This window comes from Oryza sativa, chromosome 8 (assembly GCF_034140825.1).
Source record: "Oryza sativa Japonica Group chromosome 8, ASM3414082v1".
Lineage (NCBI taxonomy): Eukaryota > Viridiplantae > Streptophyta > Magnoliopsida > Poales > Poaceae > Oryza > Oryza sativa.
Window position 1 is genome coordinate 16960620 of NC_089042.1, and position 59290 is coordinate 17019909.

The following is a 59290-nucleotide window of genomic DNA, read 5'->3' on the forward strand; positions in this document are numbered from 1 at the left end:
AAAACTTTTCGGACAAGTCCGGAAATTTCCAGACCCAAAAACACCCTTCTAGACATTTTCGGAAAGTCCGAAAATTCCTTTCGGAAAACTCCGAAAATTTACAAAAGCGAGAAAGACTCTACTGATGATCAGTTTCGGAAGAGTCCGAAAATATACAGAACCATTTTTACCTTTTCAGTCATTTTCAGAAAGTCCGAAAATGCCTTTTGGATATATCCGAAAAATTCCAGAAGCGAAAACTGGTTCTGTGTATTTTCGGAAAGTCCGAAAATGCCTTTCGGATATATCCGAAAATTTCTAGAACACATCAAACTGAGGAGAAACACTTTTAAAAATTGATTTTGAGCACTTTGATCACTCCTCATATGTCAATGCATCATCTCTCTTAATAGTGTGGCTTTCCTATTGACTCTAAGAAAAGAAAAGGTACAATATACCAATTGCTCATTTGTCGCATCTCATCATGTCAACGCATTTGGCGGGATATGCATTACTTTAACTCATTGAGGACATAACAACCATCACACTTGCTTAAATAAAAATGGTAGTCCTCTCTAATCGCATTGTAATTAATCACCAAAATCATTAGGGGCCTAGATGCACTTTCAGAAGGGTTTGCCGAAGGTCCGGTGTCTGTTTCCGCCTATTTACCGCGAGATGCTAATAAACGGCAACAGTTACAAGGTTATAAAGGTAGCAGGATGGATGCGTGCACATCCAGGTCGAACCCTAGAGGACTATGACCGCTACCATGTCGCGCGTCACGAGGATAGCACCAACTTTTGGCCAAACTTTCAGAGTTCGAGTCGCCAAGAGGAGATCGCCCGTCGCCGTTATAGTTTGGTTTGTGTTTGGCCTCCATCCCCTTTAAGGGTTGTATACAACATTAGTAGTGACGACGAACCCTGTTCGCCGGTTTGTAGTGTAGACGAGGACGAATGTACGAATGATGATGTAATTTTCTTGTAAGGTTCGCTTACGTGAATACAACAGCTTTGTATTTTTCGCTTATTTGAAACTTTGTGGATTTATGAACATATCTTCATGCTATCGTTCGCATAGTCACTATCATGCTTTCATTAGGTCGAAACGTGTCGACCCCTTTTTGTACTATAGTGAAAAGATATGTTTATTTTCAGCTCTCTTCTTTCGTTTTCGGCTCGTGGCAAGCGTGCTACGAAGCATCGTGGCCTGTGCGTAAGCCGAGTGCAACGGAGTTTTGGTTGTATTTTCAAAATTGAGCTGTCGCGATTTCGACGTTCGGTGAGCTATGCTTCGACCGATTCGTCCCCCCCCCCCGGTGTGTTCACTGATCAGACGTTTGCCTTGGGGTTTTTCCACGAAGACATCATTCACACAAAAAGGCGAAAAGACACAAAGATTTTTATACTGGTTCGGGCCTCTAAGGTGGATAATAACCTTACGTCCAGTTTTTTTTCTTTTCCATTTTCCTCTTCTTTTTTTTTTTTGCTTTTTGTGCCGAACGGCTTACATAATATGTACATTTTTACAATTGGCGAATCGGGTGCCACCCATTTTACACATAAAAGTGCCTAAGGGAGGCGGCGTTCCAGGAGTGGTCAAATTCTTCGCCCTCCAAAGTCGCCAGCAGAAATGAGCCTGTTCGAGATCTATGCTTAATCAGGTGTGGCCCCTCCCACTTGGACTCCAGCTTCCCGATTGCCATGGGTTTCGCCTTTTTCCTCAGTACGACTTGGCCAGGCAGAAGTTCTGTCGGTCGAACTTTCTTGTTGTAGGTCGCCGAAGTACCTGTTGCGTACTTGCGCACGTGTTCTAATGCTTTGACTCTCACCCCTTCTAGGAGTTCGAGTGACACTTCACGCCCATCTTCGCCTCCGAAGAACATCACCCTTGGCGAGTTAGCCCCTAGTTCGGCCGGCGTCATTGCCTCATCTCCATAGAGAAGAATAAAAGGGCTGAACTTTATTGGCCTTGTGGGGGTCGTCCGAAGGGCCCGCTGAACTTTATTGGCCTTGTGGGGGTCGTCCGAAGGGCCCAGAGAACGGACAACATCTCGTCCGGCCATTTTCCCTTTGCTACCCCCTCAAGTCTCTTTTTGAGGGCCTCGAGGATTTTTCCGTTCGCCCGTTCGACTGCGGGTGTGTGACCGAAACGAATCTGATTTGTAGGTTTAGCCCCCTCGCACATCTCTTTAAACTTTTCAGAATCGAACTGCTTGCCATTGTCAGTGATTAACTCCTTCGGCACCCCAAATCGGCAAATGATGTTCTTCCAGACGAACTTCTGAACCGCGGCTGCAGTTGTTGTGCCGAGGGTTCGGCTTTGATCTAGCGAGAGTACTCAATGGCTACAATGGCGAACTTTTAGCCATTTCGCACCACCGGGAATGGTCCGATGATGTCTAGACCCCATCTTGCGAACGGCCAGATTGGTGCGATTGGCTGTAGCTCGTACTGTGGTACTTGTTGGTTTCGGCCATGCCGTTGGCAACTTTCGCACTTTTTTGTCTGCTCAACACACACTTTGAGTACGGTCGGCCAGTATATGCCTTAGCGAAATACTTTCGATGCGACGGTTCTTGCCGCCTGGTGTGCGCCACACATTCCCTGGTGTATTTCCTTTACCATTTCCTCTCCTTCGGAGAAAGAGACACATCGAAGCATGGGCTGTAGTATCCCAACTCGGTACAACTGCCCGGAGATCAACTTATACTTCGCAGCTCTGAGCTGCAGCTGTTTCGCCATGGCTTCATCGTCTGGCAGCCATCCCTCTTTAAGATGCTTGACAAAGGGCGTTCGCCAGTCGTCTGGGTCCTCGCCCAATTCGACTTGGTCAATGGCCATGATGTCTTGACTGTCTTCTGGCACACTTGGTGTATACAGGACTTTGAAAAAGACACCTGGCCAATGCGGCCCCCCATACGCAGCTGATTTTGCTAATGCATCAGCTTCCTCATTCTGTCCTCGGGGCAAGTGTTCGACCGTTATGCCGGCGAAACTTTTCTCCATAGACCGAATGGCTTCTAGATATTTTCTCATTCCCTCTTCTTTCGCTTCGAAGGATTTGTCAACTTGGCTAGCGACGAGCTTTGAGTCCGTTCGGATTAGGAGTCGCCGAACGCCCAATGCTTTCGCCTTTCTCAGCCCCATAAACACTGCTTCGTACTCGGCCGTGTTGTTGGTTGTATCGAACTGCAATCTTGCGGCGTAGCGTATTGGCATTCCTCCTGGCAAAGTTAGGATCGCAGCGATGCCCGCCCCCTTGTGAGACCACGAGCCGTCGGAGTACATGACCCATAGTTGTTCGGCTGGTTCGGGTTCTGGAGTGGTTGCTGGCGTCCATTCGGCCACAAAGTCAGCGAGGACTCGAGACTTGATCGCTGTGCGAGCGACAAAGTGTAGGTCGAAAGGTGATAGCTCGGCGGACCATTTGCTTAGTCGCCCTGTGATTTCTTTTCCCCGAAGTACTTCGCCCAAAGGGTATTGCGAAGATACTATAATTTTGTGAGCTTGGAAGTATATACTTGAGCTTTCTTGAAGCCATCACCAGGGCATAAGCAAGTTTTTCCATTTTGATTTCTAGCCTGTTTCGGTTTCTTGCACCAAAGCTGCACTGACTGCGACAGGCGAAGCTGCCAGATAAAGCCATAGTTCGCTTCCTGCCGTTGGGCTGACCAGAGTTGGTGGGCTTTGCAGATACTGCTTTAGCTCATCGAAGGCTGCTTAGCACTCGGGCGTCCATTTGAATTTTACTCCCCCCCCCCCCGAAGGGTCTTGAAGAATGGTAGTCCTCTTTCAGCTGCTTTTGATAGGAATCGACTAAGTGCCGCAAGTCGCCCCGTGAGCTTTTGTACTTGTTGTACGCTCGATGGTGGCTTCATTTGCTGAATGGCATCGATTTTTTCGGGGTTAGCTTCAATTCCCCTTTCGGACACAAGGAAGCCCAATAACTTACCCACGCGAATGCCCCACACACACTTCTCCGGGTCAAAACTGCTAAAATGTTATTGTCAGCAGTTGACAAAACTGCTAAAATAGGTGTAATAATGCAAAAGGAAAAGATAATTGTTAGAGGTGTTTGGTATGATATCTTCCTTTCCCAGGACCTTGATAATGAGGTTGAAACTTGAAAGTTTTGGAAATAGCTCCATCCAGTTCAGAATCCAGGAGAATGATTAGGAATCACAATATGTTCCAAGTTAGATAAAGCACTAGATTTGAAGATTTGCCTTCGTAGTTGCATTCTGCTCTTAGATCTGCAATGCTGTAGAACAAAACATTGTGGTTTTGAGGATTAACCAAGAGATTAATATGAGGAGTTTATCAAGTTGTTGGCTCTATATGCCTATGAAAATCCAGAGAATATATCACTCTAACGGGCAGTAAGCTTTTAAATATCCACCATAAGATCTCTTCTCAACTTCTTGCCATGTAAAACAACTAGTTCAGATCGATCTTCAGTGAACAGAGTAGTACATTTACCTTTTGGAACTGTCTGCTACTCAGAAAGTGATATCTCACAAACACCATACCTGGTGATCACCAAAGATATCAAGCAACTGCCTGGGAATCACTGAGTTTGAAGTAAAGCATGGTGCTAGATCGTGTACTCAGGACTCAGGACGAAAAAAAACATATCAGCAAAAAGATCATACCCAAAGGGACTTAGTTCATTGAGATAAACTTGTCGCACAGAAATCATATGCGATCAATCTTTTAAGTACAAGGAACTCTTGATACTTTACCAATGCACCACAGACAAAATAGAAAAACGACCACACCCTATATTATATATACTAGCACTAGGATCAACCTCAAGATAGTAAGAAAATTCTGACATATATACACTCATATCACTGTTACAAAAGATTGCATCTTATTTAGCACTTTGAAAGAAGCAACAAACAAATAAATACTGAAGGCCAAATGATTCAGTATACATAACTTGTAATCACAAGAATCACAAGGTAGAAGCAGTAGAAATAATATCTTTGGAACCACCAAATATACCAAATTGTACACATGTATCAATGAAGTATATTTCAATACAGAATGCTATCACATATTACCTATCTCATCAAGCTACTAAAGCTGAAACTAATTGACCATAAAAGAACTCTTGCAACTGCAGCCCCCAACTGCACTTGGATTGGTTGACACCTGCAGATTACAAGTAATATAAGCTGTAACCAATATAAATACAATACATTCTGAATCCAAACTTTAGAACAATATCATGTTGAATGTATGCTGATTGCTGTAGAGCACAAAATTCATGGAAGTGGCAAGGTTGACAAGTATTTGTAAAGTAACCTCTCCCTAACACCCAAAGGGCAAGGAGGACAACTAATTCTAAAATAATGTATCCCTAACACCTAAATGTCCCCAGTCCACCAATAACCCCTTCAGACCAGAGAAACCATGTGTGCACTTGTCATGATGAAGAAGAGCCAGAGAAACATATATGGTGGAAGAGGAAAAAGATTTAAATATCCAGACCAAATAATGGAAAAGATTATTCATTTAATAATTCATCTTTGTTACACCACTAACAGATCAGCAAGCTTGCAGCACCAGCATGTGACTTGTGAAAATCTACGAGAAGGAACTTTTGTTTTTAGTGCATTGTATCTTGATATTAAAAAGAAATAAACATGCAGTTGTCTAGTGGTTTGAAATTGCTCTTTTTACCCAAAATGATCAAACCAATATCATTTCTTTAATTCGTCTTACAATGATAGGGTGGTAGCTACTAGCTAACTCAGTAGAAAAGTATTTCTGCCTTTTAATTTTATGCATATGCCTACTGAGCTGAGAAGTCGTAGTAAAAATACAATTCACAACATAAAATTGGCACTAGGAGAAGTTCTGACATCTTTCTCAACTTTAGTATCCAGCGGAAGATTTGACCAAACATGTTTCCATGGTGAGAGTATTCAAATCGAGAATCAAACAGGTCAAATTTAAACTAACCACGAACGTGGAGTGTATAAGTTCTTCCTCATAATCCACAGTGGCACCTTTCACAAAGTCATATGAGACATCGTCCACAACCAATTTAACACCATCTTTCTCAAAGATCCTACATGTGTAACAACAATTGTTGAGATAAGTAAAACTATTGATGAAGTATGTGCAACACTCACTGCATAAATCACCTATAAGGTATACACTCTGTTCATAAGTTTCCACAAAAATGCTTAGAAGAAATACAGAATTTAAACTTGTCTAAAATGGACAAACCAGTCAGGAAAATTGGCATACCGATCATCTGAGTTTTTCTTGACGTCAAGAGAGAAAGAATATTGCAATCCAGAACATCCACCAGCTTCAACACTTAATCGCAGCATCTTACCTTCAGAAGGTGGTTCTTTAGCATGTAATTCTTTTAATCTCTGTGAAGCATTAAGTTTCCAAAGAACACAAAAATGCGGAACTGTTAGGAAAACTAAAATTATAAGAAAGTATGTAAAACGAGGGGGATACATCCTGAACACCAAAAGCATATTTGAAGTCAACTTGGCACAAATTAAATTCTCAAATGTTCCTACTGCGTTGAACAAAATGTGATAGAAGTAGCATATTCAAATGTAACAGTTGAAAATAAATCAAGACAAAAAAAGAGCAGGAAATATTTGTTGTTTCCAAAAAAAGAATATCACCTCTCTGATGAAATTTCAGGAAATCCCTTTAGCAATGTCCATATTTCAAAATTTTCATAATATTTTAAAGGTTTTGCAAACATATGGGATATAAGTGTAAGCATATGAAACCACTTCTACTGTATAGTATTAACAACAGAAAATGCATTCATCTAGAGACCCTGAATACATGTAACAAGAATTGAAATCCTGTCACAGAAACCCTGGTATAGCCCAAAAAGAATACTCCATTTCAACAGTGAGAAATATAGGCAAGGGTAGGTGACCAAACAAACTTGTATAATCAACACAGCATTTAGCTCTGGCGCAATGGAATGAAGGGCGTCAAAGCCTTCTATTGCCCCTCTATTATTTCCGGGAACGCGAAATGAAGGTGTGAGCAATAACTTAAATATCAAAGTGCTGACAACATTATGTTTCGGCTGTCTAATACTATTGTTTATAGTTTTTCACTCTGAGCATCGGAACAACTTATTTATGATTCATTGCTTGTAGTTATCCTACACTTCACAGATTCCAACATAATCTTCCATTTAGAAGGAAAAAAAAAAGCAATCCAACACCCAATTTTTGTGGCTGTCATACCCAAACATATAGAATTCTGTGATATCATACAACTCATGCAGGCCTTTGCATTTTCCCCCCTTACTGAACTAGTGAAAATGTTCAGAAAATGTGCTTCCAGTTGTAGCATTTCCAAAGCAGATTAACATAGCACACGGTGACTAGCTGACTCCAAATTCAATTCGCTATGTCGGTATTTTGTCAGTGCAAAGCCCCAAAAAAACCTCAAAAGGGAGGCCGCATAATTTCCCAGAACATCACGACAGATTACCTAAATCAAATCTTACCAAATCAAAACAGAAAACATCAGGTTACCAAAAGTTTTCAGCAGAAACCTCCTATTAGGCCTATATTCCACACAGAATACGGGAGACACGATCTTGAGGGAATGAACGAAGGGGAGGAAGGTAAGGGGACATACTCGGATGCAGCCATCGTCATGTGCACGGTATCCGGGTCTGCGGGCGACGGCGGCGACGCCCTCTCGGCTGCGGCGGCGGCGGCGGAGGACGGCGAGGAGGAGAGGAGGCGGTGGCTGGCGCGCACGCGGCCGCCGAGGAGGGCGGCGACGCGGCGGAGCAGGGGACGGGACGACGACGACGGAGAAGGTCGTGGCCGGGGCGGCGCGATGCGGAAGCGGAGGCGGCGGAACTGGGGATGTGGTGGGAGGGAGGTCGGTTTGGGTCCCTGGGTTGGACACGGTCGTGAGGATGAAACGTGGGGCCAACTCGCGAGTTTCTTTACGTTTCGGTGGGAGAGAGACCGTGTCTATATGGACACAAATTTGATATTTGAAGAGTATTAAACTTAGCCTAATAATAAAACAAATTATATTTTCTCATGTAAATTGTGAGATGAATTTATTAAGTATAATTAATCCGTCATTAGTAAATGTTTACTGTATCACCATATTGTCAAATCATGACGCAATTAGGCTTAAAAGATTCGTCTTATAATTTACACGCAATCTGTGTAATTAGTTTTTTTTATATTTAATACTCCATGCATGTGTCCAAACATTCGATTTGACAGGGTGAAAAGTTTTCTGAAAGGCTTTAGGTGCAGTGAATGACAAGTTGTGGCAAGAAAAATGTACTAATCATGAATGGTCTTGATTTCTTAAAAGTGGTGTTATACCATAGCTACACCTATCCCTGTGCTTAAGATGATCGACCGCTCATGGCCATAAAATTTAGGCCCTAAAATCGTATATTTTCAATCTACACCAATGCATTTCAATATGCTTGGTATCTCTTTATTTTACCTTTTTTTTTCAAAGTCATTTCTTCTAATCCATTAGATTTGGGTGGAACGAGATTTTTTTTCTTGGCTCTGGTAAGTGTTCGATGACAACCATAGCTACCTCGAATAGTTGTATCTTGTGATAACAATATAAGTGTGTGTTCCAAACAATAAGGATTCCATTGTTTAACTTAGTAACAAAAATTAAGGGCCTCTTCAGAAAAACTAAATTGGTAATATTATCAAATTTTGGTAGGATAAACTAAATATGTTGTAACCAAAATTATTTATACATTATCAATGTTTGGTAACAAACTAAACACATCCACATGTTTATCGACTTAAGAAAAAGATATAGTTTAAAATGGCACCAATCTAAATGGGCTCTAAATTGGTGTAACCATTCTTCTTAGTTAGATCACCCCTATTTTAATAGGTGGATATGCTTATTTAGTATAGCTCTTTGTTGTTAGCGTTAAATATAAGGCATAGGTCCCAAATTTCTATGGATAGCCTGATCATAGTTGTGGCACGAACCAAAAGCTAGGCTTATCCTATATTATACATATATTTCATCGATCCCCACTAAGTGTAGTTAATATTATTTATGTTTTTTCTCAATTATTTCTAGCCTTTAAATAATAAATCTATGGTTTAAATTGTTTCTTCTTTCATATCTCGTAATACCATGCGATCTCAATTATTTTTAGGCTTAAAATTCATAAGTATCAATTTGTTTTAGTTTTAATAATCATATTGCATCTGATTTGTGCATATTATACAACTTAATTTCCTGCAGCAACGAGGCGGGTATTCATCTAGTTAGGTTAAAGGTAGATGACACACCTTCACGCCTGGTACAAGATCAAACGTGATGAGTGCGACAATGCTTATATAAGGGGATGTAGATCCTTGCATTAGCCTAAATCGCCCAAGCTGCGTTTGAGAAGAAGAAAGGATCGCGAGCGATTGGCATTGGAACTGCATGCGACCTCGTGGGGGGCACATGACATGATTTGCGGAGGTGCGTGCGTTTGTTGGGGGAGGGGCGTAGGAGATTATGTGCCCGCCGACCGCAGTGCATCCGAGCACGATTAAGAGTCAGAGAAGTGTTTGGACGACGATTAGTGTTACGCAATCGATAAGAATTTTTGGGAGTCTAATGTGGGTGCGATTAGGCCTCATTTGGGCGAAGAATCATGCATCGTGGCCTTGAGCACAGATTGCAATGTGCCGTAGGTAAAAGAAAACGATCCACGCAGAGGAAAGAGATCAATTGAACTTTCTAGAGGATACTGTGATCGATGATGCAAGCGGTAGATAGAGATAGTGTTGTTTCGATGTTGGTCATCCACGTGTCCACATGTGACATGAATTGTCTGGTTTGGATCTAAAAATCTTTAAAGAGTCATTATCTTTTCTTTGTTTTATTTCCGTTATCTGAGAATTAAATCCTCTCAAAGAAAAGAAAAAGTAAATTTTACTTTGGACCACCTTTTTATTATGGATGTTCTGTTTTAGATTACCATTTAACCAATATTTTTAATTGAACCGGGTATCTTACCTTTGCACTACTTTAGACCATTCTCAACCTTTTTTTATTCATTTACATACAACTTGTTGTATGAAAAAAAAATGGTTTGTGAGATTTCATTGATAAGTAAGAGCCGACGTACTGGGTCTGTTTGGCACAGCTCCAGCTTTCAGCCAAACTGTTTCAGCTCCACCTAAAATGGGAGCGGAGTTGGGTGGAGCTCTCTCACAAAATGAACTAGATAGGTAGAGCTGAGTTTAGGCAGCTCCACAACTCTCCTCAGACCCAACTCTGAAGCTAAAATTAGAAGTTGGAACTTTATCAAACATATTCTTAACATCTATTCTATTATATACTAAAAGTCCATTAAACTTTCTACAAACACTCCTAAGCCGCCATGTAGCGTTCCTATAAACGCTCCCAATTCGCCACATGGCACTATCTAATCTCACCGTCGATTTTCACTTAAATTGGTGGACCCGTTATTTTAAATCATTAGATCATTAGATTAGATATATACATAATATCTTTCTCGTATATACAGAAGAAAATGCGTACGTGTGATTAATTCGGAAGAAACGATAAAGCTTAGGAACGATAAACACCTGAATGTTCCATCACAGCAAGCAGACCATCTTTATTGAGTACATCATGCTTGATGGAGTTAATTAAGGATCAGGAGCAGCATGCCCACCAGCTTGGTAAATTACTTGAAACGTTTAAATTAAGCGGCATGAGAAACTTTCTGTTCTTTCTGCTTCATTTCATCCTGATTATCTTATTAATGATTCTTTTAGATGGTTGGAAAACCTTCATGATCATCTTTGCGGTTTACTTAACCTGGATGTTCAATCGTTTGATATTCTAATTTCTGCCCACTTGTATTATGATTTAGGACCCATGGTCTTTCTGTTGCGTCACGGAGTATTTGTTTGGAGAATTTTGTATTATATACTAAAATTCTATTAAACTTGCTACAAACGCTTCTAAGCCGTCACATGACGCTTCTACAAACGCTCTCAAATCGTCACCTGACACTGTCTAATCTCACCATCCATTTTCACTTAAATCAGTGAACCCGTTAGATCATTAGATTAGATTTATATACATCCTCGATTTTCTTTTAAAATTGGTGGACATCATTAGATTAGATATATACCTAACATTTTCCTCATGTATAGAAAAGAAAATACGTATAGTTGGATTGGAAAAAAAATAGTAATATGATTTGGAAGAAACAATAAAGCTTAGGTCTTAGGACCGATAAAAAAGATAAAGCCACGCGTGTAAAAAAAATAAAGCTAAAAAAATATGTACATAGTATCATAAAAAAATCAAAAATATAATTTTCTGCCATATACGATAAAGAAAAAACCTCATACGTACATACAACCATCGGAAAAAAAATCGACGGTCTTTAAAATATAATTTTCTATGATATAGAGATAAAATATATTATTCTACAAATGCACATTGTTAAACTAGATCTATATAATCGGTCTATAAACATTCACATTAATAATGGGTTCACCGATTTAAATAAATATCGATGGTTAGATTTATTTATTTTATTAGGGTGCCACGTGGCGACTTGAGAGTATTTATAGGGTGTCATGTGACGGTTTGGGAGTGTTTGTTGGAGGTTTAATGTATTTTATTTAGTATATAATATATAGATAGATAGATATATAGATGGTACTATGTGCATATGGTTTTTCGCTTTATCTTATACGGTAGAAAATTATATTTTATTTTTTCTTCCGATGATACTTTGTACATATTTTTTTATCTCTTTTTTGGCACGGGCTTTTTTTTTCTTGGGGCAAACACAACGTAAGCTCTTTTTTTTTCCCGAATCATACGTACTAGACATACTTGATTTTTTTCCGATGGTATTCCCACTTTTATACCGGGAAGGTATTGTGTGTGTGTCTATATATATATATATATATATATATATATATATATATATATATATACACCAAATAATGATTAGATTAAAGTAATGGGTCCACCAAATTAAATAAAAATTAATGAATCTAATGGTTTAAAATAACGGGTCCACCAATTAAATGAAAATCGGCGGTGAGATTAGATAGTGCCACGTGGCAGAAAAAAAACCCATACTTACATATAACCATTGGAAGAAAAATCGACGGTCTTTAAAATATAATTTTCTACAATATAGAGATAAAATATATTACTCCACAAATACACAATGTTAAACTAGATCTATATAATCGGTCTATAAACATTCACATTTTAAATTATTTTAAAATTATGTATCTAATTTGTGATCTTTGTTGTATTCCTTTAATTAAATAAATATTATAAAAGTTATATTATGTCATAAATACATCACGACACATCGGGCCGACAAATAATAATTAGTGATATGATGTTTTTTTAAAATAATTTCAAGTTATATTTTGGTGTAAAAAATCCCTTAACAAATATACAACGCTAATTTAAATCTACATATGTAAAAAACATAAAAACAACAAAATTTAGTTGTGTTTTTTTCAACTATCTTTGATTTAATTTTAATTTATTTGAGATTAAGATTCTCAAAGTTTTTTTTGAATTTTCTATAACTACTTGATTGGTATTTGAGAAGTGAGCAGCACATGATACATAGATATAAAAAAATATTTTCATCCAATGATCTTGATATAATAGAACACCTTAATCCATTATGAGATTTATGATTTTATATGTACATTTTATTTTCTTTGCCAAATAGTTTTGACAACAAATGAATAATCAAGTAACATGTGCAACATACTACCAATCATGTTATATTTTTTTATAGTTGAGGAATTCCAACATATGAGACATAATTGATGGATGTATGTGATATATGCCACCGACGTGACTATAAGTGTTCTCTTACAAATTAGTTATATATTGTAAATAAGTTTTGAAAAAAATAAGTACATTATCCAAATGATTAAAGATGTCTCATGTGATTATCAACAATAGGTGTTGAAAAGAAACCAAACACTAAACTATAGATATTTGTTAAAATTTAAATAATAAGATGGTGCTCTGAACATTATCCTGGCGGTATGTCTCTTTAGCTATAATCTTTTATTAACCTCGGTCATTTTTGAAAGAGAATATTTTATCTATATCATAATTATTTAAGAAGTAATAGTTAACACCACAAATAAATGGTGTTTACTCTATACCATAAATATACTCAAAACTTAAAACAAAAACATTATTTTGATCGCATTCATCTTCTCTTTGTCCTTTACTAAAGGGCACCAAGCATGGACAGCAGAGTTTGCTACGCTAACATAAGTATAGCAAGGGCATACATATGGGTCAGTTGAAGCAACCCCAGTGGAGACCACTCTCGCCAATTGTGCTAGGCTTACTATTTATCGATACAATACTCCATGAGGGTGTGGTGTGAATTAGGCATTAAAATAGTGCTCCAGGCTAGTATGGAGAGGCACTACTATATCGATACAAGACCCATGTTTCAAGGAAACACAGAGAAAGTAAGTTTTGCCGCTACAATCGGCTTCACCCAGCAGAGGGACATTTATGTTTCACTTTAACAATGATATCCCATTAATTGGTGCAAGTGGTATTTTTAGGATATCTATATACAAATTGGAAAATAAGTCAGACATGAATACTTAGGTGCAGTGGATATTTTAGTGTATTAATAATGTATTAGACTTATTTTACTGGTATAAATATATGGAGTTTTATCTATTAATAGGTACTTAGTTTCTAAACAATGATAATGAGTTGAAGTCACAACCATGACAAACAGATTTTTTTAATATAGGAGACATCCTTATCATTTATATATAATAAAGTCTACAGTTTGAAGTGACAACCAGAACAAAGTGATTTTTTTTAATATGGGAGACATCCAATGTTTTAAATAGTGGCCTAAGGCATTTAGCGGTTAGCTTACAGCTATAGCCGCAGCTATATCGGGCTAAATGGAGCTATAGCGGCTAAATTGTACATGAGAGCAAATAGCTAGAATCCTTCTCAAACAGCTATAGTGGGAGATTTAAAACCCTAGAGACATCCTTATCATTTTTATATATTAAAGTCTACGGTCTATTTCACAGCGTATAAATGATGCGATATAACTTATATTAACATTGTTTTCATTAAACTATATAAATAAGATGCCCGCGCATCTGCGCGGGCTTCCTTTCTAGATGTTTATTAAATAAGAAAAGAGTTGGGTGGTCCAATCTAAAGTGAAAACACGAGTTGAATGGTGATCAAATAAATCATGGGCAATAAAATGTAGCCAAAAACGATTATTTTTGTTTAAAAAAAAGAAAAAAAAAGGAAATAGTCGTGCGGCGGTGTTTCCCCTTCCTCTCGGCGGCGACGCCGACTCCCCGTGAGTTCGTCCGCCGCCTCCGCCGCCGCCGCCGCCGATCCCCATCCATCCCGCGAGCGAGTAGGGGCGCCGTCGGTTGTCCTGCTGCTTCCGCCGTATCCTGGTGAGCATCCATCCATGGCTATGCACGTCCACTTTCTCAGCTCTCTCTCTCTTTCTCTCTACCCGCGTACCTTTTTCTTCTCGAATTTGCGTTAACCCTAGCTTCTGTTCTAGAAATTTGCCTTAAGTTTGTTCTCAAAATGTTCGGGGTAGTTCAACTGAACCTCCATTTCCCATGTTAGATCCGCCACTGTTTCGTAGTGATCAAAATGACTGAAACCGATGTGCATCCTCGCTTCTTCTTTTGTTTCATTTACATGTGAGTTTTGATCGATTTTGCTCAGACTTCAGGTCCAAATATTTAGTACTGATCAATCCCAATTGATTTTGTCTGCAATGTGCTAGATGATCTCGGAGAAGAGGATTGATTTTGTCTGATCAGGTGTTTAATTCGGCACCAGAGTGGGATCTAGGAACTGGTGGGAAATGGAGAAGCCGTTATAGCTTCGTCCAGGGTCAGTGAAGATAGATTTTGCCTCTTCCTTGTATGCTGCCAAGGCAGATATCGCTGCCACCGCGGCAGCGCTCTCGCATGCGCTTGGGCCGCCCTGCTATCAGCTCCCACTGGCAAAAGTAAATTCATCACTGCCACTATGGCCTCCAGTGACATGCCCTTCAACATTTGCCCAGAAGCGTCGTATGTCATTGCCTAGCCCACCTCCGGCCAAGAAGCTGCAAGTGCAGCAGTCTTCATCCATACTGCCACAAGATTTTCCAAAGTTAGAGGTATTGCCAGTTGAAAAGCCCACAAAGTTGCAGGAGCGGCGGTCACCGCAACATGTATCCCCAGAGCTGAAGCAAGGTTCACCGAAGATGGAGAGGCCATTGTTGCCAAGGCCTGCAACCTTTATTGACGTGTGAGTTCTCCATTTCTTGGAATAGTGAGATGGAATGCTTCGTTGAAGAAATTGAAATTGATAGCTTCATATTTGCGATAGTATGATGCATACCTTTAAAGTTGTATAATTCACTGTTTGCAAATTGTTTGCGCTAATGCATATATGAGTTTCTTGGATTAATTGAGAAAATTAGGAGAGCAGATAATGAATATGTTTCACATGGTACGTAACTGAGTTTACTTTACTAAAGGAGGTAAATTGTCTTCTTTTCTGTCTCTTCAGGATGCTGAGTTCTCAAAAGCCATCTAGCGATATGTGGTCTGAAACAAAAGATGTGACACTGACAAGGAAAACAAACTGCAGCTGCAAGTATTCGAAATGCCTGAAGCTGTAGGTTCCATAATAAATTTCCTCCAATTGCTGCATAAGAATTGTTTTTCCATATAATTTTTTTTCCTATTTGATAAATATAAAACAAGTTGTTACTATTTTTATAGAACTTTGGCGCTGCTTTTATTGCTTTGTAGATTTTTTGTTAGAAATATTATGTCAGTAGACACTCTTCAACCACAAAGTTTAGAATACATGTTCTTGTGTGAAATTAATAACTCTTAGTTGGATTTCATGTTGGTTGAAAGTTGATTTTTGCAAGCTATCTCTTCTTTTCCCTTCCTACCTGTTTCTCTGAACGCTTGTTGCAACCTATTTCTCTGAAGGTTTGTTGCAATTATGAGATGCTGCATTTAACTTTTGCATGCTTCCATCATTGATCAATTTCCTTCCTACCTGTGAAGCCTTTTTTTTTCTTGCGAGGAATTTACACTTGCAAGGTTAATGGCCCTAGGCTTTTTTAGTAATAACTAGAGCCAATGACCTGGTTTCGTTTGTAACCATAATCACACATTCACACATACTAGTCTTTTGGTTTGACTGAATTTGTAGGTATTGTGAGTGCTTTGAAAAAGGCAGATACTGCATTGGTTGCAATTGCACAAACTGTTGCAACAATGTTAATCATGAGAATGCAAGACATGATGCTATCAATGTTGCATTGGAACGGAATCCTGCAGCTTTTATGCCAAAAGTTTCGAATAGCACAGCCCACAACTGTGAGGTAGGGCATGATGTATCTTTTTGCAAGATGGCATGTTTTCTCTATTCAGATTCTAATTCTCTAGTAGCTAGCCTATAAGCATTTTTGGGTTAATTGTTTGCCTGTTTAGTTTGTTCATGAGCAAAAGGTATAATAAAGGACGATTTCACACTAGGTTGTGAACAGTATAAACACCGGCTTTCAGCCAAACCTGGTGGGTACCACCATACCAAAAAAATGTATAATGTGTATCTACCCTCTCCGTTAAGACCCAACCACCCCCCCCCCCAAGAATTATTTTAAAATACCACTAGGCTTGAGGGTTGCCATTTCATATCTCTTAAGTTAACCGTGCATGTCGTCACTTTACAATTTGGAAGTTCAAAATACCTGAGAGCATATGCTACGTTTTTTGCACCAAGAAACTGAAACTGGCACCCTCAAGTTTTGAGACTTCTTTGGTGTCCTAAACTCTCACAGTTAACGATGCCGATATTATTTTCCAGGGACTGAAATTCATACATTGTTATGTCATTAGACAAAGTTTCATGTCTACAAGTCAGTTAGATGTTGTTTCCTTGGATTCTATTTTTGAATATTATTTGAGGTTCAGAGCAACAGCGACACAAAATGCATTGTTTTTGGTCATCTAGAACTTACAGGTCTTTTCCATTGCTAGAAATTAATTTATTGTCATGATATCATTACCACTTTATTTTGTTTTTCTTGTTATTTTTCCTATGATTCAATCACATTGGCTAAGTTTGAGTGCAGTCATATTTTAGCAGTTACCAGTCATTGGGTGCAAAAAGCCCGTAGCAAGATTTAAGGCAAAGTTTCTCATATGAAGAACCAATGAGATGCTCAGCTGCGTACTTGTATAACATATGCTTCCATGATGTGTATGAAACTCATTCTATCTTTCAATTCCAGAGCAAAGCAGCAGAGGGTGATATTGTGGGTAAACATACAAAGGGGTGTAAATGCAAGAGAACAGAGTATCTGAAGAAATACTGTGAATGCTTCAAAGCTAGTGTTTTCTGTTCAGAGAACTGCAGATGTACGGGTTGCAAGAATTTCAAGAGTAATGAAGATAGAATTTCCCAGAAGAACACTGTTCATGCACATAATGTGCAGAATCCTGCTTCAAGTGGGATGGTTGGACAATCTGTGATAATTTTCCATGCAGCAGAAAATGACTCCAGTCTTTCATTGGCTGCATCTGTGAGCGATCATTCCATTAACAACAACACTTCACATGTAATTCTTTTGCAGCATACTTTTCAAATTTGTCACGGGCCCTGCTTTCCTAATAGGGCAATTGCGTATTTGACCCTCTTTTAAAAGCTAACTACCAATTTGACTCTTTTTTTTCAACTTTGCTTATTTGACCTTTTTTTTCAAAATTAAAGATATGGTATGACCCTATTATATTAAGGGCTTCTAACGGTGTTAACTGAAGCACAAAAAGTCCCTTTTGCCCTTACTCATTTGACCTTATTACATGTGGGACCCACCCGTCAGTTCTCTCTTCTCCTCTCCTCCTCTTTTCTCTTCTTCTTCTGACGCCGCCTCCTTCATTCCTCCGCGTCGCTTCTTCCCTCGGCGCCGGCTGCCGTCGCCGCCGCCCCTGCCTCCCTTCTTCGCGCGCCAACCTCCGCCTCCCTCCCCGCTGCGCGCGCAGACGCCGACGCCACCGGCGCCGCCTCCGCAGACGCCGACGCCACCGAGCGCCGCCGCCGCCAGTCCCGGCTCCCCTCCCTCCCTTCGCCGGCGCCGGTCTTCGCCTCCCTCCCTTCGCCGGCGCCGGTCGCCTCCCTCCCCGTGCGCTGATGCAGATGCCGCCGCCGCCGCCACCGCCAGGCCTGGCTCCCCTCCCTCCCTTCGCCGGCGACGGCCTCCGCCTCCCACCCCGCGCACCGATGCAGATGCCGCCGCAGCCGCCTCTGTCGCCAGGCCCGGCTCCCCTCCCTCCCTTCGCCAGCGACGGCCTTCGCCTCCATCCCCGCGCGCCGATGCAGACGCCGCCGCCTCCGCCGCCAGGCCCAGCTCCCCTTCCTCCCCGCGCCGCGCGCCGGCCTCCGCCTCCCTCCCCGCTGCGCGCGTCAAGACAAGCTGGCGCAACACTTTTAGGTATTTTTCTCTCTAAAAAACAATACTTGCGACGAGTTATTCATATTACAGTTGCTACAATATACTCTTCTATGACAATGGAATTCAACCTCTGGCTATATTTTACATGCATTTTTATTTTCCACTGAATGTTGGGAACAAAACAATATGTTGGATCTTCTCAGATGGGAATTGCTTTGTTGCTCCTTTAGAGAATTTAATAAGAGTGTCTACTGGAGTGTAGGGGTGAAGAAATTACCAGTGAAGTACATCTAGATCCAAATTAAGCCATCAATTGACAACTGGCCAACTCTCTTGTGTAGGCATTAAAAGAGCACAAACCAAGTATGATAGAGCAAATATTATTGATGGTTATATTACAATATAGCCATCAGAGATTGAGATTATCTAGCCATGTTTGTATATCTGGTATAACAGAATTTTTCCCTATGCATAACCATGGAAAATTCATGTTTGAACCTTCAAAAGATGAAAATTATATCATTACAGGTCATCGAAATACCCCAGAAAGAAATGATAATGACTTTCATGTAGAAGGCAATATAGCCTTTATTTGTAACCACATATAATATGTTTAATCATTTAGTGTTTTTTATTTTTTGGGGTAAAATCATCTAGTGTTCTTGTCATTATGATCTACTAGATAACCTGTTGAGCATATTGGTGAAATGCCTCCAGTTATCCCCTTGCTATCAACAAGGCTTGGGTGAATAATGCACTCTTCTCTAACCGAGCAAAGGAGCCAGAATAGTCTTGATCTAAGTTGGGAGTTTACACCAGATGGATTTCTTTTCTTGTGGGAAATAAATATCAAACAATAAGTTATTTTTTCTTGTGTGGAATACCTAAGCATTTCTCAATTGGATATTGAAACTATGCTTATATTCTCTCTTTTTTTCAAGAAAAAAATATGTTTATATCTGAAAATATCAAATTTACAATTTCTTCACTGGAACTCCTTATCTTTTTATGGTCTTGGATGTTGACTTGGTGATAAATTGCACGTCCTCAACCCTCATGCCCACATATTTGACATATATCAATGCATATATCATGTTAAGTATGACACATGCGCTTGTTCTTTTTCCTTGTTTCTCTACCAAATTGTTATGGGCTAGGGTTCATAGGGGGTAAACACCGCCGGGAGGATAGCCGGGCGGCGACGGCTGCTAGGGATGAGAGGGAGACTTAGGTTGGGAGAGACTAATTTTGATTCATTGCTTAACTAGAATGACGATACAATCCATCCTTATATAGATGGAGGAAGGACCCAGTCTAATCTTATCCAACCGACTCTATCCTTATCCCTAGGGCCTCGACCTCTCGGCCTACTACCTATGACACTACATCCCTCCTTTCGAGCAGCTCATACGACTTTCTAAATAAAACCTAACATAACTTAAGCCTTTTACATCTCGGCTTGTTACTTTATTGCAAAAAATTGAAAGGGTAAATAAATCAAAGATTATGATGCACCACCATACTATCTCGCTGATAACACATGCAGGTGGACCCCATCCAAAAGCTTTGAGAGAAAGGATAAGTCCACAGCACGTTGCAAGCTTGATTGCATATCTGATCTGTTTTCCAAGGTTAGCCCCACCTGGCCAACACAACAGCCAAGACATGGGCTGCCACACTTGAAGCCCAGTCCACTGGAACAGCCCAAAAGAAAGGTTATGTTGGCCCATTAAAAACAGAGGCGAACATCCTATCCGCAGCTCCTCTCTGCCGCAGCGCAGCCAATCGACGATGACACGGTAAAAACGGCGCTGCTGTGCTTCCTTCTTATCCAAGCCGCGAACACCGCGCGGGCGCCGGCCATCCACCGCACCAACCACCGCCGCCGAAATCAGCTCCGAAGCTGCCGCATCATGATCTCGCGGAAATCGCGCCACCCACAACTGTCGGGGCATGAGGGCATCTCCCGTAAGCTCAGATCGAGCCATGGTTGGCCCACGCAGCAGCTGCGCCAATCCAACAACCTCCAGAGATCGTGCCTCTTGCGGATTGGATCGGAGCGTTGACCGAGGAATCCGCAGCCTTCGCACCTACCTCCGTCTGCATTGAGGGAAGCGATGACGGCGCCGTTGCCAAGACCAACGATGGGAACATGTGCCCGCTGGGGGTGGCAGTCGCTGCAGAGGTCGTCGCCTTGTTGTGGAGGTCGCAGTGGGATGACACGGCATCACAGGAAAAGCTGCTGCTGGCTTCGGTGACGCGTCGTGGCTCACGGTGTGCCATGGCTGCTTTGCCCAGGTGGTTGCCACCGGCTCGGGCTGATGGTGCACCTCCGACGCGGGCACAAGTGACGCACTATCATGTTGTGCCGCCATGCCTACTGCCTCCTGCTCCACCAAGATGACGGCCTTCGGTGGAGAGAGCTGAGGCGAGGCTTTTGCAGACGACGATGCTCTCGTTGTGCGCCCTTCCTTAGTCGCATCCTCCTCCTTGGTCATAATCAGCGGCTCGAGCTGGATGTCAAGCCAGCAGCAATCGTTGTAGATTGCATGACCATGGAGAATGTCCCGAGCATACTCCGCAGCTGCTCGAGATAGGAACGTGGCATAGGCCTCCACATGTGATGGGAATTGAACCACGAAGATCATCTCACCAGCACCATAAGGATCTAACACCTGATGGAGCACTTCTTCGGTCACGGGATAGAGCACCCGAGTCACAATGACACGGATAACTCCTCCATCGGAAGCCATGGCTTTGATACCAAGTTGTTATGGGTTACGGTTCATAGGGGGTAAACACCGCCGGGAGGATAGCCGGGCGGCGACGGCTGCTAGGGATGAGAGGGGGATTTAGGTTGGAGGAGACTAATCTGATTCATTGTTTAATTAGAATGATGATACAATCCATCCTTATATAGATGATGGAGGGAGGACCCAATCTAATCTTATCCAACCGACACTATCCTTATCCCTAGGGCCTCGACCCATCGGCCCACTACCCATGACAATTGACGACAAACTTACATCGATTTTGCTATATCTCACTCGAAAGATTTTTTCTTATCTCTCACTCGATTTTCTCACTCAAATTTACAGTGCATTTTCTTATAAGTTACAGTGTAATTTATAAAACTTACACTGTAACTTTTGTAAGTTGCACTGTAATTTTTGAATCTTCGCATGTAAATTTTAAATTTTGTATTGGATTTGGTCTTTTTCTTGAGGATATGGTAATTTAGTGTCCATTATGGTGTTTCTTAATTGCTTTTTGCTTTTTATTATATCTATCGGATTTTAATCCAAAGATTAAAAATCTGTGTGATACGATCATGAAAATCTTTCGAAAGATATATAGGTACTCCCAACTTACATATGTCATCTATGAACAATGGCTGGCAGTATCACTTTGTGTCGGTAACCTGGCTCTATCTTAACACTGATCTCATATTCTGACTATTAAGGAATAAACAATATTAACTTTTCTTTTTTTTTAATTTTGCATGCAATTCCAGTTGATACAAGTTGAATAATCAGATGGCCACCAGCCCACCACTGCCAAGCACACGCCTTGCTCAGTCGGGCTTAGGGACACCCATGATTGTCATGAACAGAACAAGCATGTTGCAGATCGTAGAAATCCAGCTTATAAGAATCTAGAAAAGATAAAAAAAGAACCAACTTTTGACTTATAGCTTCTTTTTTGCAGTTTCCCTCAAAAACAATTTTTTCCCTAAAAAAAGTTTCTTTTTTGCACCCTGTATCTATATATTCCCATAAAAAGGATAAAAAGTTGGACGAATTTTTTATTTTGGGAAAAATTACAGTTATCACAAGCTCTAAATAGGCCCAAACTTAGATTGAGGCTTTGTAGCGTTGCATGCACCATGCACGACATGCGAACGAGCCCAACATTTTGAGCCTGCTATTTTTTTCATTATCTTGTGGGCTGGACTTTATTGCACACTCACACTCCACATACGCACCGTGAGCAGCTTGGTGAGGCTGAAAGCGCACCTCCTGTACACACGTAAAACGGAGTAACTCATTAGCATATAATTAATTAATTATTTACTAATTTTTTAAAAATGAATTAATATGATTTTTAAAGCAACTTTACAATATAATCTTTTTTTTAAAAAACACACTATTTAACAGTTTGAAAAATGTGCGCACGAAGAACAATGGTAATGAGTTGGGAACTCTCTGAAAGAATTAACACAGCCGCATGTCTATTTGTCCCTTGTCTTCTAGTGGACAGCCCACAATTAATTAACCAATCATCCATTGCCAAATCCGAGTCCCATTGGTTGTTTATATATCATCCCTTGTTTCGCTGGTTAGTAGAAATCACTGCATGTACCAATATATACATGGCTACACCTTGCGTACTGCATACTCACAAGTAAACCTATACTCATCTAAGTGGCAGAACACAAAAAATGTTTTTCCCTTGATCATACATCCCCTTTTAATATCTTAATTAGCGTGCAAATGGACAAATAATGCGAGTGGAAGTAAGAGTTGAGCGTAGTATTGGTGGTTTGATGGTGAGACGCCCCGGGATACATTACTATATTAGGAATTCAATATGGAGAGCCTTGTAACGGATGTGTTCAATCAGGACATTTTATAGCCGGATACAACCATGGTGTATAAGTAAATACGGTTTTCTTCTCTAGGCATCAGCCTAAGCATCCCATTGCACATGGCCTAAGGTGCCATAAATAGTTGGTGTGGAATGATGGACAGACCCAATCAACACTACAAAGCTTATCCACCCCATTCATCTTGTTACTTTTGTATTTGCTAACCGAGGGTGTTATAGGAGGAAGTTGTGGGTGAGATTTGATCTGTTAGGAATAGAATGTATCGAGAACTAGAGTTGACACGACTTGAGAAAGAAGTGCTTGAGTGGTTATGTTTCAAGATGGGAATGGTTAGGTTCTGGATTGACCTAAACCATTCCACATGACCACTCTGGCCCATGGTTTAGTAGGGGGCAACCCTTGATGGTTTTATTAAATAAATGGTTATCCAATGGAGCAAAGGGTTACCCTATTAAACCTATGAGACATCAACCAATTCATACAACAGCCAGTTCATAGATTCATGAAACAAAGGGTTATCCAAGGTGCATAAAAGAATCATTATATATATATATATATATCTACTACTACTTAAAAAATAAGAGGTGCTTCCATCGTCCGTCAAAAAAACCGGGTGAAAAAAAACCGGGCAGAAAAAACCAAGTTTGTCCGATAAAAAAACCGGACGAAAAAAAAAGTCCGATCCAAAAAAAAGTGAAAAAAAAAACCGGGCGAAAAAAACACCCGTCCCTGGCAAAAAAACACCCGATCCCTTAAAAAGGGAAAAAAAAGTCCGAGAGACAAACCGTTTAATGAATAAAAAAAGCGAAAAAAAAAGAGTTCGATTCCCTGGAGAAAAAAAATCTGATTTCCCTGGAAGAGATCCGATCTGTATTGGATTGGAGAAAAGAAAAAAAACACTTCTCTAGGTGCTTCTGTCGTCCGTCAAAAAACGGGAGAAAAAAACCGAGCGAAAAAAAGAAAAGTCCGATAAAAAAACCTGGCGAAAAAAAAACGGGCGGAAAAAAAACAAATATGTCCGACAAAAAAAAAGGAAAAAAAAGGAAAAAATACCGAAACGAATCCGACTACATCGACGCGGTAAAAAGAGTTTAAAAAAATAAAAAGAAAACTGTCCTATTCCAAAGAAAAATGAATTATATGTATCGTGGAGAAAAAAAAAAGTCCGATAAAAAAAACCTGGGCGGAAAAAAACCGGGTGGAAAAAAAACAAATCTGTCCGACAAAAAAGAAAGCAAAAAAAGGAAAAAAATCGAAAAAAAAACGTAAAAAAGGCAAAAAAAAAAAGAAGCGCCCCAAAAAATCATCTGATTCCTATTCCTATCGTACCATAAAATTTAAAAAAAGGGCAGAAAAATGCAAAAAAAAAAGAGGCGCAGCAAAAAAAAAAGTCCTATTTCTATTCAACACGGAAAAAAATTAACCGCCTTGGAAAACCGATTCGATACCCCACCATGACAAAAAAAACAAGTTTCCATCTAAAAAAGGTTCAGCATAACATAAAAAAAATCTGACTATAGAAAAAAAAATCAACACTCCAAATTGGCTGTAAATCAACCGAACAGGAGTTGGTTTAAATCGTACCAAGTCCTATTCAGCACACATCAGGAGATCAAAACCATATATCTCTATCTCTTCTCTACTACTTAAAAAGATATGCTTCCATCGTCCGTCAAAAAAACCGGACGAGCGAGGAAAAAAACTGGGCAAAAAAAAACCGTAACTGTCCGGCGAAAAAAATAATTCGATTCCGTGAAAAAAAGGGCGACAAAAAACCGGCGAAAAAAACCAAATGAAAAAAACCGTAACTGTCCAATAAAAAAGGGCAAAAAAAAAGTCCGATTCTGTGAAAAAGGGCGACAAAAAAACCGCCCCAAAAAAACGGACGAGCGAGAAAAAAAACCGTAAATGTCCGATCCAAAAAAGGGCGAAAAAATAATCCGATTCCATGTCAAAAAAGCGAAAAAAAATCTCTATATCTGTCTCTGTCTCTACTACTTAAAAAATAATAAAAGATGTTTCCTTCGTCTGTAAAAAAAAAAGCTAAAAAAAAAAGGTCCGACTCCTATCCGATTCCCTCTCAGAAACAGAAAAAAAGTCCGACTATAGATCCGATTCTTAATCTATACCGTGATATCTCACATATCTTGGTGAAACAAAATGATGTGCCGGATTAGAGATCTGTTTAATAAAACGGAACCTACAGGTCGAGAGCATTCCATTTTTATATGATTTTAATTTTTGGGTTTGTACTTTTGCTTTTGAGTCCCTATAATTTTTATATTTATATTTGAGTTCCTATAATCTTGCAATAAGGTACTTGAGGCCGTTTTTGTTAAAAATAATAATAAAAGAGAGAACAAAAGCAGAAAGGTGCATAAAAAGAAAAAGGAAAGCTGAAAAAAAAAAAAGAAAAACAACAACAACAAAAGTTCCGTTTCCCCTATGTGGCAAAAAAAAAAGCGTAGATCCGAACGAAAAAAAATCTGATTCCTATAAAAGGCAAAAAAAAAGTGAAAAAAAATACTAGATTCGATTCCGTTAAAAACAGGAAAAAAAGTCAGATTACTATAAAGGCGAAAAAAAACAGAAAAAAAATCTAAAAAATTTTGTCCGATTCCATAAGAAAGTGGCGAAAAAAATGGTTCGTAAAAAAATAAAGCGCTTGTTCGTATAAAATAAAAAATGCACACAGGAAAAAAATAGAAAGGGCAAAATTTCTAATCAATATATATCTCTTCTCTATCTCTAATATAATCTAACTATTTTTTAAAAAAAATGCACGAGAGAATAGAAACGGTTCAAACAAACGCGTGAGAAAAAAGTCAGAAAAAGCGCAAAAAAACACGCTAAAAAGGTTTTCCATCTTCCATAAATAAATAAAAAAACGCGCGAGGAAAATTATTTCCATCATCGGTAACTTTTTTAAAAAATAAAACATGCAAGGAAAAAACTGTCAGAAAAAACGCGCCATTTTAACAAATGGTTTTAAAAAACCGCGCAAGAAAAAAACACCGTCTATTAAAAAAATCGCTCTGAGTCGGATAGGATCCATCGATTTTTTGCCACCTACTACACGGCTTTTATTTCGTCTATATTCTCTTGTTTTTAAAAAAAGCAACAAAAATAACATTTGAAAAAAAACAAGCAAAAAAACACACGAGAAAATAATTGGCAAAAAAAGGCAAAAAACACACGAGAAAAGAAAAGCAAAAAATGGAGAAAAATATGGTTTTCATTGTAAATAAAAAAGCAAAAAGATCATGTTAGAAAAATCTTTTAGAAAGAAATGCGTCATTTCTGAATGGTTTGAGAAAATCGCGGAAGAAAAAAACACCGTTTGTAAAAAAACAAGCCGCTCATTAAAATACAAACATTGTCATTGACATGATTATTTATGAAAAACGTATATTATCATTAGAATTTTTTCACCCGTTGCAACGCACGGGCATTTTTGCTAGTATATATATATATAAGATAAAGATCCCCAAGAACATCGGCTAGCATTGGCTGAACAATCCCAAAAGGAAAAACAATCATAAGAGCAATTGAACTATTGAAGTACATAACAGTTTCAATATTGGCCTATGGATACTGTAGACGGAGCTGGAGGGCCATCGCCGAAGCACCGCCGCCACCATGACGAGGCGAGACGGCCCTGGAGGGCCACTACTGGAGCGCTGCCGCCACTGTGCCAAGGAGGACAAGACGACGCTAGAGGGCCCGCCAATGTGCCATGGGGGATGAGACCGCCCTAGAGGGCCGCCGTCCGAGCGCCGCCGCCACTGTGCCAAGGAGGACATGACGCTGGAGGGCCGCCACCAGCGTGCCGTGGAGGATGAGACGGCCCTAGAGGGCCGTCGTCCGAGTGCCGCCGCCACTGTGCCAAGAAGGACATGACGCTGGAGGGCCGCAAGGAGTCGAGAGGACACGAAGGAGTCGCTTGGATTGATCCGGTGTTTCCCAGGTTTCTAGGATTCAAACCATTTGGCCCATTTAGAGTTTTGAATCAATCCTAAAGGCCCAATGGAGCATATTTGTGCGTAGGTTCAATGGATAAATGGGCCAAACCTAACCATTCCCATCCTGAGTTATGTTAGGCTAGCAAAATTATGGTTAGATCGACACCGGCCGTTGGGATTCTAGGACAGTTTGCACAAGGAATGCTTCATCTCATTCATTTGATCTGCTGGGCTTTGAGTTTTACTCTAGCATGTCATTCCACCCCTACTACATCAAGAGATCATTAACCTTCAATGTAACAAATAGACATGTTCTACAGGTGTTGACGCGAAAAACACACACTGGCCTGGGAGATCTGCTTAGCTCCAGTGCAGATCCAAAGGTTGATGAGATGCGGGCGTGCCAGTCAGTTTGACCCTGCAACTGACAAGATATGCAAACAGTAGATCAAACAGCCGATCAGCTGACAAGCCGATGGAGCAATTCCAGCCGATGCCGATACTAGCGATAGTGATAGGGTTTTGAGCAATCGGCTATATGTCCAATGTAGATAATAATATAAAGGCAATTGGCTGATGATAATAAAATATACCAACAACATAATCCAGTATAAACCAATCAGCTAGCAATGTGATATGATATAATAAGCATTGATCCGAGGGTTAAAGCATGCATCGGCTGGAGGTCCGATGCCATAAAATCCACAGATTAGGTTAAACAGTGAAACCTTTGTTGTCATCGGCTAAATCCAGATAACTTATCGGCTAGCACCCTGATAAAACATTAGCATGAACCTATCGGCTTAACAAGACTTATATTATCAACAACAATCTAGTAGGTCGAACCTAACCGATGTAGCACGAGATTGTATATGATAATCTAATACTCGATGAGCCGATAGATCTGTCTAATGTGATGGATATAACAAATCTATTTATAACATCATTATGATTGTAGAGATATATCGACTAAGACAGAAGATCGGACCTAACCGAGACAGTCCCAACTAAACCGATGCGTCTCTAAACACAATGCAACTAGAGATAGAATTGAGATATCAGGTAGGCAAATATATCAAAGAAACCAGAGCGATCCAAGAGATCGAAGCGATGCAGCCTCAACACCAACATAGCCGATAGATTCACCAAGGCCGGCGGAACGTAGGACTTACCCCTTCGCCGGAGATCGAAAGCCGATGCAGCCCCGCGTCAGGTGCCAAGTTCCGCCGGTTGATAAGTAAAAACCTCAGGAAAGAGGGTGGCGATGCGCCGAGAGTAGTTGTATTGATCGAGATTGATAGATTACATAGACCCCGGGTGTACATATTTATACCCATGGGTAGATACTAGTCCTTGTCGGACAAGAAAGAAACTAAAGATAAAAGGAAAAGATAAAGTCCCTATCGGACACTAAACACATTTTCCTAAAGATAAAAGGAAACTAACAAACTATGCCTAATTAATAGATAAACTACCATGCCACATCCTCCTTGAACTTGGACTCTTCTAGATAAGCTTCCTTTGACTGATCCGATTCCACCAGGAACACGACAGCATGGCGACTTAATGACTACCATTGGCTGTCTCTAGAACTCGGAAGCCGACACTGACTCTCAGCCGATGATGTCTTCGGGCTTTACCAAATTTCACTGTTAACAACAGGACATCATGACTTCACGGTTTTAGCTGTAGAACACTACATGAAGTGACTTTGGGGAGAAAACACTCTGTAAACATGAAAATTAGATCATGGACACCGCGTCCATTAGAATATTTATTTTCGGTTAAATTGAAGAGAGAAATCATGTGAATTCTTTGAAATACCCTAGGTCCACATGTCAAGTCCCCCATCTCTCTATCTCTATCTCTCTTCGCACATAGGCCCTGCCTCTAAGTCTCTAACTACTAAAATGTCATCGATGATCGCTAAGACACTCCCGCACCTTGCCCTCCACATCTCCGTCACACCAAAATCGCCTCGGTAAGAGTTTGCCCTCAACTTTCCCATCCTCTTCTTCACCATGTATGGCCGCCATGACCACCCTTTCTCTCAGATCCACAACACTGTCCCTAGCCATCTCCACTCTACATCCATCAACAAGTTCCAGAAAAAACAGAACCCCTCGTCCAGAGACATGTTTTGATGCACTCACCATTTTTTATATTTGCTCATTAAGGCAAGAAGGGTCGCATGTTCTTTCATAAAACAAAAGGGTCTAGCCCGAAGTGTTCCATTGCAGCGTGCCATGATCGACTTGCTACTTTGATTCTACTATATGTGTTGCATTTGTAGACTAATCCGTAGTATTCACTGAACTATTTGGAATCAATGGATTGTTATTATAAACCAAATTATGAGAAGTAGTATATTACAGATTGAGATCCTCCAAGTTACTTTTCTCTAACGTGGGTCACTGATATGTGGGCCATCTACCCAACAACCCACGTACCAGTGATTCAAAGTCAGTGGGAAGTAAGTGATCAGAGGATCTGCTTGTGTACATCACTCCATGTACCTCATGTTCCCGGTGCCTATATATAAGAGGCCCTAAATATGCACTACTACAATACCCATTTTTCCGGGCGGTTGAATAGATTATCCCGTGCGGTTGCCCGGCCCGCCTGCAGCTCCTCGTCTGGGAAAATCTTTATTTTCGTGTGCGGTCGGCCTGCCCGTACGGGATAATCGATTATCTTGTGCGGTCGGGTTATACGGACCGCACGGGATAATGTATTATCCCATGCGGTGTAATAAGGCCGACCGCACGGGATAATGCGGTCAAATTATACCAACCGCACAGGATAATAGGTTACCCCCCACGGCTAGCACGTGCTAGGGCAACCGCACGGGATAATTCGTGCCGTCGCCCTAGCACATGCTAGCCGTCTGGGATAACCTATTATCCCGTGCGGTCGGTATAATTTGACCTCACGGGACAATAGATGGAAAATTAGGCGAAACATCAAATTAAATCAAATTACCACATCATATACTAAAAGCAGCATTAACATCATAAATTCCATTTAATTCACAAAGTCCATCTAATTAACATCACAAATACCCTAAAATGCGAAACTCACTATATGCACATAACCAGAAAATCAACATCACAAATCAACATATCATCTCATCTATGCATTCATCTCATCTATATGCACATCACCACATCATATACAAATCCACATCACAAATCATCATCCCTACGTGCATATATCAACATATCATCTCATCTCATCTCACAAATCACCACATCATATACTAATCCTCATCACAAATCATCATCCCTGCATATATCAACATCTTATCTCATCTCATCTCACAAATCACCACATCATATACTAATCCACATCAAAAATCATCACAACATGCATATATCACAACATGCAAAATATAAAAAAGTAAAAAATGGCTTACCGGAGGAGATGGTCGGCCGGCGGCTTGGGGAGGTGGTCGGGGAGGCCGGCGGCGGAGGTCGGCGAGGAGGCGGCTTGGGGATGAGGGCGGTGGAGTCGGCAACATGGGGAGGAGGTCGACGGCGTCGGTGACTTGGGTAGGAGGTCGGTGTCGGCGGCTTGGGGACGAGGGCGGCGGCGTCGGCAACTTGGGGAGGAGGTCGGCGGCGTCGGCGACTTGGCCCGGAGGTCGGCGTCGACGGTTTTGGGGAGGTCGGCAACATGGAGAAGACGGCGGCGGCGGCTCAGATCTGGATGGGACGGGGAGTAGAGGCGGCGGCGACGCACGGGGAGGAGAGGAGGCGGCGGCAGCCTAGGGGTGGAGGAGAAGATGCGGCGGCATGAGGGGAGGAGAAGAGGAGGAAAGGAGGTGGCGGCCTGTGGCAAGGGCGAGGAGGAGAGGCGGGTGGCGGGGAGGGGAGGAGGAGAGGAGGGTGGCTGCGGAGGGCGACTTGGGGGGAGGAGAAGAGGCGGCGCCGGCCCGGATCTGGCCGGCGTCGAGGAGGCGGCAACCGGGGACGAGGGGGAGGAGCTCGAGGAGAGGCGGCGGCGGCAAGGCCGAGGAGGAGAGGAGGCGGCAGCGGCGAGGGCGAGGGGGATTTGGGAGGGCGGTGGCGGTTGGATTTTTCAGCAGCCTGGCAGCGTCGGTGGAGTGGACTTAGAAAATTTCAGCCCTTCTACCCGCCTCCTCTATATATACATGGGCATCCTGTGCGGGTGACCTAATACGCCCGCACGGGATAATAGGCTTAAGTGGCCCACACGGGAAGGCTCCTACCATTTTTTTTTTGCAAAATTTTAATTTAGTTGGCATTTATTAATTATAATGTATAATATAGCACAATTAAATACATTTAATTAATAAATCTTATATAAATTGTAGTTAATTAATCCATATAATTATTGAACCACAAATTAAATATATTTAATGTACATTACTAAACCACGAATTAAAAATAGTTCGGGTTAATTAACCCACAAATTATTCAACCTACATTAAATAAATTATGTAATAAAGTAATCAAGTAATTATTTAATCAAATAATATTTTTCAACCCACAAAGAATTAAGCACATGAATTTAATTCGCATATAATTCATCATCGATTGATTAATATAAGTCAAGTATTTGACCAGATAAAGTGAGAAATACATTCATTCGCAAAATAAGTCTCATCCATTAATTGTTTACAAGCTAAGTTGTACACTCCAAAATATGTACTAATGTTTCACAATTTTGGAAACACCATCGGTACGCACACACGAAAACAGATCTTCGTCAAGGCTTGTCTCAACTTCCTTGATCCGGTTAGGAAAATCTGTGAACAAAGGGACGTCGTCGTATTGATTGTAATCTGACGCATATTCAATGCTATCAATGCCAATGATGTTTTGCTTTCCCGGTACAGCAATGGCCATCTTATCGTCGGAGGGTCATTGACATAGAAAACCTGAGCAACACGCTCAGCAAGAACCCACGGATCATCCTTGTGTCCTAGCTTGCTACGATTCACAACCGTCAGGTCGTAGTCATCGACGAATACGCCTATTGTGTCTCTGACCCATTGCCATCGTAGCACTGGGATCTGTATGTTAAGGCCATAGTCCAGCTCCCAAATGTCTTGTATGATCCTGTAGTAAGACTTCTTCTCACCTGATGCGTCAAACGCCTCCACCCGAACTCCGCTGTTCTGAGCTGCGCTTTTCCTGTCCTTGAACATCGTGTAAAACCTATATCCGCTGATGTCGTACCCTTGCCATGAGGTCACAAGGCTAGTTGGGCTATTTGCTAGCCTGCGCAAAGTTTTTTCCTTCAGCGAATCACCCAACGGCAGATCTTTCTCCTTCAACCATTCAGGAAATTTCCGTTTCTGTTCTTTACAAATCCAAATGGCCGTTCTTCTAGGGTTGTGGGCTCTTATCTCGTTCATGTGTTCCTGAATGTATGGCTCGACGATGGCGAGCTATTGCAAAACGCTGCTACGTGCTTCCGCTACATCTTTGTAGTCCTCATCATAGAACATTTTCTTGCCTACGATCCCCATCCCAGCTAACCGCCCCTCGTGTAAAGGGGGGGTCACACCGATGGGTTCGGCGTCCTTCATGTAATCTATGCAGCATTCTACCACCTCCTCAGTTGTGTACCCCTCTATCATTGATCCCTCCGGATGAGCTCGGTTATGGACATACCCTTTCAGGACGGACATGTACCTCTCGTACGCCCACATCTGGTGTAGGTACAGGGGACCAATCTCGATAATCTGAGGTACGATGTGGACAATCAGATGCTCCATCATGTTGAAGTAAGCTGGAGGGAAAAACATCTCAAGCTGGCACGCTGTCTCGATTGCAAATTTTTGAAGGGGGCCTAACTCTTCAGGATCAAAAACCTTCTGTGATACTCGATTGAAAAAGTAGCACAACTTTGTTATCACTAATCGAGTGTGAACTGGCTTGACCGCTCTTATAGCAATCGGTAGGAAGACTGTTAACATCTTGTGACAATCATGAGCATTGTACCCAGAAATGGTCAAATCTTTCAAAGATACAAGTTTTCTGACGTTCGCTGAGAAACCAGTCGGGACTTTCACACTATGCAAGCATCTACATAAAGATTTTTTCTCGTCAAGTGTTAGTGAGTAGCAAGCCGGAGGAATATCGATCTTTCCATTTGGCAGCTCTTTTGGGTAAAGCTCATGCCTTATGTCCAAATTGACGAGGTCGGTCCGGGACTTCAACCCATCTTTCGTCTTACTCGGGATGTCCAGTAAAGTGCCAATGGTGCTATCAAACACATTCTTCTCAAGGTGCATTACGTCGATGGCATGCCGAACCTCCAGGTCTTTCCAGTAATCAAGATACCTGAAAAAAATTGAGTGCTTCTTAAAGGGCAGGTTACTTTCCTCTAAAGGTGCATCAGTTGTTTCCTGATCCGTCCGTTTCTTCCTCTTGACGGGCTTCTTTTTTGGCTTGCCGAAGACAACCTTAATGTTCTTTGTCAGCTCGAAGACAGAGCCACATGTTCGTGTTTCAGGAGCTAGATCGTTCTCTACTGTATTGTCGAATAATCTGGCCTTCGCACGCCACCTATGCCTCTGAGGTAAGAACCGACGATGACGCATGTAAACACCCTTGGTTGATGAGGTGAGGTACTTGTACGACGTCTTGTCGATACATAGGAGGCATCCGAACTTCCCCTTAAACTAGCCCGAGAGCGAAAAGTTTGCCGGTAAGTCGTTGATCGTAACGAATATGATGGCATGCAGAGTAAAATGTTCCCTACGGTACTCGTCCCACATTCGTAACCCTTCCTCCCACAGTTCTTGCATGTCCTCCATCAATGGTTCCAGAAACACATCTATGTTAATCCCAGGCTGTCTTGATCCTTGTATAAGGATAGACAAAAGAATATACTTTCGCTTCTGGCAAATCCATGTAGGCAAGTTGTACATCGTTAGCAGAACTAGCCAGGTGCTGTGTGTGCTGCTTAGGGCACCGAACGGGTTCATTCCGTCCGTGCTCAATGCAAACCTTACATTTCTCGGGTCCTTTGCAAATTCCGAGTGTAGTGCATCAAAGTTTTTCCACTGTCGAACATCGGCGGGGTGTCGGATCTTACCGTCATTTTTCCTACCCTCCTGGTGCCATCTCATCAACTCGGCGTCGTCATGGTTGGAAAATAGCCGCTTCAGGCGATCTTTAACTGGCAGGTACCAACATCACCATCCTAAGAATCTTTTTTTTCTCATCCACCGGTGCATCATCTTTGTCGACCACCTCTCTATCGGAGGCTCCGTTGCCCGTCTTGTACCGACTCGTCCCACATGTTGGGCAAGAGTCTAAATCCGCGAATTCCTTGCGGTACAGTATGCAATGATTTTCACATGCATGGATCTTCTGAACACCTAGAGACAATGGACATATCAATTTCTTCGCTTGATATGTGTTCGTCGGTAGCAGGTTCAGCTTAGGAAGCATAACTCTCAAAAGATCCATCAAATCATTGAAGCTCATGTCCGACCATCCATGTCTGGCCTTCAATCTGAGAAGTTCGAGCACCGAGCGCAGGACCGAATAGTCCTTGTCGCATCCTTTGGCTTCGTCGTTCAGAAGCTCCTTCGCTGCTTTTTCCAACGCTTCCCAATTGTCCAACCCTCGTCTTGTACCAGTTAGGATCTCTGGTTCAACGTGCCGCAACATATCTTCCAGATCAAAATCAATACCTTCATTCTCTATACCAGAGCCACCGTATTCCGGGATGTTTCCCTGTGACATGTCTTCGACAATAAAATTTTCTGCATCATCAAAACAGAAATCATCTAACTCTTCATTACGACCATTGACTTCCCCATGAAAGGTCCATATCTCGTAGCCCTTCTTAAATCCTCATTCTACGATGTGCGACAATACTTTATTCGGATCTTGCAGCAAAATTTCATTCTTACAAACTTTGCATGGGCAAAAAATGTTCCTCAAATTCTCCCTCACAGCATGTGCCTTTGCGAGCTCAACAAATTTGGCTGCTTCCTTCAAGAACGTTGGATGAGCTCTTTTCGTGTTGTACATCCATGTCTGATCCATGACTTACAATAAAGCTTGTCATTAATACATCCATGCCCGATTCAAACACGAATGTATTTAAATTGGAGGGAACGAATCACATGGTAATTTAAAGTTTTACGAACTATTTAAATAGCCGCACAGTGATTTTAAGCATTAATAAAATACTGTCCATTTCTAAAAAATGAAAAAAAATCATCCTTTCATCCAAATGAAAATAAATTTAATAGAGGCAAACCCAACTTTTCAATGTAGGTACTAAATACTTTTATAAACATGTAATGGAATCATTATGTATTTGCTAAAAAAATAAAAAAAACAAAAAGGTGCCTACACTATTCCATTTATAAAAGTGCAAGTTTCTTCGTATTCCACCGATGAAAACTGACAAAAATGGAAGCAAATGAAGGAGGAGAACAAGCTCTACACCTTTTATATGGAACCCAATCAAAGATTTGAGGTCGAAAACCTTCCCCCCTAATTTTGTGGATGTTTATGAGAGAGAAACCGTCGGAATTTCATACCAACGGTCGGGCTGGGGCTTATATGCCCCCCGACCATCGCAAGCGGTCGCCTTACGTGGGCCGCACGGGATAATCGATTATCCCGTGCGGCCCACAGCCCGGCGCCGGCATTCGCCTGGTTCCAGGCGGAGCCACTTTTGGCCCGCCTGGAACCAAAAGGGGCCGGTGTCCAGAAAAATCACCTCTGTAGTAGTGATGTAGTTGATGTGGAATGCTGGGGAAGGCCCCATATATAAACACGTCAAAACTATAGAGCCTGACCAGCCTGTTCCTGTCATTACATGCATTTATCCTTGCTAAGTGAGGGTGCTAGCAGGAAGGAGATGGTAGTGACCGGTGAGAATCTGCTAGGAACTGGATGCATCGAGAACTAGAGTTAAAGCATCTTGGCAAAACAGAGCTCAAATATTTATGTTTGGCTAGAAGGGACCTGGAGATCATGATGATAGACTGTACAGATTCATAGTCATGTATTTATAAAAACCAGAACTTCAACCACGAAGCGACGGGGATAATCAACGAGTTGATTGGCGGAGAAGAAGGCCTGATTGGAAGGAGGCAGATTGTAGTTGGGACTGAGCAGGATAGCCACACACTCACCATGTCACCACACTAACAGGCCGACCATAGCTATGCATACTCAATCGGACTGACGACTATCACTGTGACATGCATGAAGCAGCTAGCCTGCAGGCTGTTGTAATTAAGAGCAAGTATAATAGTAGGCTATAAGCCAGCTAAATACTAAGGTGGAGGAGAGAAGAGAGGAGAAGCGGATTGTAAAGATACAATAAAAATATTATACTACCACACAAATATTAGTCTACTATTTTTGTGGGGCCTGCTATCTTCTCCTGTCCCTTCTCTTTCTTCCTCCCACCACTTCTTCAGTGCCTATTTTTCTTTTTTACCGTTTTCCTTGTCTTCTTTATGCTCGGTGGTCGCCAGCTCGAGAAGACGGTGATAGCGCTGGCTGCAGCGGTCATGGTGGATGATGGCGGCGGTGGCAGAGGACACGGAGGACGAGCGCAACAGCAGTGACTGATGGAGGCGACGAGCGCGGTGGAAGAGGACGAGGGAGTCGGCAGCTGCAACAAATGAGGACAAGGACGGTGGCACCAACAATAGATGAGGGCAGCGGCAGCGCGGTGGAGGACACGACGGACGAGGACAAGGGCATCGACAGTGGCACACTATGGTGTCAGTAACGGACGCGGACGAGGATGAAGGTGGTGGCGGAAGAGGACGAGGGCAGCGTCGGCGTTCGTGGGCGAGGATGGCGGTGGTGACATCAGACGAGGACGTAGGCGTTGGCGTCGGTGTCCATGGACGAGGGCAGTAGCCCGTGGGATGCAACATCGACGACTCCGGTGAGGACTCCGTCCTTGGGCTGAGTGTGCAGCCACACGACCAATTAGAGCAAGTTTAATAGTATAGCCAACTACTAGCTCCAAATCATCTATAGCCAAATTAATAGCCAATTCGTATAATAGTTACTTACTACACTATTAATCTGGTCCCACATGTCATACACACGTTTTATCTTGGAATCCGTGCTGCAGCTGGCTACAGATCTGTAGCCCGCTGCTCTACTCTCTCCTCTTTTATCTCTTTAAAATATATTTATAACTGGCTTATCGTATGCTATTGTACCTGTTTATAGTTACCCATGCTATCTCTTCTATCGTCTCTTCTCCAACTCATCAAAAAATAATCCTACGTGAATAATTACCCCTATCTTCTGGGCAAAAGCTTCGGTTCTCATACCGTGTATTTACCACAGATACACGATATGACAACTGAATCTTTTCCATTTAAGATGGCAAAAACTGCCACAAAGTCCCCTGCATAATACCTGGATGAAACTCCTTATTTAAGCAGGCTAATCACCGATGCCTAATTTAGCCATACATATCCTCCTATAATCCCCTACAAATACTCTATCAAAGCAAGTTAGCTGAAGAATAAGCACAATACAACTAACAAGCAAAAGCTAGCTTAGCTGTAGCGAATTAATGGCGCAAACAGGGAGCAGCATCACGGCGCACGCTGCCCTCGTCGCCGTGGTGGCGGTGGCCGTGCTGTGCCTCACCGGCGCTAAGCCGTCGGCGGCGTGCAAACTCGGGAAATCCAACTGCCTGCCACCGATCGTTCCGCGGGCCGCGCCGCCGGCGGTGGAGAAGGCGGATGGCAATGGCAAGTGACCGGTGGAGGTGGGGAAGCTAGGGGTGTGCGGGAGCGTGCTGAACGCGCTGATCCACGCGGTGGTGGGGGCGGCGCCGCCGCCCAGCAGGGAGCCGTGCTGCCCGCTCATCGCCGTGCTCGCCGACGTCGACGCCACTACTAGAAATTCGCAGGCGGCCTAAACAGGATTTCACAGGCGGGCCAATTGTCCGTCTGCAACTGAACGACTGTTAAAATAGTTGATTTTCGTAGACGGACAACTGGTCCGCCTGCGAAAATAGCACCTGGCATTAAAAAAAATAGGCAGCCACCGCCCACCGCCGTTTCGGCCGGTAGCAGTAGCTTCTCATTCTCCTCCCATTTCCCCCATCTAGATTCAACATCAAACCAAATCAAATACACAAAAACATCACAGATTAACAGACATCATAGTGGTTCACAATCAAATCAAATCAAATCAAATCAAATCACAAATTTTCGCACGGACGTCATCGTCGCCATCGCACGGACGCACCCCGCTGCCTCCGGCTGATCCACACCCTGCCCACGCGCGATGCCGTGCCCCGCCGCCAGCCTCTCCCCTCCGGCCAGATCTAGGAGGAAGGGAGGGAGGGGAGCCGCCACCGGCCTCCCCCCTCCCCCCTCCCCCTCTAGCCAGATCTGGAGGGGAGGGAGGGAAGGAGGGGAGCCGCCGCCGGCCGCCCTGCGCCTGACGATGCGCCCGGCCGCCGGCCTCCCCCATCCCCCCTCCGGCCAGATCTGGAGAGGAGGGAGGGAGGGAAGCTGCCGCCGGCCACCCCGCGCCGGGCCGCCGGTCCGCGCTTCGCCACCAGTCACCGGCCTCCCTCTCCCCCCTCCGGCCAGATCTGGGAGGGAGTGAGGGGAGCCACCGCCGGCCGCCCCGCGCGCGTCCACCCCTTCCGCCGGTGGGGAGGTGAAGGGGAGGGGAGAGGAGAGGAGAGGTGAAGGGGAGGGGAGGGGAGGGGAGAGGTGAAGGGGAGGGGAGAGGAGGGTGAAGGGGAGAGGTAAGGACACTTAGAAAAATATCAACTGATGTGTCATATATATATACCACGCTAATTTTTGCAGGCGCACCTCATGTGGTCCGTCTACGAAAATCATTTTCGTAGGCACGCCCGATTTATATTTTTGTAGGTGGCTGTTTGGCTCTAAGGGTCATGTTCGTATGTGAAAATAAATACCCAATATTGATGAAAATGCTTTTTCTAGCAGTGTGCTGCCGTGTGCCTCTGCCTCGCCATCAAGGCCAGCGTGCTCGGCGATGGCGTCAAGCTCGAGGATGTCGCTGTCGACCTCCCGCTCCTCGTCAACTACTGCGGCCGCAACGTGCCAGAGGGTTTCAAGTGCGCCTAGCTATAGACTACCGTGTGTTACCTTGGATATATTAATTGTTGCTTTGTATTACGCCAGTTAATAAAATAAAGTAGGGAATGGTATCCTGGTAGTTGCACTTCCACCCATAGATACACTGGTCGGGAACCGGCTCCTCTGACTTTGGACGGTAACGTCAGAGGCGCACAGTTTTTTTAAGTTAGCACTACAGTGTAAAACAGTACCTCTGACGTAAATACTGTTTGAGGTTACTGTTGGTAATACAATCTTTAGTCCCAGTTCATCCCCTGTCAGGGGACCGAGGATCTTTAGTCCCGGTTGGTGACACCAACCGGATCTAAAGATCACCACTTTAATCCCGATTGGTAATACTAATCGGGACTAAAATTCAATGCGTAGTATGTAATTCCTAGCACTTATCCTCTCCTCCACAATCGCAACCACATCCTCACAAATCCCTTTCTCTTCCTCCTCCCCTTCGTCGCACTTATCCTCTTCACAGATCCCTCTCCTCCTCCCCCTCCCCTTCCTCCTCCCCTCTCCCCCCCTCCTCCCTTCCCATCTGGCGGCGGGCGGGCGGGCGGCGGGGCCGTGCCCGGCGGCGGCCGTGGTGGGCAGAGTGATTAGAAGGTGGAGTGGGTGGGTGTGAACCATTGGAAACAGAGGAGATCAGTGGGACGGATTTAGCGTGGAGAGAGCAGTCGGCGGCCTTCACCTGAGACGGTGCACCACAGATGAGTAGGTAGCTAGCAGTACAGGTGCGAGGTCGAGAGGGAGGCGCAACGTTGTTGGGTGGGTTAGAAGTAGGGATGGGGGATTATTTTGATATGCGATCTAATTATGTCGTGTATTAAATTAAATATTTGAAACAACAATTCACATTATTCTACTTTTGAAATAAATATACTTCAAGCACGAGAGAGATATGTTTGGAACCGTGTTTTACATCTTTGGTTTGTATGTTCCATACCTGCAGAAAATGTTATAATGTTCCAATTAATGAATTTATTTTTAAAGATGTTTTAACTATGTATTCTAGCTTTGTGGTGTGATAATTTCTCATATATCTTGTTTCAGATGTCTCAATGACTAAACACCTTTTTATAACTTAATCCGTCAAATTGATGCCAGAATTTTTTTTTCGGGGATGATGGCAGAATTTGTTACAGGACACTAAAAAATTGTGGTTTTTGTTGTAAGACACCAAAGAACACATATCTTCTTGTAGACATCGCAAAAATGTGAAAATTAGTTGCCCGACACTCGCTAAATTATTTTATTATTTTTGGTGGAAACGGAGAGAGAGAAAGAACGATAAATGTACCGAATTGACCGGCGATAGCCGAAACGCTGGTCACAGGGTCGGTTGATCCCCGCCAGAGACGCGCAGGGTCAGAGCTCGCCGCTCACCGTCGACGACCAGTGCCAAATTTCGCCGTCAGCCGGCGACGCGCGACGGAGGAGCTAGGGCAGATCCGAGGCATTCGTCACGGCTGCCGTGGTCAGATGGCCTCCTGCCCAAGCTACTCGGCGTCATCTTCAAGCAACTGAACTGCCTCGTCGACCGCATTGGCTTCACGGCCGTCTACCGCCCATGGCGCACTGCCGCGGCCTTCGTCAACGCCCTGCACTGCGGGCTCCCGTGGCTGCTCCTCCCGTCCCACGACACATCGTCCTACTTCAGCCTCTACTCCGACTCTCCGGCTTCACCCGCCACCTCAGCCTCCTGGAAGGCGTCTGGGACACGTGCTTGTGCGGCGCTCATGACGGCGGCTGGGTCACCGTCGCCGTCGACCCGTGCGCCGTGGCGAGGATTCGCGGCCGGCCGTCAACGTCTTCACCGGCGTGAGGGTTATACACAATGACCCCACGGGCAAACTCGTCGTCTTTTATGAAAGTTTCTCTCTCCGTTTCCACCCAAAATAATAAAATAATGCGGTGAGTATCTAGCTAATTATAATATTTTTATGCTGTTCACAAGAAGATACGCGTTGTTTCGGTGACTTTAAGTGTTATATAGCAAATTTTATCAATTTTGATAGTCTGAATTTTAGGCCGAGCACCCAATCCCTAGGCTTGCATATGGGCTACCTCTACCACGATTCCAACGTGGGCTTCATGGGCTGCTTCTGATCCTTACCCGCATTTGAGCCCAACTACAGACTAGCGGCCCACCCGCATTTGTCGCTCTCGGTTCCGCCTCTCGACCCGATCCCACCAACCCCTTCTCCCTCTCCGCCGCACTTGCTCATCCCTCCCAATGGCGACGCCGCAAGCGCGCGCGCCGCCGTTGCTACGGGCTCCGCCCCGGGCGTGCCCCGCCGCCCAGCTCGCCACGCGCCGTCGGCTAGTCCGGCTACCCGTGGCCGCCTCGGCCGGAGTCGGCGGCGGAGGAGGGCCCGAGCTGCGCACGTGCAAGAACTGCAAGAAGCATTACGACCCGGCGGCGAACCACCCCTCGGCGTGCCGCCACCACACCGCCCACTTCGGAGGTGAGGAACTCGTCGGAGAAATGGAAGGAAGCTGGAGTAGTTTCTTTCAGATTCATTTGATTGCTCGAGCTATTCATATGTGTAGCTGAGGGCTTCTTTGAGAGAAACGAATTCGAGATTTAGCAAGAGATTTCAGTAGAATTGGGTGCATAACGTTTTCTCCCAACATAATCCTGAGGGGAAAAATTGTGTTAAGGATATTTTATAGTCCAATGTTCCTATGGAAAATCCAAACATCCGAGGGGCTATTGGCATATGACCTAGACAGAAATTCTGACTGAGTTGTTTATTTTGAACTAGTTAACATTGTCTGCTTGTGTTAGTCTAATATCTGAATGGCCAATCTCTGTCTATCCAGGAGAAACGAAGAGAAAATTTGAAAGTGTCTATGCGGGTGGGACTCTGGATACTCCAGATTCAGGCAAAGTGTTCCAGTATTGGCATTGTTGTGGATCGGAAGATCCTTTTGATGTTGGCTGTACTGCTTCTCCTCACTGTTCATATGATGACTGAATACCTTCTCATGTCTGCATTGTGATCCTACTATTCTTTCATATGAATACTTTTGCCCATATTGTCCATATATGTGAAACTGAAAACAGTGCATTTTTGCTGTCAAATGTAGTTTGCTATACTCATTTTTAATTTGAACATTCAATACGGTTACGTATGAACCCATTCTTAGTTGTTTAACACTAGATTATATGATACATGCAGTCAACAAGTGCCACTCCCAGTAGCAAATTAGGCTTTTAAAGAGATTTGAATATGTGGTATTCAATGCATACCCATGTCTTATATAATTTGGATTATTCTCTGCCCTGTGGTCGAAAGGATTTGATTCAACTTAGGATTAAACAAATATAGCATCTGAGGAATCTTTTGTATGCCCTAAATGAGGAATCAACAGCGGTACTGTACCTTCTAACTAGTAAGTGAAGTCCATTGCCACATGCTACTGAAACATAATACTATTGTGTGACTAATTGTAGTAATTCTCAACAGTTTTCTCCATTGGTGGGTTGTCTATTTACATTATGGTTGCAAAACATGTGTTCAAATGCCATGCAATACAGACAAATGTGAGCAACCGCTATATTTTAGAAACATACACAAATGAAAATTAGCTTGATTATAAACAAGTAGCGATAGCAATTTTTCAGTCGTCATCTTTCAGAACAAGATATTAGGAGTTTTGGACTGAACTTCTCATGGCCCATGATGTCAAGCAGTCCATTCAGAAAATACGAAGGATAACCATGATATACGGGATCACAGATATCTTGTTAATCATCTCTATTTACCTCAACACTTTCTTTTTGCCATTTCCTCTTACCTGCGGACGACTCAACATGCTGCTTGGTTGAACCACTTGAATCATGACTCATCGCCTTGCATGACCTGGAGGTTGCTCCGGTGAATGCTACTATGGTTGCTCTTGTGTTCTTTATCTTTGTGGCGTATGATCCAGAACTCAGTGCTCTTAAAATTCTACGGCGGTTGTCAGAAGATGACACTGGGGCAGGATCTTCAGGAGGACAATTGACAACCACCTTACCACATTCTCCATAGGAGCTGGGATCCTGTGTTCCATCCAGGAAAAGAAAGGTTAGCATCTTATCTAGTTACTACTAACTTTATGACTGTGACCATGATTTAGAGCTCAAACAGTATAATACACAATAGCACTTCAAACTAGCTGTAGCTTAATTTGAAACTACATTTCTTTTTTCCTTTTCTTCAGCTAGCTAGCATCTAGAGCTGTCCCATTGGTGTTTTGTTTGATTAACAACTTCAGCTCATCCTCCTTTCCCCAGAACAAGGCCTCTATTCTTGACGTTATAGACCCTACCATTGTCCTGTTTTCAGGTGCTGATGGCAATGGCTTTGACGTGTCTTACTATGATTTAATCCACATGTGTTAGCATGCTATTTTTCACCTTGGTAGCTTTGTATCAACATCTTTGGTGGCACTGTGTGAAAAGAGGAGGGAAAAGGAAAGACAATTGGAGTAAAATGCTTGTTAACTTCAGCTTCAACTAGCATATATATCAACATCATTTATATTTTTAGATAATGGAATTTATATCCCGGCCTTGACTCAACAGAGTTACAACCAATTATTACAAAGTATCACTCATACAAAGAGTGTAGTTCAAATGTAATCAAACACACTCAACAAAATAAAAAGCAAACCAAGATAAAGAGTACACATTTATTCAAGTCTATTTGTGAATCTCCATCCATAGTTTGCAAAGAGTTACGTCACCGTCGTCTCGAGTTTGCGACATGCAACCTTCATAAGTTCACCATCCTCTTCACACTTTTGCAGCTTTGCCCAAAACCGGAGCCAATATATTACCTTGAATATTACCTGCATATATAAAGTATATGGTGATTTGTTAAACACTAAATCATTCCTACTCAACCATAGGGCCCAACATATGGCAGATGCTCCTACAAGTATGAGATTACATTTCTTCTTATTAACCCCCATAAGCCACCCATCAAACATATTAGATATGATACTTGGAAGGTTTAAACCAAAAGAGAATTGTACTGCTCTCCAAACAAATCTTGCATAATGACAGTCAAGAAAAAGATGTTGTATGGTCTCATTTTTCATGCAGAAACAACATCTTAAATTGCCATTCCAATTTCGTCTTGCCAAATTGTCCTTAGTCAGCACAACCCCTTTAAGCAAGTACCACATAAAGATCTTAATCTTGAGTGGCATCTTAAGCTTCCAAATAATCTTATTTCTTTCGATATATCCATTATTAATTAAAGCTAGATACATTGACCTAACAAAAAAACTACCACTCTGATGATAATTCCATCTAAAGCAATCAGAAGAATGGTTCGATTGAATATGTATAATAGAAGTACACAATTCATGCCAATATGTAAGATTATGGCCAACTAAGGCTCTCCTAAAGGAAACATTAAGTGGAACAGAACTCATAACACTAGCAATAGTAGAACTTTTCCTTCGAACAATAGAATATAAAGATGGATATTTGTCTTTAAAAGCCAAGTTACCCAGCCATTTATCTTCCCAGAACCTTATTTGTCTTCCATTATTTACAATCCAAGAACCCATATTTAAGAAGGTATTTTTGACCTTCATGAGCCCTGACCAAAATTGTGAATCCCCTTGTTTCCTATTAACTTGGGTTATAGACTGATTATAAAGATACTTTCTCTTTAATAAGGTCTGCCAGACCCCTTCCTCATTAATCAATTTAAACAACCATTTATTCAAGAGGCATTTATTTTATATTTCCAAATTATGGACCCCTAAACCTCCCTGATCTTTGGGTTGACAAATTATATCCTATCTAGTAAGTCTATACTTTTTTTTATAATCATCCCCTTGCCAAAAAGAAACGAGATCTATAATAATCAATTTTTTGAAGAACCCCTTTACGTATCTCAAAAAATGATATCATAAACATAGCTAGACTTGAAAGCACAGAGTTAATCAAAACCAGTCTACCCCCAACAGATAAATGTTTTCCTTTCCAACTACTAAGTTTTTTCTCAATTCTTTGCTCAATCACCTTCCAATCCTTATTATTTAATTTTCTATAATGCATTGGGATACCAAGATATTTAACAGGAAAAGAGCCACGCTTACAACCAAAGATATGATTCAACATCATTTATATGATTCAGATGTTTGCCTAAATGTTAAATTTGCTTCATCCTCAAAGGCGTTATCATTTTGGAAGAGCTGGTCTGGTATATGTAGGCATATATAGTGCTGTTCTCAGAATGCTTCCTTTTATTTGCATTAATGCCCTCAGAAAATGCACATTTATATATTCTCTAGCTTCAGAGCTTTTGTTTTTAATAAAAAGCATCATCTCAGGAAATGAGAAGGAAAGATGAATTCGCAAGTTAGGGTACGTCGATTTGTAAAGAGCATGTGCGTCTCTTGTATTATCTTGTAGAAAAGCTAGACCAACTAAAACTGCTCCGCTTGAGTTTTAAGATAAGTTGATTTTTACATAGCATCTTGTGCCCACGTGAGAGCTGAAAGTTTCATTCTTAAGTCTTAAGGCATATAAATTTATTAAATGGTCATTCCTGAAAAACAGGGCAAAAAGGAAGGTAGTGAGTCAGTAGGTCAGAAGATCTCCCATGAGAAGATTCTAACTAGGTTATATGGAGGAGATGATGTTTTTATTTTTCTTTAATAGACTGGAATTCTTTTTTATCACAAACCACAAAATTACAAAATATCAGGGAAAGTAGAGACAGAACAAGTGCAAAATTTTGCAGGTGATGAATCATCCTGTGAGTAAAAACTTACAAACTCAAATGGAGTAAAATTACTAATCTTCAATTCTTTTTGTCCATGGTTGGAAGAAAATAACCGGTGTATTTGCATGTGTCATCAGATGTTGATAATATTCTATATTATACTCAATCAGTTCGCTATTTTGTCCATCATGGGAAACATTATATTTCACCATCCCATGCTTTTGTGCAATATAATTCAGTTCCCTTTACCTTCAACCATTGCATGCTTTTGTGCTATTTAATTTAATTCAGTTATTAATTACTATCACCATTGAGAAATACAGGGTTGGTAGACAGTTTATTAATAACAAGTATAAGGTTACGTTTAGATGTATTGCAAGTATTCCCTACTATTGCACCCCTATTGGATGCGGGAAAAAGAATGGTACTTATCTGTATATCCTACTATCCCATGCATTTACTCATTTTGGTCACATAATTTTTTTTTGGCATCTTTGAAAGAGAACCATATGATGAACACTTTATGCCATTTGTCCCATTTATACTTTCTAAGTTCCACCTGATATCTCACTAATGATCGTTGTGAAGTGGTCAAAATACAGCCCATATTGGTGAATTCCGCGCACGGTAGCTAGTACATGCTTTTGGTGCAGCACCATATAATTTCAGTGAAGAAAAGTCGAATTAAAAATCCGACTTTGCTTGATATATCATGCTATGAGAGTATGACCACTAAACTATGTTGTCAACTGATAAAAGGAGTTCAGAGTCAAATATATTCTTTCAAAACCCACCAAGGAAATGGTAAGCCTTCGAGAAGGTCAACTCCCGCCCTCTTCCCCATGAACAAACTGAACCTATCAGAATACGGTTTTCACATACACATAATCGGTGCCAAAAATTTACAAATTCCTGAAATTTAGTCCCTCCCACCCAAACATCCCTTAGATAAATTGGGACAAGCATAACACACCCATCTCGTGAGCAGAAAGGTAGGTTTTGAAACCTACGAAGTAATCCGCGCTCTCATGATAAAGATGAACGTTTATAGCGCAAATCGATAAATATGGATGAAGTAGGGACAAAACTAGATGGAACATGAAAAACATCATTCAAAAGGTTAATCGTGTGAAATTCTGGTTGATTGTTTCCAATTAAGCTGGTCATAGTCCACATAAAAGGATTGCTCTAGTAAAACCAGAGCTTTTGTACATTCCAGTAAGTTTAGAAATCAATCAGAACTCAAGAAAACCTCGGATCCAAGCAAAAAAAAAAAAACACGGGATCTACAACAATTGAAATCGGATTTAAGGTTTATCGGTTGGATCACACTCATACTGCCACTCAAACCATAAAGAAGATTGAACCGGTCTTCTCGCATAAGCTCCATCTTTTTAAAATTTTTGGTTCAAACTTGCTACAAATTCGTTCCAACGCTAAATTTGGTCGTCAACAATTTGTTAAAAAATTATGACATATTCAATCTTTGCCTGAAATTTTGATGCTGAAATGTTTTTAATTTTCGTCCTGAAATAACATAAACCCGATCGACGGCGACCGGCACAATGGGGACGGGGGCTTGATGAGCTAGCCAGCCACCATGAAAGCAAGCGGCCAAGCGAATAAGGGATCGATTTTGAGCCGAACCACCGGCAAACTGCTCTGCTCCAACCAACCATGATGAGATGATGTGAGAGTGTAGTGCATCGCACGTTGCCTACCCTCAGCTACCTGCTACTGCTACTGCTACTGCTACTCACCTTTCCTTTTTAACTCCTGGATTTGTTCATGCAGATTGAGGCCTGGTTTAAGTTCCCAAAATTTTTTCCCGAAAACATTACATCGAATCTTTAAACATATGTATAGAGCATTAAATATAGATTAAAAAAATAATTGCACAGTTAGGGGGAAATCGCGAGACGAATATTGAGCCTAATTAGTCCATAATTAGTCATAAGTGCTACAGTAACCCACATGTGCTAATAACGGATTTTTTTTTGCGGGGGTGCTAATAACGGATTAATTAGGCTCAAAACATTCGTCTCGCGGTTTCCAGACGAGTTATGAATTTAGTTTTTTTCATTCGTGTCCGAAAACTCTTTTCGACATCTGACACTTAAAAATTTTCTTTTCGCGAACTAAAGACAGGCGCTGAATTGGTGGCTGTGGCTGCTGGCCCTGCGTGCGTGTGAACTGTCCCCAAAACGGCCTGAACCTTTTCCGGTTCTTTTCTCCCTTTCGTTTTCACAACCATCAAACCATATGTACACTCACGGAGGAGTATAATTTTTGTCTGCTTTTGCACGGATAGGTTCTCTACTGCGGCAGATTCCGCCAAGGTTAGGCAAAGGAAAACCAAACATGAATAAGCTATACTAGATCGGTGATTAAGCAAAAGAAACCAAATATGCCCCTATAGTGAGAATTTCTACTTAGTATCGAAAAAGTTTATGCGTTTTTTTTCAGCCTCGACATCACGGATGAACACATATGTTTGTCCATTCGTTTTTTAGCAGATGACGCTATTATTTTTTGCCATACGTTTGATCATATGTTTTATTACTAAAAAGTTACGTGATTATTATTTATTTTGTTCTGACTTGGTTTTTTATTAAAAATCTTTTAGTATGACTTACAGTTTTAATATTAATATTATTTTTAAGATGAATGTTGTGTCATCTATTAATTTAAAAATCCGAGGGAGTAGGCCATTGTATCTTTATCCAAGGCTCATACTTTCAGAAGGCAATGCTTTGCTTATTAGGCTGTCTTCTTTCGTTGGTGTTGGGACTAATCCCTACCCATGTGAAACGGAGTAACTCATTAGCACACGATTGATTAATTTAAGTATTAGCTAATCTATTTTAAAAAATAAATTAATATAATTTTTTAAAGAAGCTTTTGTATAGAAATTTTTAAATTAAAAAACACACCATTTAATAGCTTGGAAAGCGTGCGCGTAAAAAACTAGGGAAGTGAGTTCGGAAAGGAGGGGAAAGATTAGTGCACCCACAGCCTAAAGCTATGAGAACCGGTTCCAACACATATGTATGACCATCATACATGCATGGACCATCAAGACAAAATGGATTGGAGGCGCCTCCAATTTGAAACTAGCACTTGCCAATTGCCAATGTGACATCTTCCTGACAGGTCAGCCGAATTGTGTTTTCTGATATAGAAATGAGAGAAACCAACCATTGCATCGCGATCGTGTCAGTGCTATTCTACCTCGCCTAGTCGGTACGGCACCATCAACCTGTGCCACCGTCACACGGAAGAGTCAAATTTTGAGTAATTGATATACAAGTTCCATGGTTTTGAGTTCATACGGTACAGTGACTTTTTGCACAAATTGTGTGTTTGTGTTCACACACACACACTCTTGAAGCTAGCACCTAGAGAGGTTAATTGTATAGTATATCATAAATTGCACGCCTAGCGGACATTGTTAACTTCAAGACAAATAATAAAAAACAATGGACATACCCCCCTAGACTTATAATGCTTTCAACTTACTTCCTTCCATAAAAATCAACCTAGTACTAGACGTGACAAATCTTAGCATTACGAATATGGACATACCTCTATCCATATTCGTTGTACTAGAATATATCATATTTAGTACTAGGTTTTTTTTTCACAGAGAGAGTAGGTGTTAACCGCAAAAAGTGGTTTTCATTACAAACTTTGCAGAAATTCCTGCATTTATCTTTCCCTGCAAAATTCTTGAAAAATTACCTTCCAACAATTACCGACGGTTTACAAACACTAGCAAGTCTACTAGCGATTTATGAACATATATATTATCGAAAAAAAGTAGGTGATGTATTATCGCAAAAAATTAAAAGCAGGTAATGTGTTAAAGTAAGAAAAACATCCTAGAGTCTAGACCACCACAAATTCATGACATAAAGATCTGACTTAGACCATGTTCAAGGGAGCTGAAGATTTCGAGAAGCAGCTAATTAGAATTTGGATAAATTGAGTTTTTCAACTGTTGGCTTCTAGTTTACGTCTTAGATTCTATACCATCGTATTTTTAGATTTCGGATGAAAAGCTGAGCTGAAAATTTCAAGAGAAACTACAGTTACAACAACCTCCCCAAACAGAGAGTAAGGTTTTCCGTCGAGTTTGGAGGCACATCAAATCTAATTACGGTAGTTGACCTGAAATCAACCAAGTTATAGTACTATATCTCAAGTGGAATCATACATAACAAGATGTGATGCAACTGTCAATGATTTTCTATGATCTCTTCAATCTGCACGTAGAGTAATTAACGCAAAGCTGAAATTCTTGAACCGAGCGTTCAGACAGTGAAAGGTACTGACAGCCGAGCTTTAATATTAATCCTTAGGCTAACAAAATAGCAAATGTTCATCTCATAGCTAGGGAACTTTCAAAAACAAAAATTCATATCGTAGGCACGCAAAGTGCTAATCCTAGATCAGAACTTATTAAATCCTCGGGGTTTTTTTTTAAAGAAAAAGAAGGCAAGAGCTTCCGTGTCTTGTGTTCTACCCATACTTTCGGTGCATTTGGAACTTTCAATTCCAACAGTTTTAAAGTGTGCGTTTTGCGTCCAATTACTCGAGAAATGGTTGTTTCTTTGGTTTTGATTAGCTTGGTCTGATGAGTGAAGGAGACGGTACGATAACACACCTGAATTTCGTAGTCCAGCACAGCATATATAGAAAAATTGTGGCATGACAAGAATCAGGTTCACACACCAAAGATCAGCTTAGATGATATGGATTTCTGATCTGTTTGTATGTGCAATTCTTTCTTCCTTTTCTGTGTGGATTCCTAGATAACTGATAGCCACTACGCTGGACCCTCTCACCATTGACGGGCCCATGTCATCATCTTTGACGGATTTGGCCCTCGTCAGAGATTAGTGGTCACTGATGACTGCACCTCACCTCTGACGGGTGAAAAGCCGTCAGTGGTGATTAACACCTTTGACGGGCCGCATAGAAATAGCCCGTCACAGGTGAGAATCACCTGTGACGGGCGACTCTTTCCAGCCCGTCAAAGGTGACATACACCTCTGACAGGTCTAATTTATCACCCGTCACAGGTGTGAAAAATCATAAAAAAAAAATTCAAAAGCCCTCAGCCCCCAGCCCCTAGCTCACGACATGAAACAAAAGATAAAAGATTCATCTCAAGATGCAAGACAACAACTTTGCATTTCATTGGCAGATCTGATAACATCAGAGAAACAATATACATCACACAATTTGAGTAACAATATACATCACACTAGTAATGATCTGCATCTTAACAAACTAGACATCCACACAAACAACACAGAATATGGCCCAATCTAAAATTTGGCAATGAACATTTGCAAGATAAGAAAAATCAAGCACAACCTACAAGAGTCAGAAATGACGGTGGCGCTCATGGGTGAAGGAGTCGGTGGAGGACGCCGGTGGTCGGGGGGAGAGGGCGTGGACACCGGCGGTTGGGGGATGGAGGCGGCGGTAGCCGGATCTACGTACCAGAACCCCGTGGAGGCCAGATCCAGCGGCGGCTGTTGGGTGGGCGTTGGAAGACGACGCGGGCGGATCCGAGGTGTGTGGGCGTAGAAGCTGGTGGCGCCGTCGATGGGGGCGGTCGCTCGTCGTCTTCGTCGCAGCCGCCGTTGGCGTCGTTGTAGTCGCAGCCACCATCACCATCGTCGTTGTCGCAGCTACCGCCGCCATGGCCGCTCGCTCCCACCCGTCTAAGCCCGCCGCCGCCGCTCCCGAGGGCGGAGACGGCCAGATCTGCTGCCGCCGAGCCGCCGTCGCCTCCCCTCCCGCCGGATCTAGCGGAGGGGAGGGCGTGACCCCTGCCGCCGTCGGGCCACCACCGCCTCCCCTCCCTCAGTCGGGCCTCCAGATCTGGCGGAGGGAAGGCACTCCCACCATCCGCCGCCTCCTCCTACCGTCCCGCCATCTACAGCCGTTGCACCTCCACGCCGTCCGCCGCCACCACGCCTCCTTTCCCGCGCCTCCCCTCTCGCCCCTGCCAGGCCGGCGCCGGCGCCGCTGCTACACACAGAGAAAGGAAGAAAGGGAGAGAGAAGTCCAGAGAAATGGAGAAAAGAGAGAGAAGACAGCCTTATCTCCTCTGAGTGTGGGCCCCACCGGGAGAAGACATATCTCCTCCGGCTCGGCTTGGGAAGGTAGGTGACGGCTTCGAGTATATATAGTGGGACAACTCACCTCAAACGGTTTAGGGTTTGAACCCGTGTGAGGTGAGTAAACCTCACCTCTGACGGGCCATCCGGTTGCATCTCGTCACAGGTAACTAGTCACATGTGACGGGCCGGAAGTAGAAACCGTCAGAGGTGAGGTTTAACTCATCTTTGACGGGTTCCGTTTTCGACCCGTCATAGGTGACTAGTTACTTGTGATGGGTCGCAGCTGAATAGCTCACCGATGATGAAATCCTTTAGGACCCGTCAAAGGTGACCATCATCACTGACTACCACTTATGACCGTCACAGATATGCCGTCACAGGTGTGAGGATCTGGTGTAGTGAGCCAAGATGTATATATGCACGTCATTGATTTTTTTTTATACATACATATCTTGGAAGAGTACATGTGCTTTGCTTGACCTTATTGAGATTAGATATATATTTGCCAATAATTAACTAATCGCATGATTGAGTTTGTCCTACATGGCTCATTGAAGAGTCGTTCACACTGGAACAGAGCTTAGCGTGCTGGTTATAGATAGAGATCCAACAAAATAAAGTTGTTAAGTTCTCAAAATAAAAAGGCTGAAAAGAGGCATATCTTTCGTGCTCTCTTTTCCTATAGACATTGGGTTGTCCCCAAGGAAGCAAATGGTTGGTGCAGATTCAATGCAAATATAGGAACAAGACGGAAATTCTGTTCAAACAGCTCTTGGCTCATTTTTATGGGTTTTTTCGCTTTGAACTAACATTGAGTTAAATTGACCTTAGTTAAGCCGCAAAACAGGTCTAATTTATTAGTTTGAATGTCATGTTAGCATTTGACCAAAAATACCTCTAAAATCCAGTGAATTCAGGACCGTAGGACTGCTTTGAGATTCGTGCAACAACATCCAATCCTAATACATCTTTTCCTCTCCCCCCAGTCCCGATTCCCGTCGCCGCCATAGCTTCGCTTCCTCGCGCACGCAGCCGAAAGACGTCAACGATACCCCTCGACCTTGATAGCTAGCTGAAAAACATCAACAGCTCCAGCGCGGCTCCCCTTCTCCCCTTCTCCCCTCTCCTCCTCCTAAAGCTGCCCTCACCCCCATCCTCCTCAAGCCAGTGGCGGCAAAGTGCCCCCCATCCCACCGTCTTTCTCATCTTTGACAACTCTCCCCACCGTCAGATCCATCATCACCAGTCACCGCCTCCTAACCACAAGCTCACTTTGCCCCGCCACCATGCTGGCCCACCGCACACCTTCATCCCCACGGTCCCAGCACCTCACCACCCACAGTGCGTGTCCACCACCGATTGCCTTCCGCGGCTATCCCTTTCTATCCCTTGATCTGGGACCCTAAACTCTAACTTCACTGTTTTTCGTCGGCCCACCGCCGGTCACCGAACCTTCATCTGAGTTAGACGAGGAATTAGGTGCACAAATATTCAAGCAGATAGGGTGTTTCAAAATATATAAGAAATTCTCTTCATTTTCTGTCGAATGTTATTTAACAGTTGTCTGGAACCAAGAATAAAGCCAAGCAGTACTACTAGTACTAGTGTACTTCGATGACATTGGCAGCTAACCGTGTCACCGGTAGTTTGATTCTTTAAGATAATGAAAAATCACAGCCTTTGCTTCCACAGTTACAGCTTATTATTAATTAATACTACAATGCTCACAGCATAAAAAACTGAAAGTGCCAAAGTATTAAGATGACAAGATAACATACCAAAACACTGAGGTAAAAATTTGTATGAACGTCGAGATCCGTCATGCAAGCTGGATATTGTCCATATATATATTCTTAATGCTTAGAGATATTATAGCAATATAAGATGGGACCCATAGTCCTATATTCTTTTATGTATAGCACAATATATAATGTATATGGTTTTCTTTTGATCTTAAGTTAGGGCTCACTAAGAAAAGGGAACTCTATTTAGCAGGATTAAAAGAGCAATATGTTGCAAAGGCTTAAATTTTTTTTTATGGTCTAGCTTTAAGTTTAAGGTTCGTCATAGCAATATTCTCTCATTTGCTTCTCTCCCAATGTATAAAGGTAGAAAAAATATTACTTTATTGCTTGAGGTACTTTTTATGCAACTAGAAAGGTAGCCCGCGCATTCGCGCGGGCATGTTTTTATTTCGTTTCGAAAACAGATCTATCAAAATAAGTTTAAATTAAAGTGAGGTATTTTGCTTCTTAACTGAATGTTCATTGTATTTTTTCTTTAAAAGTCTTGAGAAACTTTCATTGCTCATAAATATATAATTTTTACCATCCTACTATCTCCTTTTTAGTTGATCAAATATACATATCTTAGATAGTGCTTCTTATACATAGGACCCTACAATATTTTTAAGAAAAATACCTAGTCCATATGAGTCTTAAAATAAAAATTAGTAGGAAATTTATAATCATATCGTTATACGAAATGCTATTGATTTTGTATTGACACCTTAGAGGCATTTACATGCAAGTCGTGGAATTTAGTGTATTCATTTAATTATTATTGACCTTTGTCTCTTGATGTGTCAAAGGGAAATATGACTTGTATGACTAAAATAGTTCACTGTGTAAAAGCTTCAACACTATCTTGTGGGTTAAGTGCTCCACTAAAATAGTTCTGTGTAAAAACATTACAAAAGTTATTTCTACAGGTAGCCCATGAGTCCGAGGCAAAAGGCTTATCACATAGGAGGCTGCACATTTGAGGAACATGTAAAAAGTCTTCTCGTGGAAATCATTTGTTTAGGAGTGTGCTGAACATAATTGTATATTCAATTAAAAAAGTTGGAAAAGTGGCTTAAAGTTGTCATTTCACATTGATTGGTTATGAAAATAATGGTATATACAAATCTTTGTGCCCATATCATTGTTTCGCAACAATCAATAGAACTTGATAGTTACTTTTGGTATTCCTTTTGGTATGTAGCAAATTGGCTAAATATTTTACAACTTATTGTATCGTTTACAAAGATGCACCTGCTTTATTTCTCTGTATACTGGATTGTCTCATTGTTTATTAATGGATGCCTTGGGCGCATGCGACACTATATATATTTGGAAAAAGTACGAAGCTTGCGCCCGCCCCCTGCACCGCCCTGCCTCGCCACCGCTGCCGCCTCGCCTCACTACTGCCTCTGCCGTCGCCTATGTTGGAGAGAAGAGAGAGAGTGTGTGTGTGTGTGATAGATTGGGAAAGAGATAGAATAGAGACTGACAGGTGGGGTCTATCTATTTTTTTATAAAAGAATTGCTGACTGGACTGCCACGTAGACCAAAACCACCGTGGATTGGGTCGAGGGGGGTATTTCGTCCTGTTTGCATAATTGGGGGTGAAGAATGTCCGGTTTTCGGATTCAAGGGGGTAATTTCGGTCGACCGCGATAGTTCGGGGGGAGGGGGGTAATTCGTACTTTTTCCTATATATTTCAAATAAAAAGCCTTCTCGAGTCTAAATTGATTTCGCAGTGTGGGAAACTCCACGTAGCTTAGCAGGAACATAATTTCATAGCTAAAAATACTCCACATGTGTGATTATAATGTAGTGTGGTTTGATTGTTGTCATGATTTAAATATTTTTTACTCTAAAATTTATGATTAAACATTAGGAATTTACATAATGCAAACGATCACTTGTGTGATTTTATTTTAGCTAACATGCATTGGGCCTTTAGTTATTATATTTATATTGCATAATCCTAAATACGAAGCATACAATGCTTATCCTATTTTATCTTTCTTGTTTGAAAGAATTAGCCATTTATACAACCATGGTAGTTTAAATACTAAATAACTTTTAACTTTTAAGTTTCTAAAATAATTGGTACAAAAAGGTTTTAGCTCGGTCATCTGTGGTACACATATAGTCCCAAGCAAATTTGCCCCCTCACGCTGACAGTGTCCCGGGTAATGTCGATGGGGATAAAACTGTGACCGATTAGGAGTATTAATTTTTTCAGTTCCAGAAAGAAAAATGAATCTCAGTTTTTTAGACCACTGTCTAATGTTTTCTTCCGTAAGTGTACAAATGAAGCTATAGCCGATCTCATATCCTTTACATTAGATCGATGTATATGGTCCACATCATTATATTATTTTATATAGATCTAATGGTTAAAATTAATTGGTCCATCGATTTAAATATTTTTATTTTTTCTTAGAATTTGCAGGATTTTTTCTAATTTATCAGAGAGCCACGTGACGATTTAGTAGCGTTTGTAGTATATAATATAAGACACGTATAATTATATTATTTTGACTTATGGGGGAGTAATTTCTTTTGGAACATTTAGGTTTATTCTAATTTAATTATTGTGAAATTATGTTTGATGATAAAATCTATATCATTATTTTTTTCATAATATTTTAGAACTATTTAAATGGCACGTAAAAGTCAGAAATTATAACCATAATGTGACATTCTTTTTGAAAGTTTAAATACAAGCAGTTTAGATGTTATATTTTTTTTAATCATCAACTGTGCTTGTCTATTCTTCTGTCTAACTAATATATTAAATAAAAATAGGAATAAGAAATAAGAGAGGGAACAAAGAAGGAGAGAGAGAGAGGAGGCATACCGGCTGTCAAGTACGTACGTACCTACAACTTCACGTATAGTCGGATAGGAGGATTGCTTTTTTTTTTAATAGATTGATCTAATGGCTAAAATTGCTGGGTCCACCGAATTAAATAAAATTTTAATAGATTGATCTAATGGCTAAAAATACTGGGTCCTCCGAATTAAATAAAAATCAATGGTCAGATGTTTTGCTTTTTTCCTAGAATTTTTAAGAATTTCTCTAATTTATTAGAGTGACATGTGGCAGTTTAAGAGTGTTTGTAGGGTACACGTGGCAGCTTAGGAGCGTTTGTAGGAAGTTTAATGGACTTCTAGTATATAATAGATATTGTGGATGTCCTTATACTTTTGCAACTAAGTTTAGATTGAACTATGGTACTTTTTGTACAAAATGTGGATGACCTTATATTTTTCCCTTATGTATTAATAGTGGTGTATCAACATTTTGTTCCTCGGGGTCACTGGATCACAGCTAACTAAATTAATTATATCATGCTAACTAGTACTCCCTCTATCCCAAAATAAATGCGGTTTTGCACTATTTATGTCCAACGTTCGATCGTTCATCTTATTTGAATATTTTTATGATTAATATTTTTTATTGTTATTAAATGATAAAACATGAATAACACTTTATGTGTGACTATTTTTTTTAATCTTTTATAAATTTTTCAAATAAGACGGACAATCAAACGTTGGACACGGATACCCACGGCTGCACTTATTTTGGGACAGAGGTAGTACTCCCTCCATCTACTTTTAATAGTCATATTTCATCTTGGCACACAGACCAATGATAAGTAATTCTACTTATCATCCATTTAAATATACTATTAGTTATTCCTCGTAAACAAGCGATTTATTAATATTTACATTTCTCGATGCCCATGTAGCCAATCTTGTGTGGAAGAATGGAGAGTCACGCATTAAATCCGAGAAAGTCATTAAGAAGATAGGTTGTTGGATTGAAATATGCCTATCAAAAATAAATTTTTCAGATTTGGAAATATGACTATCAAAATTAGATGCAGGGATTATAAGTTAATAATTACTCCCTCCGTCCCAAAATATAAAAATCTAGTACTGGATAGGATATTTCCTAGTACAACGAATCTGGTATTAGGAAATGTCCCATCATATTATAGGTTCTTATATTTTGGGATGGAGGGAGTAGATAATTTGGTTGTGTTCTAGTATCAAGTTTTCAACCTCTGTTTTTTTTTCACGTGTATGCTTCCCGAACTGCTAAATGGTGTGTATATTTTTAAAAATCCATAAGAAAGTTGCTGTAAAAAAATCATATTAATCTATTTTTTAAAAATAACATACTTATTTAATCATATGTTAATAATCGATCCCGTTTTCCATACGCAGGTTCTCAAACTCTTCTACCGAAAAAGCCTTAGTACATATTGTACACTTCGATAATTCTTGCTCACCACTATATGTATATATATGTGACTGTTAGAAACTTAGAATAATTAGTGACGCCACACAGGTAGTTGCCGTAGTGGAGCGGATGTGAATTGTATTATCCGTGCGGATGAAAAAGGAAGCATTGAAGCAAGATGATGGCCAGCAGAACCGGTTGGTTTATTTGCCACGTAGGACGATCTGTCTGACACCACTTGCAAGTGTGTGTGACGTGCAGCCTTCCACAAACGTACAGTGCCAGCAGCTAGCAAACAAGTAACCAAGGAACACTGAGACCCGGCTGTTCACACTAGCTGGCTCGGTCACTATAAAACTTACTCCTATATCGCACGTGCGAGCTAGCTATTTGTTGCTTCTTTTTTTTTTTTGCTTCGATCGACATGGTAGATCGAGGTAGCGCTGGATTCAATTTTATTATCGAAAAAAAACTAGCTTCATTCTGAGTACGCACCATATATATATATTTCAAATACACCTACTCACACGCGCGCACATCCATATAAGTATGTCATAACACACGTCTAAATAAGATTAAAGACCTGATATCATGTACTCCCTCTATATTAAAAAAAAACTTTATTATGTCGAGATTCAAACCTAGAATTAGATTTTTTTTCGGACGGAAGAAGTAGCACACAAGCATGCACGCGCTTTAATGGTTGAACATACTACCATATCTCAAAATGTACAAATTTATTCTACTCACTCCATTTCTACATATGATTATTTCTGAGTTGTTTAAAAAAATATAAACATTTATATATTGTTTTATTTTTTTTCCTCTTCAGCTATCTTATTGGTTAATTTTTAAATCGCTTGCATTTCACTCCAACCATTTGATATGTTGGAATGCTTAGATTTCCATGTGATGGATTTAGTATTAAAAAATGTTTATATTTTGTACAAAATTTGAATACTTTAAATGTTTAGATTTCCATGTATTGGAATTAGTATAAAAAATCCTTATATTGTGTAAAAATTGGAGTACCTGGATTTAAACTCTGAAAGAAAATACGAGCAGCCTGTCGAGCAGATATCATACGTTTAATCGATCTGATGTCTGAAAGGAAAATACGAGCAACGTCGTAACTCGTACGTGTATAGCCGGGCAGATGCTGGTGGACATGTTCCATATATAAAAGAAAAGACTCCAGCTATCTTAAAAAGTACTCCCTCGTAAAGGA

The 59290-nt window shown here is 41.5% G+C and overlaps 5 protein-coding genes, 2 long non-coding RNA genes and 1 pseudogene across 7 annotated transcripts; 4 read left to right on the forward strand and 4 right to left on the reverse strand.

Moving 5' to 3' along the window:
• Positions 1–4838: 4838 nt before the first annotated feature.
• On the reverse strand, positions 4839–10805 carry LOC9271865 (iron-sulfur assembly protein IscA-like 2, mitochondrial; annotated as a pseudogene).
• A 3499-nt stretch (positions 10806–14304) lies between these two features.
• On the forward strand, positions 14305–17767 carry LOC107276098 (protein tesmin/TSO1-like CXC 6). The gene is made up of 5 exons (XM_015793389.3): positions 14305–14470; positions 14815–15326; positions 15591–15698; positions 16251–16422; positions 17335–17767. Exons 2-5 carry the CDS (start codon positions 15109–15111, stop codon positions 17743–17745), a joined length of 909 nt encoding a protein of 302 aa, XP_015648875.1. The 5' UTR covers positions 14305–14470; positions 14815–15108; the 3' UTR covers positions 17746–17767.
• A 213-nt stretch (positions 17768–17980) lies between these two features.
• On the forward strand, positions 17981–19038 carry LOC136351464 (uncharacterized). The gene is made up of 2 exons (XR_010734622.1): positions 17981–18534; positions 18758–19038. It is a non-coding gene; the product is annotated as an uncharacterized lncRNA (long non-coding RNA).
• A 10996-nt stretch (positions 19039–30034) lies between these two features.
• On the reverse strand, positions 30035–31189 carry LOC136351465 (uncharacterized). The gene is made up of 2 exons (XR_010734623.1): positions 30482–31189; positions 30035–30351 (listed from the first exon to the last, which is right to left on the reverse strand). It is a non-coding gene; the product is annotated as an uncharacterized lncRNA (long non-coding RNA).
• A 312-nt stretch (positions 31190–31501) lies between these two features.
• LOC136351574 (uncharacterized) lies at positions 31502–34793 on the reverse strand. The gene is made up of 4 exons (XM_066303751.1): positions 34233–34793; positions 32709–33721; positions 31970–32312; positions 31502–31510 (listed from the first exon to the last, which is right to left on the reverse strand). Exons 1-4 carry the CDS (start codon positions 34791–34793, stop codon positions 31502–31504), a joined length of 1926 nt encoding a protein of 641 aa, XP_066159848.1.
• A 3546-nt stretch (positions 34794–38339) lies between these two features.
• LOC107277856 (pEARLI1-like lipid transfer protein 1) lies at positions 38340–39160 on the forward strand. The gene is made up of 2 exons (XM_066303752.1): positions 38340–38600; positions 39020–39160. Exons 1-2 carry the CDS (start codon positions 38340–38342, stop codon positions 39158–39160), a joined length of 402 nt encoding a protein of 133 aa, XP_066159849.1.
• A 2189-nt stretch (positions 39161–41349) lies between these two features.
• On the forward strand, positions 41350–42251 carry LOC107276725 (uncharacterized). The gene is made up of 2 exons (XM_015795107.3): positions 41350–41631; positions 41990–42251. The coding sequence occupies exons 1-2, from the start codon at positions 41400–41402 to the stop codon at positions 42142–42144; spliced, it is 387 nt and encodes a 128-aa protein (XP_015650593.1). The 5' UTR covers positions 41350–41399; the 3' UTR covers positions 42145–42251.
• A 1640-nt stretch (positions 42252–43891) lies between these two features.
• Positions 43892–44598, reverse strand: LOC136351575 (uncharacterized). Its single transcript, XM_066303753.1, has one exon. The coding sequence runs from the start codon at positions 44594–44596 to the stop codon at positions 43892–43894; it is 705 nt and encodes a 234-aa protein (XP_066159850.1). The 5' UTR covers positions 44597–44598.
• Between the last annotated feature and the right edge of the window lie 14692 nt (positions 44599–59290).

Coding starts and splice junctions, on each gene's coding strand:
- LOC136351575 (XM_066303753.1), bottom strand. CDS start 44,596: ATGAGTTCTGTTCCACTTAATGTTTCCTTTAGGAGAGCCTTAGTTGGC.
- LOC107276725 (XM_015795107.3), top strand. CDS start 41,400: ATGGCGACGCCGCAAGCGCGCGCGCCGCCGTTGCTACGGGCTCCGCCC. Junction 41,632..41,989: donor CCACACCGCCCACTTCGGAG/GTGAGGAACTCG, acceptor CTGTCTATCCAG/GAGAAACGAAGAGAAAATTT.
- LOC107277856 (XM_066303752.1), top strand. CDS start 38,340: ATGCCGTGCCCCGCCGCCAGCCTCTCCCCTCCGGCCAGATCTAGGAGG. Junction 38,601..39,019: donor CACCCCGCGCCGGGCCGCCG/GTCCGCGCTTCG, acceptor TTTTTCTAGCAG/TGTGCTGCCGTGTGCCTCTG.
- LOC136351574 (XM_066303751.1), bottom strand. CDS start 34,793: ATGTCACAGGGAAACATCCCGGAATACGGTGGCTCTGGTATAGAGAAT. Junction 33,722..34,232: donor TTCTTAGGATGGTGATGTTG/GTACCTGCCAGT, acceptor CTCTCGGGCTAG/TTTAAGGGGAAGTTCGGATG. Junction 32,313..32,708: donor TACATGTCCGTCCTGAAAGG/GTATGTCCATAA, acceptor AACTTTGCGCAG/GCTAGCAAATAGCCCAACTA.
- LOC107276098 (XM_015793389.3), top strand. CDS start 15,109: ATGTCATTGCCTAGCCCACCTCCGGCCAAGAAGCTGCAAGTGCAGCAG. Junction 15,327..15,590: donor CCTGCAACCTTTATTGACGT/GTGAGTTCTCCA, acceptor CTGTCTCTTCAG/GATGCTGAGTTCTCAAAAGC. Junction 15,699..16,250: donor TATTCGAAATGCCTGAAGCT/GTAGGTTCCATA, acceptor CTGAATTTGTAG/GTATTGTGAGTGCTTTGAAA.